At 43.8% G+C, this 72089-nt stretch overlaps 1 protein-coding gene across 1 annotated transcript; it reads left to right on the forward strand.

Annotated features, from left to right (window-relative positions):
• Nucleotides 1-10177: 10177 nt before the first annotated feature.
• Nucleotides 10178-46714, forward strand: LOC311148371 (D(3) dopamine receptor-like; the record flags this gene model as incomplete). Its single annotated transcript, XM_084185322.1, is given in 8 exon segments — nt 10178-10226; nt 10229-10548; nt 11046-11158; nt 17218-17354; nt 18604-18851; nt 24380-24445; nt 34551-34911; nt 46518-46714. Coding segments are annotated over 8 exon segments (1491 nt in total).
• Between the last annotated feature and the right edge of the window lie 25375 nt (nt 46715-72089).

Raw genomic sequence — 72089 nt, forward strand, 5'->3', positions numbered from 1 at the left:
TAGTCCTGTATTAGCGGACAAAAAATGCTCAACTATTTGCTCTAGAGTTATACTGATGCTGCATACCTTGTTCTGTATGTCCTGAACAGACCTTGGTCTTTTGGGGTTGGCTACTTCCCTCTTGTGGTCCCAACAGAACACACACCACACCACACACAGACAGAACATTTTGCTGGAAGGTGCTGGTAACCTTTGTTTCAGTCAGTTCTAACAATTAGGCTAACCAAACAATCCACTCATGTTTTTCATCCCTGTATGGAAGACTGGTATGGATGCACATTAACAGAGATGCACAGAAGTTGAGGTTATTAGTCAGCTAATGCTTCATCCTAACATGAAAAGGATTCCCACTCCCCTTTTAGGGACAGATTGAAATTTACTGGGGGGGAGGAGGGGCTGGTACAACTCAAGGTGTCATAAAAGAAATGTCCCCCCCCCCCCCCAAATTGAACACCCTCCTCCCTCGTAGAATTAACTAAAAATAATGTTTATGACCACAAATAACAATAACTGTAGCAACCCTGTGTTTATAAACATGGATATCGACTTTGCCACTTCAGCATGCTTTTGTGGCACAGCCGATGCCACGCAGGGCTACAGGCCAGAAGGTTGAGGGTTCGCCGACCACCACGGACGAGCTCACTCTCCCTGCCTGTTTTATTACACTACGATCAGAGCCGGCTGCAGACAATGATCAGCTAGGGGGAAATCAGATTTTCACAATTTTGATGACTATTTATAATTATGTCAAATATATGTAAATGAAAATTCCACCAACAGGTTTCTGTGCCAATCCACCACACAACCAATAAACAAAGCATACCAACTTCGGGCACTTCAATATCATGGTTTGCGTTTTCAACACCACAATAAATAGTCTGTCAACCTCGACAAACAGAAAATACATCCCTCCCTACCTTGTAGGCTTACCAAGTATTGAAGGCTTGGCTTGACAATCTCCGAATGTCATTAAACTTTTTGGTGTTTTGTAACAGATGTCTCTTTCAATTCATCAATTGACCGCTGCACAGTTTGGATTGATTGATTTTATTTGTCAGTTAAAAAAATACATATATACATTAAATATGTTTTAAAGTGACTGGGATTGCACAATAAAGTCGGGGACTTATTTCCATTGTGTTCCCCAATTTTTTACATAAATACATAAACAATTACATAGATACAGACACATTACAGAGATAGAGATGAAACAATGCTCCACCTCCAGATGAGTCTGGGTGGGAGGTTAAGTACAATTCTTAAAAGCTTGTTTAGCTGGTAGCTTATTCTTTAGATGTTTGGGGCTGCTGGTGAACCATGATGTGGAGGCATAATCAAAGTGACACTGGACTAGCGCACTTGCCAGAGTCTTTAGGGTGCCTATAGCTAGGTTTCCATCCAATTGGCGACAGCATTTCATGTGAATATTCTAAAATCTTCATAAACAATATGCCATTTCAAAGTGTCCTCTAGGAAAATTTGGCGCCGGACAACATGACAGGGAACATTTTAATTTACCGGACATTTGAGAAATTCTATGGACATCCATATGCATTCAGAGCCAACCTGGTGCAGCCAGCGCCATCAATAAACAATGGATGTTGGCCAAATGAGACACATTTACGTGTCCTTAAACAGCCTATAACAAATGACAAAAACAATATTCCTTGTGTTTCAATGTGTAGCATGTTATTATTCTGTTTTGCTACTTTCCTAAAACAATAATTGTCCACCTCACGGTTCAGCTTTCAGAGATTTGATCACTAAATGTATCAGGACATTGCATGCAAGGGCTATAGGTTTAGGTGTCCACCACAGGAGGTTGGTGGCACCTTCATTGGGGAGGATGGGCTCATGATAAGAGCTAGAGTGGAATACATAAAACACATGGTTTGATGCCATTCCATTCGCTCCGTTCCAGCCATTATTATGAGCCATCCTCCCCTCAACAGCTTCCACTGGTGTCCACTGTATGATATTCATATTTTAATAAATATACACTGCTCAAAAAAATAAAGGGAACAATAAAATAACACATCCTAGATCTGAATGAATGAAATAATCTTATTAAATACTTTTTTATTTACATAGTTGAATGTGCTGACAACAAAATCACACAAAAATTATCAATGGAAATCAAATTTATCAACCCATGGAGGTCTGGATTTGGAGTCACCCTCAAAATTAAAGTGAAAACCACACTACAGGCTGATCCAACTTTGATGTAATGTCCTTAAAACAAGTCAAAATGAGGCTCAGTAGTGTGTGTGGCCTCCACGTGCCTGTATGACCTCCCTACAACGCCTGGGCATGCTCCTGATGAGGTGGCGGATGGTCTCCTGAGGTATCTCCTCCCAGACCTGGACTAAAGCATCCGCCAACTCCTGGACAGTCTGTGGTGCAACGTGGCGTTGGTGGATGGAGCGAGACATGATGTCCCAGATGTGCTCAATTGGATTCAGGTCTGGGGAACGGGCGGGCCAGTCCATAGCATCAATGCCTTCCTCTTGCAGGAACTGCTGACACACTCCAGCCACATGAGGTCTAGCATTGTCTTGCATTAGGAGGAACCCAGGGCCAACCGCACCAGCATATGGTCTCACAAGGGGTCTGAGGATCTCATCTCGGTACCTAATGGCAGTCAGGCTACCTCTGGCGAGCACATGGAGGGCTGTGCGGCCCCCCAAAGAAATGCCACCCCACACCATGACTGACCCACCACCAAACCGGTCATGCTGGAGGATGTTGCAGGTAGCAGAACATTCTCAACGGCGTCTCCAGACTCTGTCACGTGCTCAGTGTGAACCTGCTTTCATCTGTGAAGAGCACATGGCGCCAGTGGCGAATTTGCCAATCTTGGTGTTCTCTGGCAAATGCCAAACGTCCTGCACGGTGTTGGGCTGTAAGCACAACCCCCACCTGTGGACGTCAGGCCCTCATACCACCCTCATGGAGTCTGTTTCTGACCGTTTGAGCAGACACATGCACATTTGTGGCCTGCTGGAGGTCATCTTGCAGGGCTCTGGCAGTGCTCCTCCTGCTCCTCCTTGCACAAAGGCGGAGGTAGCAGTCCTGCTGCTGGGTTGTTGCCCTCCTACGGCCTCCTCCACGTCTCCTGATGTACTGGCCTGTCTCCTGGTAGCGCCTCCATGCTCTGGACACTACGCTGACAGACACAGCAAACCTTCTTCCAACAGCTCGCATTGATGTGCCATTCTGGATGAGCTGCACTACCTGAGCCACTTGTGTGAGTTGTAGACTCCGTCTCATGCTACCACTAGAGTGAAATCACCGCCAGCATTCAAAAGTGACCAAAATATCAGCCAGGATGCATAGGAACTGAGAAGAGGTCTGTGGTCACCACCTGCAAAACCAGTCTTTTATTGGGGGTGTCTTGCTAATTGCCTATAATTTCCACCTGTTGTCTATTCCATTTGCACAACAGCATGTGAAATTTATTGTCAATCAGTGTTGCTTCCTAAGTGGACAGTTTGATTTCACAGAAGTGTGATTGACTTGGAGTTACATTGTGTTGTTTAAGTGTTCCCATTATTTTTTTGAGCAGTGTATATAGCCAATATTAAGGAAGAGAAGTTTAGGCCTAACCCTGGAGAGATAGAGATATGCGGTGGCATGCTACAAGGCCAACATGCATTTCTTTATGTCAGATGGCTACTGCGTCTGCTATACAAATATAGATGTACAGGAGGGTAATTCATAAATTTTCGATCTGAATATTTTGTAGAAAGATAACCCTTATATTGTTAGATTAAAGGAGTAACTCTGGTAGGCCTGAAACAGTCTTCCTCACCTCAAGTTCAACTGTCCGAATCATTTGGAGTGCTGGAGGGCACTGCCTTTGTATTATAGGCCTGCAGTAGCTAAAGCTTAATAATAGCCATACCATACCTTCACCAATGTTTTCTAAATAGGGTAATATCAAAAGTAAGTCAAGCCATTGTTTATAGGGAAAATATGAGCAGAAGAGCAAATGTAAACCAGGGAAAAAATGCACACAACCCTCCCCAAAGCAAAAAAATTAGTTTGACAAATTTTTTTATGTCTTACTGGTCCCACGTGGGAAACGAACCTGCAAGCGCCATGCTTACCAACTCAGCCACACGGGAGTTTGCTTGTTAATGGCACGCGCACCAACAGCCGCGCGAGCAATAAATGTCTCCCAAGCTCTTTCCCCTAAAAAAAATGACGGGTGTCAGTAATTGGAAGTTTGTACCTCCATCCTGATGTAAGCTAGGCTGTCATGCATTTTTCCATCGAATTCTACACGGGCATTTGACTAATGTTTATGAATGTACTTCATAGGGCATTGTTAATTATTTTTATTTTTTTTCTTAAATCCCAATAGCCCAATTAGTGTCACCCATATGACTGTATTAAATTAATAAAACATATATAGGCCTAAATGGTAAATTTGCTTGAACATGACTTGTATGACCAGGTAGATGAGCCACCACCACACAGACTACTAATCACACTTGAAGCTCATTTTCATCGAGCCTAGTTGGCTCCATCACGTTCCGAGATGCACAAGTGAACCAATGGCTTTGCTAGAATAACTAAAGGAAGGGAAAAAATCGTACATCGGAGTGGGTGAGTATTTCTAGTCATGTGCATTAATGAGGCTCAGTCTCTGGGCTCTCTGGGCTCTCTGACTCAGAGCGCGCGGAGAATGGGCGCTTCACAGCTCTGGGTAGGGTTGGAGTGCATAAAAACAGACCTGACAACTTTCATCTTACAACCGACAGATTCCGCGATGGCACCTCGTGCATTCTGCGCTGGAAAAGCATAACAGGTAGACCAGTCTGTTTTTGGCGCACACATAATACAGGTACTGTTATGGTCACCTGCCGAGTCTCATTCTGATGCGTTTAAACGTTTACATCCAGGATTTATTTTGGTGTTTGTTTATTCTAGCCCAGCCTACTTGATGTATGACTTTCAATAATGTTTTCACTTTATGCCGACTATTACCAATTTTCATTATATGTGGTCCATTTGGGCATGCATGTTGGCTTGATATACTTAGCTTTCGCGCAAAATGTAGGGGATTTTCTCATTCACAGAAGTTGAAGGAGAGGCAGCGCGACATGTTCGACTGAATTTCTCCGAGGTGTGCGTATTTGTAAGAGGCATCCGCATGCACATGAGGATGTCTTAACAGCAGTGAAGACTTCAGATAAACATACATTATTTCAAGAACTGCAAAGTGGGAGATAGCATCCCCAAATTGATTTGTACAGCCAAACTGATTTGATAATTGCACATTTCAGTGATACTGACTGATTAGGAGTCAATCATTGTGGTATAGGCTATCAGAATAACTTGTAACACCTTTATTTTTGATTACCAGATTACATATGTCTATTAGCAATGTATTCTTGGATGAATGCTTTTGATGCCTACTGCTCTGGTAGTCCAGTTATTTTTCTCACTTAAAAACCTTTATGTAAAGGTGTGTTTGCCAGTGTGTGGGCAGTCTGATGGAGGTGGGCTTACCTGAGCCAACAACAGGACAAACATGCACTGCTCTGTTCCCAAGCGCGTGTGTGTGTGTGCGCGCGAGTCCATGGGTGTGTGTTCATGTGTGTGAGAGAGACACACACACACTCTGCCAAAAAACGTCTGTATTTTTCTCTGTCTCTGACACACGCAGACCCACGCTGCATTGTCGTTCCACAGTTCCCATGATAGAGGTGTTTATTATCAGCGGGAAGTGTGCAGCACCAGTCACCATGAGCACTCTGAGTCACCATGTCTACATGCTGATAGAAGATGTCCCTCCCGGTAGACTGGTTGGGTCTGTTCTATCACAGTACATGATCAGGGACTAGACCATAAGAATGAATAGAATGGGCTTGGAAGCTCTAACCCTGGCAATTGACTGGTAAACTCATGGGGTACACTCGCAATGGCTGCCTGGTGTTGTGACGCAATAATTTCCATGGTATTTTGGAACGTTCTATCAACTGATGGTGGATTGCCATGGTAATGTAGAATGTTCATTCAAATAATGCTAACTGATGACTCAACAAATCACAGCACAGATTGAAGGGTACACTTCCTACTTTTACTTCATGTCTTAGGTACACTCAAAATGGCTGCCAGTTCACCCATTATGCCATCATTGACTTGAATGAAGACACTCTTTCTATTCATTCTTATGTCTATGGACTAGACAGGGATAGATTGGAGATATACAGGTAACTGCCATAATAAAGGAAACATCAACATAAAGTGTCTTAATATGGCGTTGGGTCACCACGAGCCGCCAGCACAGCTTCAACGCGCCTTGGTGTAACAGTGTCGCTTCCGTCCCTCTCCTCGCCCCTACCTGGCCTCGAACCAGGGACCCTCTGCACACATCGACAACAGTCACCCTCGAAGCACCGTTACCCGTCGCTCCACAAAAGCCGCGGCCCTTTCAGAGCAAGGGAAACAACTACTTCAATGTCTCAGAGCGAGTGACGTCACCGATTGAAATGCTACTAGCGCGCACCGCTAACTAGCTAGCCATTTCACACCGGTTACACTCACCCCCCTAGCGCGCACCGCTAACTAGCTAGCCATTTCACACCGGTTACATTGGCATAGATTCTACAAGTGTCTGGAACTCTATTGAAGGGATGCGACAGCATTCGTTCACGAGAAATGACATCATTTGGTGTTTTGTTGATGGTGGTGGAAAACGCTGTCTCAGGCGCCGCTCCAGAATCTCCCATAAGTGTTCAATTGGGTTGAGATCTGGTGACTGAGACACACACACACCCTTTAAACCCCCTATGCTCCTTTGAGACCCCTCTTTCAAAGTCACTGAGATCTCTTCTTCTAGCCATGGTAGCCAAAATAATGGGCAACTGGACATTTTTATACATGATAAATGTTGTATCCCTCATTTACTCAACTGTTTCCTTTATTTTGGAAGTTACCTGTAGCATCAGGGAATATATAAAAAAATACATGAGTAGAATCAGGAAGTAGAGGGATAGAAAGTAGATATAGAGTGGACTGAGAGTAGATAATGGACCAGGGAATAGACAAGAATAGAGATCCTGTTCTGAATCTGAACCAGGGAATAGACAAGAATAGAGATCCTGTTCTGAATCTGAACCAGGGAATAGACAAGAATAGAGATCCTGTTCTGAATCTGAACCAGGGAATAGACAAGAATAGAGAATATGAACGGAGAGAATAGAGCAGAGTCCTTATTACAGCTGTAGAGAGTAGGAGACGCAGGAATGATTCTGGAACAGCAAGGTTAGTATGGTGGGGATGGAGAGTAGTGGGAGCTCTGTGGGACTACAAAGCTTGAGAAGAGGGAGGGGAGAGAAGAGAAGAGGAGGGGAGGGGAGGTGAAAGGAGGGGAAGAGAGGAGGGGAACGGATGAAAGAATATGAGAGGAGAAGAGGAAAGAATATGAGGGGAGAGGAGGGGTGAAGAGGCATCACCAGGAGGGAGTCAAGTCGTCGACCAAGTACAGGCTGAGTGACCACTAATTTGTAATAGAAACCGGCAGACATAAAAAGACATGGCTACCCAAAGAGGAGCGTGTGTGTGGTCCCTGAACGACAGGGGAGGTAGAAACAGAGATGCACTTTCTCTTCCTCACCAAGAGATTCATTATTCACAGAAATTACTACATTTATTCAACATTTTAACTTATTAAACCCAGAGGAAAAACAAAAATACTAATGGGCGAAGGAGCAACGGTTATTCTGTGTTTGCCTTCAATAGCCTGAGGGACACTGAATAATAACATCTGCATATTAAGCAGTAACTTACTTATTATTATTATTATTATTATTATTGTTATTGTTATTATTATTATTGTTATCATTATTATTCCAAATAGTAGTGGTAGGGGTGATGATAATGATAGCAGAGTAATGATGATGATGATAGTTGTAGTACTGATGTAATGGTGAGGATGGCAGTTAGTTATAAGTTAGTAATATTTTCATTTTCCATGTTTAGCCTTTTCTATTTATTATTATTTCTACTATTGACTGTTACCATTTTATTATTATTGTATTTTTTTCTTTATTTGTATTATTATTTACTCTCATTTTATATTATCATTCTTCATTATTTTATTACAATGTACATTGTATACATTGTTGCTTTGGCAATATTGAAGCAATGTTTTTCATGCCAATAAATCAGCTTGAATTTGAATTTGAGAGCCAGAGAGAGAAACTCAAACTGCCATCTAGGGAGTGATCAGCTCTCTCTGATGGAGATGGTTTACCGTAACAGGCCAAAGGCAATAAGACATGGCTGTTGGGGTTGAGTGGGAAATCATCAGCAACAACCTTTTATTAAAAAGTGAATACTGTTGCAATAAGATGAAATTGATGATCGTGCCAACCGACTATGTGTCTGCTGCAGTGGTCCGGCAGAAAACAGTGACTTAACCTCTAGCAGCCTTCATCAGATTCACATCTACGACATTAAGCTGTGAAACCGCCGGAAATATAAAGTGAATAACGACAGTAACGTTTTATTGTAAAGACTGAGAACTCATTTATTTTGGCATTAAGACTGGGAGTCTGAGAGAACATCACTCCGTCTCCAGCCCTCTTACCCTGGCCAGTCATATGTGATGGCTTTATATCAGATGTGAGGGAGGGATACCGTGTTCCGAATGGGGAATAAATAATTGGTCATTTAGCAGACGCTCTTATCCAGAGCGACTTACAGGAGCAATTAGGGTTAAGTGCCTTGCTCAAGGGCACATCGACAGATTTTTCACCTAGTCGGCTCGGGGATTAGAACCAGCGACCTTTCGGTTACTGGCACAACGCTCTTAACCACTAAGCTACCTGCCGCCATTAATGGTTGCCATATACACTACCAGTCAAAAGTTTGGACACACCTACTCATTCAAGGGTTTTTCTTTATTTTTAAAATGTTTTACATTGTGGAATAATAGTGAAGACATCAAAACTATGAAATAACATATGGAATCATGTAGTAACCAGAAAACTGTTAAACAAATCAAAATATATTTGAGATTCTTCAAAGTGGTAAGCATGTTGTGTAAATCAAATGATACAACCCCCCCCCCCCCCCCCCCACCCCAAAATCCATTTAAATTCCAGGTTGTAAGGCAACAAAATAGGAAAAATGGCAAGGGGGTGAATACTTTCGCAAGCCACTGTAAGATGGGGCCATGGACTCATGCTGCTTACGCCAAATCCTGACTCTGCCATCAGCATGACGCAACAGGAACCAGGATTCGTCGGACCAGGCGATGTTTTTCCACTCTTCAATTGTCCAGTGTTGGTGATTGCGTGCCCACTGGTGTCGCTTCTTTTTGTTTTTAGCTGATAGGAGTGGAACCCGGCGTGGTCGTCTGCTGCAATAAGACTGATGAGTTGTGCGTTCCGAGATTCCGTTCTGCACACCACTGTTGTACTGCCCCATTATTTGCCTGTTTGTGGCCTGCCTGTTAGCTTGCACAATTCTTTCCATTCTCCTTCGACCTCTCATCAACGAGCTGTTTTCGCCCACAGGGCTGCTGCTGACTGGATGTTTTTTGTTTGTCGCACCATTCTCAGTAAACCCTAGACACTGTCGTGTATGAAAAGCCCAGGAGGCCGTCCGTTTCTGAGATACTGGAACCGGCGTGCCTGGCACCAACGATCATACCACGCTCAAAGTCGCTTAGGTCACTCGTTTTGCCCATTCTAATGTTCAGTCGAACAGTAACTGAATGCTTCGATGCCTGTCTACCTGCTTTATATAGCAAGCCACGGCCACGTCTGTAGGAGCGAACCCTTTTCATGAATGGGGTGGTGTACCTAATAAACTGGCCACTGAGTGTAGATCTTGGTCATGGGGATCCTGCACACAGCCATTCTGAAATTAGACCATCCAACTACCTCATCCCCATATTGTTATTTATTTTGCACCCCAGTATCTCTATTTGCACATCATCTTTTGCACATCTGTGTTGTTGTTTTTATCGCACTGCTTTGCTTTATCTTGGCCAGGTCGCAGTTGTAAATGAGAACTTGTTCTCAACTGGTTTACCTGGTTAAATAAAGGTGAAATAAAAATAAACTAAAAATCAGATTAGATGTTTATGTGACTCAGGGTTTCCCTATGGGGCGTATATCTCATATCACATGTATGGGAATTCCTCTTAGTGGCTGTAATGGGATCAGCTCCATCCCTGTCCCTCTCTCCCAAACAGGTCTCTCACCCAGCCCATGTCACCGAGACGTCTCCATGACAATGTTTAGCGCCTCTGAACGCTTCTTCTGGAATGATTCGGAACAGATTCGGGAAGACCTCCTCCATGGGAATTCCACTGGTGGTTGGGAGGAGGAGGATACGGAGCGTAGCTACTACGCCATGCTCTACTCCCTACTCATCCTGGCCATCGTGTTTGGCAATGTGCTGGTGTGTCTGGCTGTGGTGCGGGAGAGGTCCCTACAGACCACCACCAACTACCTGGTGGTGAGCCTGGCTGTAGCTGACCTGCTGGTGGCCTCGCTGGTCATGCCCTGGGCCGTCTACCTGGAGGTAAGGGTCCACCTGGGTGGGGGAGGGAGGGGGGACCAGGGATGGGTTGGGGAGGGGAGGGAGGGAGCTGAGCGTGATATAGGGTGTTTGACTGGACGCCATAAGGAGAGGAAGGGTGCATGTGAAGGGGTGTGATTGTGTGTGTGTTACCATATAAGGTCAGGAGATCCAGCAGTCAGGCGATGCAGCTCAGAACACATATCTGTCAGACAGTTGTTACCACATATTATAGTGCCTAAGGGAAGGCCTGTCTGAGCAGCACTATCTGTCTGGGTGAGGCGGGCTGGAACTGGGAGTGTGTAATTGTCCTTCTGGATGGGTGTGAATGTGGGGCGCATAATTGAACTGTGTGGGGTTTTTTTTCCCGATCATGTGGTATTGTGGAGGAGAGAGAGAGGGAGAGAATAATATGTTGATGTTGTGAGTGTTGATTATGTTGATTGATATTGATGATGATGTGTGAATGTGTGCCAAGTGACCCTGTGTTACCTGTGCAGGTGGTCGGAGGGGCGTGGCTCTTCAGCAGGATGTACTGTAACATCTTTGTCACCCTGGACGTCATGATGTGCACCGCCAGCATTCTCAACCTGTGTGCTATCAGCATCGACAGGTAAGGGGCTAGTTGTGTGTGTTTGTGAGCGTGTGTGTAAGAGAAAATGTGTGCGTGTCTTGAGTTTTTTTTCTATAGTTTTCTTTGGTGCGTTTTATTTTTTAAATGTGTGTTAAAGTGGGCATATACAGTAGGAGTGAGGTGTGTGTGTGTGTGTGTGCATATGGCAGACTTTATATACAGCACTATTTATCATTACTGTACCTCCAGTTGGATGACGTGTGTAGTTGTCTGCTTCCTCTTCAAGTGAGCCTTAAATATTTGATTATAAACTCTCTCACAAGAGATTGCATTCATAAACCTTTGCTGGCTCTGATCACCTTGGTTTGTGTGTGTGCTGTATGGAAGTCCCTGTACCCTCTAGGTTAGCGTGCTGTATAATATTGTAAAATACTTATCGTCTTTACTGTTGATGTGCATTGGGTATGTAGCACTAACTCCAAAAAATTTTGGGACACTGTAAAGTCCATGGAGAATAAGAGCACCTCCTCCTGCCCACCCACTGCACTGAGCCTAGGAAACACTGTCACCACCGATAAATCTACAATAATCGAGAATTTAAACAACTATTTTGCTACGGCTGGCCATGCTTTCTACCTGGCTACCACTACCCGGGCCACCAGCTCTGCACCCTCCGCTGCAACTTGCCCATGCCCCCCCCCCACTTTTCCTTCACACAAAGAGCTGAAAAATCTGGACCCCTACAAATCAGCTGGGCTAGACAATCTGGACCCTTTCTTTCTAAAATTAGCTGCCGAAATTGTCGCAACCCCTATTACTAGCCTGTTCAACCTCTCTTTTGTAATGTCTGAGATCCCCAGAGATTGGAAAGCTGCCGCGGTCATCCCCCTCTTCAAAGGGGGTGACACTCTAGATCCAAACTGTTACAGACCTATATCCATCCTGCCCTGCCTTTCGAAAGTATTTGAAAGCCAAGTTAACAAACAGATCACTGACCATTTCGAATCCCACCGTACCTTCTCCGCTATGCAATCTGGTTTCCGAGCTGGTCATGGGTGCACCTCAGCCACGCTCAAGGTCCTAAACGATATTATAACCGCGATCGATAAAAGACAGTACTGCGCAGCCGTCTTCATCGACCTGGCCAAGGCTTTCGACTCTGTCAACCACCGCATTCCTATTGGCAGACTAAATAGCCTTGGTTTTTCAAATGACTGCCTCACCTGGTTCACCAACTACTTCTCAGATAGAGTTCAATGTGTCAAATCGGAGGGCCTGTTGTCTGGACCTCTGGCAGTCTCTATGGGGGTGCCACAGGGTTCAATTCTCGGGCCGACTCTATTCTCTGTGTATATCAATGATGTCGCTCTTGCTACTGGTGACGCTCGGATCCACCTCTATGCGGACGACACCATTTTGTATACATCTGGCCCTTCATTGGACACTATGTTAACAAACCTCCAAACGAGCTTCAACGCCATACAACACTCCTTCCGTAGTCTCCAACTGCTCTTAAACACTAGTAAAACTAAATGCATGCTCTTCAACCGAACACTGCTTGCACCCGCCCACCCGACTAGAATCACTACTCTCGGCAGGTCTGACCTAGAGTATGTGGACAACTACAAATAGCTAGGTGTCTGGTTAGACTGTAAACTCTCCTTCCAGACTCACATTAAGCATCTCCAATCAAAAGTTAGATCTAGAATCGGCTTCCTATTTCGCAACAAAGCCTCCTTCACTCATGCTGCCAAACATGCCCTCGTAAAACTGACTATCCTACCGATCCTTGACTTCGGCGATGTCATTTACAAAATAGCCTCCAACACTCTACTCAGCAAATTGGATGTAGTCTATCACAGTGCCATCTGTTTTGTCACCAAAGCCCCATATACTACCCACCATTGTGACCTGTACGCTCTTGTTGGCTGGCCCTCACTACATATTCGTCGCCAAACCCACTGGCTCCAGGTCATCTATAAATCACTGCTAGGCAAATCCCTGTCTTATCTTAGCTTACTGGTCACCATAGCAACACCCACCCGTAGTCTGCGCTCCAGCAGGTAAAACTCACTGGTCATTCCCAAAGCCAACACCTCCGTTGGCCGCCATTCCTTCCAGTTCTCTGCTGCCAATGACTGGAACGAACTGCAAAAATCTCTGAAGCTGGAGACTCTTATCTCCCTCACTAACTTTAAGCGTCAGTTGTCAGAGCAGCCTACCGATCACTGCACCTGTACACAGCCATTCTGAAATTAGCCCACCCAAATACCTCATCCCCATATTGTTATTTTTTTTGCTTTCCCAGTATCTCTATTTGCACATCGTCTTTTGCACATCTATCATTCCAGTGTTAATACGAAATTGTAACTATTTTGCACTATGGCCTATTTATTGCCTTACCTCCATAACTTACTACATTCGCACACTGTATATATATTTTCTGTTGTATTTTTGACTTTATGTTTTGTTTACCCCATATGTAACTCTGTGTTGTTGTTTTTATCGCACTGCTTTGCTTTATCTTGGCCAGGTCGCAGTTGTAAATGAGAACTTGTTCTCAACTGGCTTACCTGGTTAAATAAAGTTTAAATAAAATACATTTAAAAAAATGTACATTATTTATTTGCTTAGTTTTACAGCTCATGTTATAGTTCATATTTAAGAACTCTGTGGGGGCTGAACCCACACGACTATTGGGCACAACGTGCTCTTAACCATCAAATAAATAGGAACACAGGGGCCAGAATACATTGTGTGTGTGTGTGTGTTTGTTTGTTTGTTTAGAGTGAAGGCGTATGGTTATTCTATGTAGGTGTGTGCCTTTGTGCTGAGAATCACTGATTAGCAGCTTAGTCCTGACAGGTGAATCATTAACACCTTGGTGAGAAGTGTGTTTGTATGCATGCGTGCAGCTGTGCGTGTGTGTGGGCGTTTGTGCATTGGTTTGTGTGTATGAGAGAGAAAGAAACAGAGAGATAGAAACAGGCAGAAAGACAGAGAGAAACAGAGAGAGATACAGAGAGAGAAACACAGAGAGAGAGAGAGAGAGAGGGAGAGAGAGAAACCGAGAGAGAAACACAGAGAGACAGAGATAAACAGGGAGAGATACAGAGAGAGGGAGAGAAACAAAGAGAGAGATGGTCTGTTTAAATGTCCAGTGTGCATCGTGTGTACACTGTATGTACTGTAATGATGCAATGCAGCGGTGGTCCCAATGATTTATCATTGCTCTCCCAGGAAACATTACAAGTTTATTATTATGATGTATTTGTTTTCCAGACAGAATAGACCCTGCAACTGGGGGCATATTTGTTTTGGGCATTTGATAGAGTGCCTTTCAAAGCACAAAACATATAGTGGTATTGTGATGCATTTGTAGTAAATGCAGGACATTCATAATGTCACATAGTTTATGGTGTTTAGTAATAAAAGATATTAAGACAAACCAAGAGTATGAAGATATAAAAATAAATACAACCTGATTGATAATGTGATGGTCAGAGTTCAACATGGATCCACACTGAAGTGTTCTGAAGTTTTCAAATCTCGAAAGGTTGCTGGATCGAATCCCAGAGCGGACAAAATACGAATCTGTCGTTCTGCCCCTGAGCAAGGCAGTTAACCCACTGTTCCACGGGCACCGATGGCGAGGATGTTGATTAAGGCAGCCCACCGCACATTGAGGGGTGAGGGGTTGGGTTCAATGCGGAAGACACATTTCAGTTGCATTTACATTTACATTGACGTCATTTAGCAGACGCTCTTATCCAGAGCGACTTACAAATTGGTGCATTCACCTTGTGATAGCCAGTGGGACAACCACTTTACATTTTTGTAAAAAAATATGTTTTGAGTATATTTATACTTTTTTCCTATTCGTTTATATATATATATATATATATATATATATATATATATATATATATATATATATATATATATATACACTGCTCAAAAAAATAAAGGGAACACTTAAACACAATGTAACTCCAAGTCAATCACACTTCTGTGAAATCAAACTGTCCACTTAGGAAGCAACACTGATTGACAATAAATTTCACATGCTGTTGTGCAAATGGAATAGACAACAGGTGGAAATTATAGGCAATTAGCAAGACACCCCCAATAAAGGACTGGTTTTGCAGGTGGTGACCACAGACCTCTTCTCAGTTCCTATGCTTCCTGGCTGATGTTTTGGTCACTTTTGAATGCTGGCGGTGCTTTCACTCTAGTGGTAGCATGAGACGGAGTCTACAACCCACACAATTGGCTCAGGTAGTGCAGCTCATCCAGGATGGCACATCAATGCGAGCTATGGCAAGAAGGTTTGCTGTGTCTGTCAGCGTAGTGTCCAGAGCATGGCGGCGCTACCAGGAGACAGGCCAGTACATCAGGAGACGTGGAGGAGGCCGTAGGAGGGCAACAACCCAGCAGCAGGACTGCTACTTCCGCCTTTGTGCAAGGAGGAGCAGGAGGAGCACTGCCAGAGCCCTGCAAAATGACCTCCAGCAGGCCACAAATGTGCATGTGTCTGCTCAAACGGTCAGAAACAGACACCATGAGGGTGGTAAGAGGGCCCGACGTCCACAGGTGGGGGTTGTGCTTACAGCCCAACACCGTGCAGGACGTTTGGCATTTGCCAGAGAACACCAAGATTGGCAAATTTGCCACTGGCACCCTGTGCTCTTCACAGATGAAAGCAGGTTCACACTGAGCACATGTGACAGACGTGACAGAGTCTGGAGACGCCGTGGAGAACATTCTGCTGCCTGCAACATCCTCCAGCATGACCGGTGTGGCGGTAGGTCAGTCATGGTGTGGGGTGGCATTTCTTTGGGGGGCTGCACAGCCCTCCATGTACTCACCAGAGGTAGCCTGACTGCCATTAGGTACCGAGATGAGATCCTCAGACCCCTTGTGAGACCATATGCTGGTGCGGTTGGCCCTGGGTTCCTCCTAATGCAAGACAATGCTAGACCTCATGTGGCTGGAGTGTGTCAGCAGTTCCTGCAAGAGGAAGGCATTGATGCTATGGACTGGCCCGCCCATTCCCCAGACCTGAATCCAATTGAGCACATCTGGGACATCATGTCTCGCTCCATCCACCAACGCCACGTTGCACCACAGACTGTCCAGGAGTTGGCGGATGCTTTAGTCCAGGTGTGGGAGGAGATCCCTCAGGAGACCATCCACCACCTCATCAGGAGCATGCCCAGGCGTTGTAGGGAGGTCATACAGGCACGTGGAGGCCACACACACTACTGAGCCTAATTTTGACTTGTTTTAAGGACATTACATCAAAGTTGGATCAGCCTGTAGTGTGGTTTTCCACTTTAATTTTGAGGGTGACTCCAAATCCAGACCTCCATGGGTTGATACATTTGATTTTCATTGATAATTTTTGTGTGATTTTGTTGTCAGCACATTCAACTATGTAAAGAAAAAAGTATTTCATAAGATTATTTCATTCATTCAGATCTAGGATGTGTTATTTTAGTGTTCCCTTTATTTTTTTTAGCAGTGTATATTGTTGAATATATACAGTTGAATGCAATCAGTTGTACAACTGACTAGGTCTCCCCTTTCCCTTTCCTCCCCTCCCCTTAGTTTCGCCGTGAGAAGAAAATGAATAATTACGTTGATGAGGGTAAACAATGGTGATCTAGTTCTAATAAAACCTGTTGTCGCATCAGTGTCTGAATCGGTTCGCCCCTAATTACTGTTCCCTCTCCAACACCGCCTCTACTCTCTCTGTTTGCACATGCTCATTACGCATTCTTGGCATAAAACACAAGGTTGATAAACATTTTTTATCAAAGCTTCACTGGCCTTATTGCTGAATAGTCAAATTGAGTAATTGCGAAACAGTTTCAATATAGAAGCACTTCGTTTGCTGTTCCATTGTGGGACTTGATATCACGCTCATTGGACTTTCACTTAATGCTTCTTTCTCTTTCTGTTAAATTCTAATTTATCAAACTTCTTTGGTGTCTGTCTTTTACAAACTTCTTTCTCCCCCTTTTGTTTCTTCCTCTAACTTTTCTAACTTCTTTGGCTTCTCCCTCTTACAAATTCTGTGTGTGATCCATCCTCAGGTACACAGCGGTGGTGATGCCTGTCCTCTACAACACCACACACAGCTCCAGGAAGCGGGTCTCAGCCATGATCGCGACAGTGTGGATCCTGGCCTTCGCTGTCTCCTGCCCCCTTCTGTTCGGATTCAACACATCAGGTGAGACACGTGAGTACAGGTGAGACGCACCCACATCCCCTCGCGTATGTCAGACACGCCAGTGTAGATGAGATGGATGCCAGTTTGAAATTAACATCTAGCCAGCGAGGCCCTATAACCCTGTACTACTTACTCATAGATCTGGAAGGATTGGATGGGTATAATATGGTAGATGCTCCACCAAACCCTCTGGTTGGCCTAGGAGTGTTTCCGCCTAATTGCTTTCACCCATCCAATCCTTTTAGACATCTACAGGACATGTCGAGGCCGTTGTGGCTATAGAGACTGATTTTGTAATAGGCAACAGTCACCGGAACAGATGAGACACACCTTAAAAGATTAGGTCATGGAAGTAGAATTATGTTCAATACTGATATACAGACACACCAGAACAGGTGAGATATTAGACCCCACAGGTGAACTACACCAGCACAGGGGCCTTGCTGAGCTCCAGTCAGGGTTTGGTAGTAGAACTAGGCTGGGAAGGAGAGGAGCTCCATTACGGGATGGTTATGTAGTCAGATCACATCCCAGGAGATGAGGGAACTAACAGAGTGGTGCTGTTTGGGAATGTTAAAACAGAATTTAGTTCCAGCTAACTGGAGCAACATTTGATATGGATACAAGAGCACCTGATTTATTTTTTATATAAAATAATGCAGTTATTTTCTTCCCATCTAATTTTTGTTTAGCTCAAGATCATCAGCAACACAGCAGGCAAAGATATTGAGAATCTGGTTTGAGTTGATGGAGGGCCATGTGGCTCCAGTCAGGGTTTGGTAGTGGAACTAGGCTGTGAAGGAGAGGAGCTCTAGTCCGTCTCAGGCAGTCAGTCTCCCTCCTAGAGTCCTTGTGTGGTGAAGCATGCACTATTGATCTGGAGCAAACAGTGTTCAATCACGTCCGAATGAACACAGAGCTAACATGCAATATGTATACACTACAACAGGGGTCAATGCCAGTTCACTCATCTCTCTTATAGAAACGGGCCAACTATCAGAATATGGAAGGCTTCTCAACCCATGGATTTAAGTGGAGATTTTACAAAATGTGTCAGTGCTACATGGTTTGAGCAGGTAGCATTTTACGAATGTGTACCAACATTTTTTTTTTATGAAGTGTGTCTATAACAGATGCCTCTTACTACAGTTGTCTTGCTAGAAGGCCGTACGAGCGGTGCTGAAAAGAGACGCGTTGTTGATGTGTGTTTAGTCATTTGAATGTGGTGGTTTTCTCCTTCCTCCCTCAGACGACCCGACGGTGTGCTCCATCTCCAACCCTGACTTTGTCATCTACTCGTCGGTGGTGTCCTTCTACCTGCCATTCATCGTCACCCTGCTGGTGTACGTCCGCATCTACGTCTTCCTCAGGAAGAGGAGGAAGAGGATCGCCTTCCGCCACTCCAGCAGCGGGAAGGTCCAGCCAGGCTCGGCCCAGCCCTCCGCGGTGAGAACACAGCCATATGGTCCCACATTGACTGTGCAAATGAACATGGAAGTGAGTGCATTCACTCTCATACAACACACACACAAACACATATGCACGCATCAGCCTAGCGGTTAAGAGCGTTGGGCCTGTAAACGAAAGGTCGCTGGTTCGAATCCCCAAGCCAACTAACTAGGTGAAAAATGCTTGAGCAAGGCACTTATACCTAATTATTCTTGTAAGTCGCTCTGGATAAGAGCGTCTGCTAAATTACTAAAATGTAAGGATTTCCTTATAGAAGCGATAGCAAGCTCAATGTGACTCACATGGAAAAATCCCAGTGCCAACTAGGTGAAAAATCTGTCAATGTGCCATTCGAGCTAGGCACTTAACCCTAATTGCTCCTGTAAGTTGCTCTGAATAAGAGCATTTTCTAAAATGTAAGGATTTCCTTATGGAAGAGCTAGCAAACTCAATGTGACTCACATGGAAAAATAAATGTAAAACCCTGCACGCTCACGTCAACATTTAACTCATGAATAGCCTATGTCACAAGTGGCATCTGTCATGGTGATTGACAACGGCACAACGCTAATGAAATGTCCACCGCCATCGTATAAAACGTGCACAATTGCCATGGAAACGGAGAGAGGCGATTATCCAGATACAGTGAGGGAAAAAAGTATTTGAGCCCCTGCTGATTTTGTACGTTTTCCCACTGACAAAGAAATGATCAGTCTAATTTTAATGGTAGGTTTAAAAAAATCCAGAAAAACGCATGTCAAAAATAGTATAAATTGATTTGCATTTTAATGAGGGAAATAAGTATTTGACGCCCTCTCAATCAGAAAGATTCCTTTCCACAGAATCATTCAATCAATCAGATTCCAATCAAAAGAACTGTCAATCTCCCTCGGCCTGGGGCTCCATGCAAGATCTCACTTCGTGGAGTTGCAATGATCATGAGAACGGTGAGGAATCAGCCCAGAACCACACGGGAGGATCTTGTCAATGATCTCAAGGCAGCTGGGACCATAGTCACCAAGGAAACAATTGGTAACACACTACGCCGTGAAGGACTGAAATCCTGCAGCGCCTGCAAGGTCCCCCTGCTCAAGAAAGCACATATACAGGGCCGTCTGAAGTTTGCCAATGAACATCTGAATGATTCAGAGGAGAACTTGGTGAAAGTGTTGTGGTCAGATGAGACCAAAATCGAGCTCTTTGGCATCAACTCAACCCGCCATGTTTGGAGGAGGAGGAATGCTGCCTATGACCCCAAGAACACCATCCCCACCATCAAACATGGAGGTGGAAACATTATGCTTTGGGGATGTTTTTCTGCTAAGGGGACAGGACAACTTCACCGCATCAAAGGGATGATGGACGGGGCCATGTACCATCAAATCTTGGGTGAAAACCGCCTTCCCTCAGCCAGGGCATTGAAAATGGGTCATGGATGGGTATTCCAGCATGACAATGACCCAAAACACACGGCCAAGGCAACAAAGGAGTGGCTCAAGAAGAAGCACATTAAGGTCCTGGAGTGGCCTAGCCAGTCTCCAGACCTTAATCCCATAGAAAATCTGTGGAGGGAGCTGAAGGTTCAAGTTGCCAAACGTCAGCCTCGAAACCTTAATGACTTGGAGAAGATCTGCAAAGAGGAGTGGAATAAAATCCCTCCTGAGATTATCTGGTGGCCAACTACAAGAAACGTCTGACCTCTGTGATTGCCAACAAGGGTTTTGCCACCAAGTACTAAGTCATGTTTTACAGAGGGGTCAAATACTTATTTCCCTCATTAAAATGCAAATCAATTTATAAAATTTTTGACATGCGTTTTTCTGGATTATAGACTGATCATGTCTTTGTCAGTGGGCAAACGTACAAAATCAGCAGGGGATCAAACACTTTTTTCCCTCACTGTATTAGGTTGGCGTAGTTACAGGAGTGACGATGATAAAACCTCTCCAAGGACCTGCTGTGAGCTCCGCTCTGCTCTCTAGGTGGCCTGGCTCCGTGTGCTGCTGTGAGCTCCGCTCTGCTCTCTAGGTGGCCTGGCTCCGTGTGCTGCTGTGAGCTCCGCTCTGCTCTCTAGGTGGCCTGGCTCCGTGTGCTGCTGTGAGCTCCGCTCTGCTCTCTAGGTGGCCTGGCTCCGTGTGCTGCTGTGAGCTCCGCTCTGCTCTCTAGGTGGCCTGGCTCCGTGTGCTGCTGTGAGCTCCGCTCTGCTCTCTAGGTGGCCTGGCTCCGTGTGCTGCTGTGAGCTCCGCTCTGCTCTCTAGGTGGCCTGGCTCCGTGTGCTGCTGTGAGCTCCGCTCTGCTCTCTAGGTGGCCTGGCTCCGTGTGCTGCTGTGAGCTCCGCTCTGCTCTCTAGGTGGCCTGGCTCCGTGTGCTGCTGTGAGCTCCGCTCTGCTCTCTAGGGGGCCTGGCTCCGTGTGATGTAGAGAGGACAGTGTATCTGTGATGTGAGAGTTGGGTGAACAGGCTCAGTTCTACTCACCTCTCAGTTCAGGTTATACAGTGGGGGGAAAAAAGTATTTAGTCAAATCAAATCAAATCAAATTGTATTGGTCACATGCGCCGAATACAACAGGTGCAGACATTACAGTGAAATGCTTACTTACAGCCCTTAACCAACAGTGCATTTATTTTTAACAAAAAAAGTGTTGAGAAAAAAAGAGCAGAAGTCAAATAAAATAACAGTAGGGAGGCTATATATACAGGGGGGTACCGGTGCAAAGTCAATGTGCGGGGGCACCGGCTAGTTGAGGTAGTTGAAGTAATATGTACATGTGGGTAGAGTTAGTGACTATAGTGACAGCCACCAATTGTGCAAGTTATCCCACTTAAAAAGATGAGAGAGGCCTGTAATTTTCATCATCGGTACACGTCAACTATGACAGACAAAATGAGGAAAAAAAATCCAGAAAATCACTTTGTAGGATTTTTTATGAATTTATTTGCAAATTATGGTGGAAAATAAGTATTTGGTCAATAACAAAAGTTTCTTAATACTTTGTTATATACCCTTTGTTGGCAATGACACAGGTCAAACGTTTTCTGTAAGTCTTCACATGGTTTTCACACACTGTTGCTGGTATTTTGGCCCATTCCTCCATGCAGATCTCCTCTAGAGCAGTGATTTTTGGGGCTGTCGCTGGGCAACACGGACTTTCAACTCCCTCCAAAGATTTTCTATGGGGTTGAGATCTGGAGACTGGCTAGGCCACTCCAGGACCTTGAAATGCTTCTTACGAATGAGGTTTTCACTCAAAATCTCACGATACATGGCCCCATTCATTCTTTCCTTTACACGGATCAGTCGTCCTGGTCCCTTTGCAGAAAAACAGCCCCAAAGCATGATGTTTCCACCCCCATGCTTCACAGTAGGTATGGTGTTCTTTGGATGCAACTCAGCATTCTTTGTCCTCCAAACACGACGAGTTGAGTTTTTACCAAAAAGTTCTATTTTGGTTTCATCTGACCATATGACATTCTCCCAATCCTCTTCTGGATCATCCAAATGCACTCTAGCAAACTTCAGACGGGCCTGGACATGTACTGGCTTAAGCAGGGGGACACGTCTGGCACTGCAGGATTTAAGTCCCTGGCGTCGTAGTGTGTTACTGATGGTAGGCTTTGTTACTTTGGTCCCAGCTCTCTGCAGGTCATTCACTAGGTCCCCCCGTGTGGTTCTGGGATTTTTGCTCACCGTTCTTGTTATCATTTTGACCCCACGGGGTGAGATCTTGCGTGGAGCCCCAGATCGAGGGAGATTATCAGTGGTCTTGTATGTCTTCCATTTCCTAATAATTGCTCCCACAGTTGATTTCTTCAAACCAAGCTGCTAACCTATTGCAGATTCAGTCTTCCCAGCCTGGTGCAGGTCTACAATTTGGTTTCTGGTGTCCTTTGACAGCTCTTTGGTCTTGGCAATAGTGGAGTTACAGGTCTGTGAGAGCCAGAAATCTTGCTTGTTTGTAGGTGACCAAATACTTATTTTCCACCATAATTTGCAAATAAATTCATAAAATATCCTACAATGTGATTTTCTGGAGAAGAAAAATCTCAATTTGTCTGTCATAGTTGACGTGTACCTATGATGAAAATTACAGGCCTCTCTCATCTTTTTAAGTGGGAGAACTTGCACAATTGGTGGCTGACTAAATACTTTTTTCCCCCACTGTATGATAATGTGGGATCTGAGGAGCCGTGGGCTTGGGGAGTTCCTTTGATCATTGCAGTCACGATCAGTCAGGTTTCAGGGTCATTTACATTACACTAGAGGTGACTGTGGTCATGTCCATGATGTAACGGTAGCAGATGGAAAGATTGTAGGACACACTTTATGTTACAGTCCACTTTTTACCTATACTGAACAAAAATATAAACGCAACATGCAACAATTTCAAAGATTTTACTGAGTTACAGTTCATATAAGGAAATCAATCAATTGAAATAAATTAATTAGGTCCTATATGGATTTCACATGACTGGGCAGGGGTGCAGCCATGGGTAGGCCCACACACTGGGGAGCCAGGCCCATCCACTGGGGAGCCAGGCCCATCCACTGAGGAGCCAGGCCCAGCCAATCAGAATGAGTTTTACCCCACAAAAGGTCTTCATTACAGACAGAAATACTCCTTATCTTGGCAAAGGAGAAATACTCACTAACAGGGATGTAAACAAATTTGTGCACAAAATTTGAACAAAATATGCTTTTTGTGCGTATGGAAAATGTCTGGGATCTTTTATTTCAGCTCATGAAACATGGGACCAACACTTTACATGTTGTGTTTATATTTTTGTTTCCGTGTACTTAGAAATCACATTGTCAAACAAATGGTAATTACATGGTAATTATAAACAAATGACTGTTTTGTTTAATTGGGAATCAGTAAAAAAATATTTTTGGTTCCAAAAGGTGCCAATTGTTACCACATAATGTCTTAGTAACCAAGCAAAACCATCGGGAGGGAAGTCAAATAGCCAGGATTGTATCAGTGACATTATGGGGCAGGTTATGAGATCAAATCCTTCATTTGAGAGGCGTGTTGTGGAATCATTTCCAGTGGTTGAGGCCAGGTTTGGATCATACCCATTACGGGATGGTTGTGTAGTCAGATCACATCCCAGGAGACATCTGGGATGAGGGAACTAACGGAGTGTAGTGCTGTTTGGGAATGTTAGAGCGGGGGTTTAGTTCCAGCTAACTGGAGCAACATTTGATATGGAGACAAGAGCCCCTGATTTATTTTTATGTAGAAGAATGCAGTTTTTTTGCTCCCCGTCTAATTTTATTAGAGTCAAGCAGAGTTTAGCTCAAGATCATCAGCAACACAGCAGGCAAAGATATTGAGAATCCGGTTTGAGTTGTTGGAGGGCCCTGTGGCACAGGCGGTTTAGTTAACAGCTACTAGATTGACAGATGGATGGGGGGGATGGGATGCTGCTGACTGCTGAAATAAACTTGTTTACCTTTTGAAGGGTGAGTCAGGTGTGATATTTCCTCTATGCCACCCCTCTCTCCCTCCCTCCCTCTTGCCTCGTGTGTTTACCTGTTGAAGGATGAGTCAGTCATCTCTCTCTCTCTCTCTCAGAAGAGGTGTCTGCAGGAGGAGACCCCCAAGGAGAACAGAGACCTGTCCCCTATCAGGATCAAAGTGGTAAGAGGAGTGTGTGTAGAGGAAGTTCAGGAGTAAAAAACAAACAAATTGACTGTGTCCATAAAATGTATATAGTATGTGTAAGCTGGAAGTAGAGGCCTAAGTGTTGTTGTTCACTAATTTACTCCAATTAAGGGAGAGGTGGTGGGGTTGGAAAGTAATAAAGGAAAATACTTTTTTTTTTAAGGATATGTATATGTATTTGTATATATATATATATATATATATATACAGTGAGGGAAAAAAGTATTTGATCCCCTGCTGATTTTGTACGTTTGCCCACTTACAAAGACATGATCAGTCTATAATTTTAAGGGTAGGTTTATTTGAACAGTGAGAGACAGAATAACAACAACAAAATCCAGAAAAACGCATGTCAAAAATGTTATAAATTGATTTGTATTTTAATGAGGGAAATAAGTATTTGACCCCTCTGCAAAACATGACTTAGCACTTGGTGGCAAAACCCTTGTTGGCAATCATAGAGGTCAAACGTTTCTTGTAGTTGGCCACCAGGTTTGTACACATCTCAGGAGGGATTTTGTCCCACTCCTCTTTGCAGATCTTCTCCAAGTCATTAAGGTTGAGGCTGACGTTTGGCAACTCAAACCTTCAGCTCCCTCCACAGATTTTCTATGGGATTAAGGTCTGGAGACTGGCTAGGCCACTCCAGGACCTTAATGTGCTTCTTCTTGAGCCACTCCTTTGTTGCCTTGGCCGTGTGTTTTGGGTCATTGTCATGCTGGAATACCCATCCACGACCCATTTTCAATGCCCTGGCTGAGGGAAGGAGGTTCTCACCCAAGATTTGACGGTACATGGCCCCGTCCATCGTCCCTTTGATGCGGTGAAGTTGTCCTGTCCCCTTAGCAGAAAAACACCCCCAAAGCATAATGTTTCCACCTCCATGTTTGACGGTGGGGATGGTGTTCTTGGGGTCATAGGCAGTATTCCTCCTCCTCCAAACACGGCGAGTTGAGTTGATGCCAACGAGCTCGATTTTGGTCTCATCTGACCACAACACTTTCACCCAGTTCTCCTCTGAATCATTCAGATGTTCATGGGCAAACTTCAGACGGGTGTGTATATGTGCTTTCTTGAGCAGGGGGACCTTGCGGTTGCTGCAGGATTTCAGTCTTTCACGGCGTAGTGTGTTACCAATTGTTTTCTTGGTGACTATGGTCCCAGCTGCTTTGAGATCATTGACAAGATCCTCACGTGTAGTTATGGGCTGATTCCTCACCGTTCTCATGATCATTGCAACTCCACGAGGTGAGATCTTGCATGGAGCCCCAGGCCGAGGGAGATTGACAGTTATTTTGTGTTTCTTCCATTTGCGAATAATCGCACCAACATGCTGTCAATTAACTTCTGGGCCACATCCTGACTGATGGCAGCCCATTCTTGCATAATCAATGCTTGGATTTTGTCAGAATTTGTGGGTTTTTGGTTGTCCACCCACCTCTTGAGGATCAACCATAAGTTCTCAATGGGATTAAGGTCTGGGGAGTTTCCTGGCCATGGACCCAAAATGTCGATGTTTTGTTCCCCGAGCCACTTGGTTATCACTTTTGCCTTATGGCAAGGTGCTCCATCATGCTGGAAAAGGCATTGGTCGTCACCAAACTGTTCTTGGATGGTTGGGAGAAGTTGCTCTCGGAGGATGTGTTGGTACCATTCTTTATTCATGGCTGTGTTCTTAGGCAAAATTGTGAGTGAGCCCACTCCTTTGGCTGAGAAGCAACCCCACACATGAATGGTCTCAGGATGCTTTACTGTTGGCATGACACAGGACTGATGGTAGCGCTCACCTTGTCTTCTCCGGACAAGGTGTTTTCCGGATGCCCCAAACAATCAGAGAAAATGACTTTACCCCAGTCCTTAGCAGTCCAATCCCTGTACCTTTTGCAGAATATCAGTCTGTCCCTGATGTTTTTCCTGGAGAGAAGTGGATTCTTTGCTGCCCTTCTTGACACCAGGCCATCCTCCAAAAGTCTTCGCCTCACTGTGCGTGCAGATGCACTCACACCTGCCTGCTGCCATTCCTAAGCAAGCTCTGCACTAGTGGTGCCCTGATCCCACAGCTGAATCAACTTTAGGAGACGGTCCTGGCGCTTGCTGGACTTTCTTGGGCGCCCTGACGCCTTCTTCACAACAATTGAACCTCTCTCCTTGAAGTTCTTGATGATCTGATAAATGGTTGATTTAGGTGCAATCTTACTAGCAGCAATATCCTTGCATGTGAAGCCCTTTTTGTGCAAAGCAATGATGACGGCATGTGTTTCCTTGCAGGTAACCATGGTTAACAGAGGAAGAACAATGATTTCAAGCATCACCCTCCTTTTAAAGCTTCCAGTCTGTTATTCTAACTCAATCAGCATGACAGAGTGATCTCCAGCCTTGTCCTCATCAACACTCTCACCTGTGTTAACGAGAGAATCACTGACATGATGGAAGCTGGTCCTTTTGTGGCAGGGCTGAAATGCAGTGGAAATGTTTTTTAGGGATTAAGTTCATTTTCATGGCAAAGAGGGACTTTGCAATTAATTGCAATTCATCTGATCACTCTTCATGACATTCTGGAGTATATGCAAATTGCCATCATCAAAACTGAGGCAGCAGACTGTGAAAATTTGCATTTGTGTCATTCTCAAAACTTTTGACCACGACTGTGTACAGTGGGGAAAAAAAGTATTTAGTCAGCCACCAATTGTGCAAGTTCTCCCACTTAAAAAGATGAGAGAGGCCTGTAATTTTCATCATAGGTAAACGTCAACTATGACAGACAAAATGAGGGGAAAAAATCCAGAAAATCACATTGTAGGATTTTTAATGAATTTATTTGCAAATTATGGTGGAAAATAAGTATTTGGTCAATAACAAAAGTGTCTCAATACTTTGTTATATACCCTTTGTTGGCAATGACACAGGTCAAACATTTTCTGTAAGTCTTCACAAGGTTTTCACACACTGTTGCTGGTATTTTGGCCCATTCCTCCATGCAGATCTCCTCTAGAGCAGTGATGTTTTGGGGCTGTCGCTGGGCAACACGGACTTTCAACTCCCTCCAAAGATTTTCTATGGGGTTGAGATCTGGAGACTGGCTAGGCCACTCCAGGACCTTGAAATGCTTCTTACGAAGCCACTCCTTCGTTGCCCGGGCGGTGTGTTTGGGATCATTGTCATGCTGAAAGACCCAGCCACGTTTCATCTTCAATGCCCTTGCTGATGGAAGGAGGTTTTCACTCAAAATCTCACGATACATGGCCCAATTCATTCTTTCCTTTACACGGATCAGTCGTCCTGGTCCCTTTGCAGAAAAACAGCCCCAAAGCATGATGTTTACACTCCCATGCTTCACAGTAGGTATGGTGTTCTTTGGATGCAACTCAGCATTCTTTGTCCTCCAAACACGACGAGTTGAGTTTTTACCACAAAATTATATTTTGGTTTGATCTGACCATATGACATTCTCCCAATCCTCTTCTGGATCATCCAAATGCACTCTAGCAAACTTCAGACGGGCCTGGACATGTACTGGCTTAAGCAGGGGGACACGTCTTGCACTGCAGGATTTGAGTCCCTGGCGGCGTAGTGTGTTACTGATGGTAGGCTTTGTTACTTTGGTCCCAGCTCTCTGCAGGTCATTCACTAGGTCCCCCCGTGTGGTTCTGGGATGTTTGCTCACCGTTCTTATGATCATTTTGACCCCACGGGGTGAGATCTTGCGTGGAGCCCCAGATCGAGGGAGATTATCAGTGGTCTTGTATGTCTTCCATTTCCTAATAATTGCTCCCACAGTTGATTTCTTCAAACCAAGCTGCTAACCTATTGCAGATTCAGTCTTCCCAGCCTGGTGCAGGTCTACAATTTTGTTTCTGGTGTCCTTTGACAGCTCTTTGGTCTTGGCCATAGTGGAGTTTGGAGTGTGACTGTTTGAGGTTGTGGACAGGTGTCTTTTATACTGATAACAAGTTCAAACAGGTGCCATTAATACAGGTAACGAGTGGAGGACAGAGGAGCCTCTTAAAGAAGAAGTTACAGGTCTGTGAGAGCCAGAAATCTTGCTTGTTTGTAGGTGACCAAATACTTATTTTCCACCATAATTTGCAAATAAATTCATTAAAAATCCTACAATGTGATTTTCTGGATTTTTCCCCCTCAATTTGTCTGTCATAGTTGACGTGTACCTATGATGAAAATTACAGGCCTCTCTCATCTTTTTAAGTGGGAGAACTTGCACAATTGGTGGCTGACTAAATACTTTTTTTCCCCACTGTATATATGTATGTATATATACAGGGGTGCACATAACTTTTTCAGTGAGTTACTCAGGTGAGTACCAGCAGATGGTGTCTGGTGTCACCCCATATGTAGCGTGGTCTTAATAAGTGCAGTCTTCCTCACTGTCCTCCTCAGTGCCGCCACCACTGTCCTCTTCAGTGTCGCCCTCAGTGCCGCCACCACTGTCCTCCTCAGTGCCGCCACCACTGTCCTCCTCAGTGCCGCCACCACTGTCCTCCTCAGTGCCGCCACCACTGTTCTCTGCTTCAGCTTCCTGCATGGTAGATGATGAAGATGCTGCAGATGCACCTCCCTGTCCTTGGTTGAGCCTCCGATTAGCTGTCTCCATCCACAGGTCAACAGCAGGCTTTGGGTCAAATGTCTCTGTGGTCTGCTTTGACAGGTGAATGTGTATCAGGGCTGAGAGACGAGCATGTGACAGACGAGATCTGTACTTGGTTTTTATTATGTTGAGATGTGAGAATCCCCTCTCACAAGCTGCACTGCTTAAAGGCAGTGTAAGAGACAGCTTAACCACCTTGTTGATGTTGGAGTAAGCATCTGGGTTACTTGTATTTACTATTTGGACCAAGTCATACACAGAAGAGGCTCCCAGGTGTTTTCCTGCCTGCTTTAAGCGCATCCATTCTGTCACAGTGGTATCTTTGTCAAGTTGCAAGGTGGCCTCATATTTCTTGAGAATGCTGCAAACTGTTGTGTTTCCAAAACTGTGGAGGTCTTGCATTTCCTGAGGCCATGTTGAAGGATCAAATACTAAGAAATGATCACATGACTTGAGGGAGTCATATCTGATTTCAAACTCTTCAATTAACCCCCTGAGTAAGTGTGTCTTGTCTCTGTCAGCATCAGCATTGGAAACAGTGTGTGCCCTGTGGCTTTCACCATCAAGCAGAAGTGTGAACTGTCCAATGGCCACCATGAGTTCATCCTTACATTCTCCAATGGTCAGCTTTTCCTTCATAAACCTAATGGATGTGGTCTTCAAAATGTTGCAAATGTCAAGCATGTTTGACAGAAAACACTGAAAACACTCTGTGCAGATATGCTGCAAGTCACTGTTATCACTCGTAACCAGTTGCATTTTAATGGCTGGCAATAGTCTTGATATTTTTAACAGTGTTTCATGCCTCCATGCAGACCATCTGATATTATGAAACTTACCCAGTTTCACAAAGGAGATCCCATTTTCTTCACATAGCTTATTCAGTGCAGCCGTTTTTTTTCTCCACCTTTTTGTAAAAAAAACTGCAGCAGCTTGACCACAGAGCGATTAAATGTCTCACAGTAAGGAACGTTGGGATCAGCTGATTTCGAGCAATTCTCCAGTGTGTTCACAGAATGTGCACAAGGGAGTCTCCAACCGCAGCAAGTTGCCGGAGTTTTGGCACAACGCCGTTGTAGATACCTACGTTGACAGCAGCCCCGTCTGTGCACACAGCGACCAACTTTGTTGTCCAGTCATCCAAGCCTGTGTCCTGGAAAAGTCTCACAAGTCCGTCTGTTATGGCCTGCGCGATTCGGTCAGCACCCAATTCAATCAGTCCAATAAAGTCTGAGGTAAACTCTCCGTTGCTGGACACAGACACAATGTAAACGATTTCCTGCTCAGTTTTTGTGATGTCCTCAGATCCATCAAAAAGCAGCCCCCAAAATTCAGCAGACTGCAACTTGGCTCGTAACTCCCCGCTGATGGTGTGAGCGATGCTCTGCATGATCCGTGTGCCCCCTTCACGTGAATGATATGCACCTCCGACATTTACTCCTAGCCGCTTCAGTAAAGGAACATCCTCAGAATAGGAAGACATGGGACGTGCGTGTTTAGCTTTATGGAAGGCGAGGAGAAAAATATTAAACAGAGCTTGCCGCTGTTCTTCATTCAGCTTGTCTCGCCATCTGGCAAGTGGGCGACTGGACATTTCTTCTCGGCTAGATTGTTTAGCAATGGCTTGCGCCACATTCGTGTGCTACTTGCTCTTTTCATGTTTGTCAAATAAAGGATGGTTGAAATTCTTTGAGCCTTTATAAAATGCACCTGTTTTGTCTGCTAGATGTGGATTTGAGCGGCAAATCTAGCACCACATTTTAGTGCGCTCATCGTTAGCTTCAAGCCACTGCACATCTTGGAGCCACTTCTCCGAAAAAAGTATTTTCTTCGGCTCTGGCTCCAATTGGCATTTCTTTGTAGGTGGCGAAACGCCAAAGAAGCTGCTTAATGTCTGTTGCTTTTTGGACATCCCTGACAGTAGTTGACAAGCAACATGTCATGTGTAAGGTTAGATGAGAAGATTGGTCAAGTACGGAAAGGCCCGTAGTAACACAAGTGGCATTGCGCATTCCTGATTTTTGTCGCGCTTGCGTACCTGCATACCAGTTATGTGCACCCCTGTATATGTGTATATGTGTATATATATATATATATATATATGTGTATATATATATATATATATATATGTGTATATATATATATATACATATACACATATATATATATATATATATATATATATATATACACATATATATATATATATATATGTGTATATATATATATATATATATATATATATATATATATGTGTATATATATATATATATATATATATATATATATATATATATATATATATATATATATATATATATATATATATATATATATATACACACACACATACATACAGTGGGGAGAACAAGTATTTGATACACTGCCGATCAAAAATCACATTGTATGATTTTTAAGTAATTAATTAGCATTGTATTGCATGACATAAGTATTTGATCACCTACCAACCAGTAAGAATTCCGGCTCTCACAGACCTGTTAGTTTTTCTTTAAGAAGCCCTCCTGTTCTCCACTCATTACCTGTATTAACTGCACCTGTTTGAACTCGTTACCTGTATAAAAGACACCTGTCCACACACTCAATCAAACAGACTCCAACCTCTCCACAATGGCCAAGACCAGAGAGCTGTATAAGGACATCAGGGATAAAATTGTAGACCTGCACAAGGCTGGGATGGGCTACAGGACAATAGGCAAGCAGCTTGGTGAGAAGGCAACAACTGTTGGCGCAATTATTAGAAAATGGAAGAAGTTCAAGATGACGGTCAATCACCCTTGGTCTGGGGCTCCATGCAAGATCTCACCTCGTGGGGCATCAATGATCATGAGGAAGGTGAGGGATCAGCCCAGAACTACACGGCAGGACCTGGTCAATGATCTGAAGAGAGCTGGGACCACAGTCTCAAAGAAAACCATTAGTAACACACTATGCCGTCATGGATTAAAATCCTGCAGTGCACGCAAGGTCCCCCTGCTCAAGCCAGCGCATGTCCAGGCCCGTCTGAAGTTTGCCAATGACCATCTGGATGATCCAGAGGAGGAATGGGAGAAGGTCATGTGGTCTGATGAGACAAAAATATAGCTTTTTGGTCTAAACTCCACTCGCCGTGTTTGGAGGAAGAAGAAGGATGAGTACAACCCCAAGAACACCATCCCAACCGTGAAGCATGGAGGTGGAAACATCATTCTTTGGGGATGCTTTTCTGCAAAGGGGACAGGACGACTGCACCGTATTGAGGGGAGGATGGATGGGGCCATGTATCGCGAGATCTTGGCCAACAACCTCCTTCCCTCAGTAAGAGCATTGAAGATGGGTCGTGGCTGGGTCTTCCAGCATGACAACGACCCGAAACACACAGCCAGGGCAACTAAGGAGTGGCTCCGTAAGAAGCATCTCAAGGTCCTGGAGTGGCCTAGCCAGTCTCCAGACCTGAACCCAATAGAAAATCTTTGGAGGGAGCTGAAAGTCCGTATTGCCCAGCGACAGCCCCGAAATCTGAAGGATCTGGAGAAGGTCTGTATGGAGGAGTGGGCCAAAATCCCTGCTGCAGTGTGTGCAAACATGGTCAAGACTTACAGGAAATGTATGATCTCTGTAATTGCAAACAAAGGTTTCTGTACCAAATATTAAGTTCTGCTTTTCTGATGTATCAAATACTTATGTCATGCAATAAAATGCTAATGAATTACTTAAAAATCATACAATGTGATTTTCTGGATTTATGTTTTAGATTCCGTCTCTCACAGTTGAAGTGTACCTATGATAAAAATTACAGACCTCTACATGCTTTGTAAGTAGGAAAACCTGCAAAATCGGCAGTGTATCAAATACTTGTTCTCCCCACTGTATATATATATATATATATATATATATATATATACAGTGAGGGAAAAAAGTATTTGATCCCCTGCTGATTTTGTACGTTTGCCCACTGTCAAAGAAATTATTAGTCTATAATTTTAATGTTAGGTTTATTTGAACAGTGAGAGACAGAATAACAACAATCACGTTCTGTGCGTGATTTCCTGCAAGACAGGAATGTCAGTGTTCCGCCATGGCCAGCGAAGAGCCTGGATCTCAATCCCGTTGAGCACATCTGGGACCTGGTGGATCGGAGGGTGAGGGCTAGGGCCATTCCCCCCAGAAATGTCTTGGAACTTGCAGGTGCCTTGGTGGAAGAGTGGGGTAACATCTCACAGCAAGAACTGGCAAATCTGGTGCAGTCCATGAGGAGGAGATGCACTGCAGTACTTAATGCAGCTGGTGGCCACACCAGATACTGACTGTTACTTTTGATTTTGACCCCCCCTTTGTTCAGGGACACATTATTCAATTTCTGTTAGTCACATGTCTGTGGAACTTGTTCAGTGTATGTCTCAGTTGTTGAATCTTGTTATGTTCATACAAATATTTACACATGTTAAGTTTGCTGAAAATAAACGCAGTTGACAGTGAGAGGACATTTCTTTGGCAGTTTATTTGCAACAAAAAAAAACATATGGGGGATTGGAAGTGATACAGACAATTACATTGATGGAAATTACAATCTATCTGCAGTATTAAAGCTGATCAACCCCTTTTTTTTAATTTTTTTTTTTTTATTAAAATATAAAGAGTGTGTGTTTTTGCATGCGTTTGCCTGTGCAAATCCCTGCATTTACAGTGTGTCGGAAAGTATGAGGGAGAGTACTGGAGATAGACAGATACATAGACAACCTGAGTTTCTGGATGACTTCAAGCAACACTGTTGTTGGTTTGAACAGAATTTAACTGACTGACTCTCAATGAATCTGGTGGCATATTCTGAGATTCTTAGTTGTGAGGGTCCGTTCTGTTTTTAGTGTGTGTCTGCGTGCGTCCATGTCATTACTCTCTGCTAGCCCCCGGGCTGTGAGGGAGCTGAAAATCTGAATTCTGAATCCTCGCCTCGCCTCACTGCCACTAAACTTGCAGGCTCTGGGTGTCGCACTTTATTTGTCACACCAATCCACAAATTACTTCAAAGATGGAGCAAATGACAAGCTTTAATTTCCCCCTGAAAACAGGGCTGCGAGGCTTGGCTGTTAGATGCAAGTTGAGACTGACAGGCAGAAACATGAGGAACAGGAAGGAAGGAGCGGTGAACCAGGAAGGGGCGGGGTCACTGACAGGGTGGGGCGGAGAACAGGGATAGAGACATGTGGAATCATGAATAAATGTCAGAGTCAGGTAGTGGTAGTGTCCCAGGTCTGAATCAATCCCTGATTATAGGGGAAATATGAAAGTGAACAGCTGCATCTAAATATCAGGCAAGGGGTTGTCTTTGGACCAGGGCCCGATGCTTTTGGGAAACCGGGCTCTGATCAACAGCATGGTTGTCTATGGACCAGATCAACATCATGGTTGTCTATGGACCAGATCAACAGTAAGGTCATTGCTCAGCACCTTCAGATGTGACTGACTGTGTGTTCCTTTCAGGGGAGTATAGAGCCGGCAGTGCCCCCTAAAGCTCACCTCCTGTCAGGGTGTCTGCGGCGTAAGTGTCCCCGGACAGCCCCTGTGGAGAAAACTCTGCCTCCCCCAGTGGACATCCAGAAATACTGCAGCATCAGCCACGTCTCCTGCGGCCTCACTGAGCACGACCGCGCCGAGGAAGAGGTGGCCAAAGAGAAAGAGTGTATTCCCGTGCGGAGGAGCTGCGAGGTCAAGGAGCTGTCCAATGGACGCATGCACACGGCCCTCCGTCCCGCCCCCCAGTCCCTGTCCAGCCAACAACATCGAGTCAGGAGCATGCAGAACAGGGAGAAGAAGGCTACGCAGATGCTGGCCATTGTGCTTGGTGAGTAGCACTGTTTGTATTAGGTCTATCACCATCTGTGTTATGTACAGTGGGGAAAAAAAGTATTTAGTCAGCCACCAATTGTGCAAGTTCTCCCACTTAAAAAGATGAGAGAGGCCTGTAATTTTCATCATATGTACACGTCAACTATGACAGACAAAATGAGGGAAAAAAATCCAGAAAATCACATTGTAGGATTTTTAATGAATTTATTTGCAAATTGTGGTGGAAAATAAGTATTTGGTCAATAACAAAAGTTTCTCAATACTTTGTTATATACCCTTTGTTGGCAATGACACAGGTCAAACGTTTTCTGTAAGTCTTCACAAGGTTTTCACACACTGTTGCTGGTATTTTGGCCCATTCCTCCATGCAGATCTCCTCTAGAGCAGTGATGTTTTGGGGCTGTCGCTGGGCAACACAGACTTTCAACTGCCTCCAAAGATTTTCTATGGGGTTGAGATCTGGAGACTGGCTAGGCCACTCCAGGACCTTGAAATGCTTCTTACGAAGCCACTCCTTTGTTGCCTGGGCGGTGTGTTTGGGATCATTGTCATGCTGAAAGACCCAGCCACGTTTCATCTTCAATGCCCTTGATGGTGGAAGGAGGTTTTCACTCAAAATCTCACAAGACATGGCCTCATTCATTCTTTCCTTTACACGGATCAGTCGTCCTGGTCCCTTTGCAGAAAAACAGCACCAAAGCATGATGTTTCCACCCCAATGCTTCACAGTAGGTATGGTGTTCTTTGGATGCAACTCAGCATTCTTTGTCCTCCAAACACGACGAGTTGAGTTTTTACCAAAAAGTTATATTTTGGTTTCATCTGACCATATGACATTCTCCCAATCCTCTTCTGGATCATCCAAATGCACTCTAGCAAACTTCAGACTGGCCTGGACATGTACTGGCTTAAGCAGGGGAAAAAAAGTATTTAGTCAGCCACCAATTGTGCAAGTTCTCCCACTTAAAAAGATGAGAGAGGCCTGTAATTTTCATCATAGGTACACGTCAACTATGACAGACAAATTGAGAAGAAAAAAAATCCAAAAAATCACATTGTAGGATTTATGAATTTATTTGCAAATTATGGTGGAAAATAAGTATTTAGTCACCTACAAACAAGCAAGATTTCTGGCTCTCACAGACCTGTAACTTCTTCTTTAATAGGCTCCTCTGTCCTCCACTTGTTACCTGTATTAATGGCACCTGTTTGAACTTGTTATCAGTATAAAAGACACCTGTCCACATCCTCAAACAGTCACACTCCAAACTCCACTATGGCCAAGACCAAAGAGCTGTCAAAGGACACCAGAAACAAAATTGTAGACCTGCACCAGGCTGGGAAGACTGAATCTGCAATAGGTAAGCAGCTTGGTTTGAAGAAATCAACTGTGGGAGCAATTATTAGGAAATGGAAGACATACAAGACCACTGATAATCTCCCTCGATCTGGGGCTCCACGCAAGATCTCACCCCGTGGGGTCAAAATGATCACAAGAACGGTGAGCAAAAATCCCAGAACCACACGGGGGGACCTAGTGAATGACCTGCAGAAAGCTGGGACCAAAGTAAAAAAGCCTACCATCAGTAACACACTAGGCCGCCAGGGACTCAAATCTTGCAGTGCCAGACGTGTCCCCCTGCTTAAGCCAGTACATGTCCAGGCCCGTCTGAAGTTTGCTAGAGTGCATTTGGATGATCCAGAAGAGGATTGGGAGAATGTCATATGGTCAGATGAAACCAAAATATAACTTTTTGGTAAAAACTCAACTCGTCGTGTTTGGAGGACAAAGAATGCTGAGTTGCATCCAAAGAACACCATACCTACTGTGAAGCATGGGGGTGGAAACATCATGCTTTGGGGCTGTTTTTCTGCAAAGGGACCAGGACGACTGATCCGTGTAAAGGAAAGAATGAATGGGGCCATGTATCGTGAGATTTTGAGTGAAAACCTCCTTCCATCAGCAAGGGCATTGAAGATGAAACGTGGCTGCGTCTTTCAGCATGACAATGATCCCAAACACACCGCCCGGGCAATGAAGGAGTGGCTTCGTAAGAAGCATTTCAAGGTCCTGGAGTGGCCTAGCCAGTCTCCAGATCTCAACCCCATAGAAAATCTTTGGAGGGAGTTGAAAGTCTGTGTTGCCCAGCGACAGCCCCAAAACATTACTGCTCTAGAGGAGATCTGCATGGAGGAATGGGCCAAAATACCAGCAACAGTGTGTGAAAACCTTGTGAAGACTTACAGAAAACGTTTGACCTGTGTCATTGCCAACAAAGGGTATATAACAAAGTATTGAGAAACTTTTGTTATTGACCAAATACTTATTTTCCACCATAATTTGCAAATAAATTCATTAAAAATCCTACAATGTGATTTTCTGGAGAAAAACATTCTCAATTTGTCTGTCATAGTTGACGTGTACCTATGATGAAAATTACAGGCCTCTCTCATCTTTTTAAGTGGGAGAACTTGCACAATTGGTGGCTGACTAAATACTTTTTTCCCCACTGTACATTCAGGGTATCATAACACCACCCTCCAAACACCAGATCTCAGCTTAGGTACACTACTTCTCATGGTTTTACTATACAATGATGTTGTTTTGAGTCTTTCTATTTTAACAGTGTGGGGGATGATAGACTGTGAACACTTTTGTAGAATACTGGGGTTATGGACATGGGAGTCAGAGGACAGAATCACTTTCCCTCACAGATCTATTACCGCCATTATAACACCTTTATACTCTATAACACAATAGAACAATGTCTGTAGTGCACTACAAAGCCAATATACTGCCTATGTCGTCGGAAAAGAATGAATGGGGCCATGTATACTGCTTGGCGTCGGGTAAGCTTGGCTTTATACATAGCTTGGGCTTTGTCGAGTAAGGCTTAAACTATTTATTTGGATTGTAGTTAGGTATTGTAGGTAGTTATCGTGGGTTGTTGTATGTAATTATTGTAGGTTAGTATTGTATTCGGCTGTGCCGGGTGTAGCACGAAGCTAGCTAGCTAACCCACCACCTGGACTAGCTGGCGAGTAGCTATTAGCAACGGTATAGTTGTTTCACGCCTGAGAGTGCCTGTAATTACGCCAGCTGGCTGCCTACAATAATTACATACAATAATTGCCTACCATTCAGCTGTTTTCTAACCTCATTGTCTGAACCGTTAACGTTAGGTAGCAAGTGGCTACTGTGCTTGAAATTTAGCTAGCTTGTTGCTACCTGGATAGCTACTAGTAAACAATAGCTGGAACGACCGAGCGAACAGACGCGAACTGGCTGAGTCAATTCAGTGGCTAGCTTTGCACTTGGCTAGCTAACAGTAGCTGCTAGGGGTAAGTCATAACCTACATTTGTGTTTTTTTTTTTTTTTTTTTTACATATTGATAGCCCGAGTCGTTCAAGGAATTCGGGACATGGCTGACTAGTTAACGTTAGTTTGGCTCTCTCTGTGTGTTCGTGCCGTGAAAGGAGGGGTTCTTCTTTGTCTGAAAGCAATGGCTAGCTAGTTTGCTAACTATTCTAGCTAACTAACTGGCTGAATAAGTTGACGACGGACTCGCTCAAGCTGTCGGGACTAACCCACAACGTTAGACACGGACATGAACGATCTGCTTGCGTGTTGATACACTGGTGGTTTGTTGTGGCCGAGTATTGGCGCTAAACCGTGTTGTTGGAGTCCGGCATGCTAGCTGGCTGTGGCGTCTTATGACGAGGTGCCCGGACGATTTTCACGGAATAATACTGCACCTAGTTAGCTAGCTGAATAAACTAAGTTAGTCTATTCCTAGAAAACATTGAACCGCTGTAGTTTACAACAATTATAGTTTCTGAGGTGGAAGTTGGGAGAGTTATATTTGGGAGTTGTGGTGAGGGAGGCCCCGCTCTCTCCTTTCCCAGATGTTTAGTTCATTTCATTCCGATCTCCTCTGCATTCTTGTAGCCATCTGCTGCAGCCTGTCAACTATGCCTCTGCCTATCCCTGTTCTCTCCTCTCCGCACAGGCTACACAAACGCCTCACACCGCGTGGCTGCTGCCTCTCTAACCTGGTGGTCCCTGCACGCACCTCCCACGTGGAGTTCCAGGTCTCAGGCAGCCTCTGGAACTGCCGTTCTGCTGCCAACAAGGCAGAGTTCATCTCAGCCTATGCTACCCTCCAGTCCCTCGACTTCTTGGCGCTGACGGAAACATGGATTACCACTGAAAACACTGCTACTCCTGCTGCTCTCTCCTCGTCTGACCATGTGTTCTCGCATACCCCGAGAGCATCTGGTCAGCGGGGTGGTGGCACAGGAATCCTCATCTCTCCCAAGTGGACATTCTCAATTTTTCCCCTGACCCATCTGTCTATCTCCTCATTTGAATTCCATGCTGTCACAGTCACTAGCCCAATTAAGCTTAATATCCTTGTCATCTATCGCCCTCCAGGTTCCCTTGGAGAGTTCATCAATGAGCTTGACGCCTTGATAAGTTCCTTTCCTGAGGATGGCTCACCCCTCACAGTTCTGGGGGATTTCAACCTCCCTACGTCTACATTTGACTCATTTCTCTCTGCCTCCTTCTTTCCACTCCTCTCCTCTTTTGACCTCACCCTCTCACCGCCCCCCCCTACTCACAAGGCAGGCAATACGCTTGACCTCATCTTTACTAGATGCTGTTGTTCTACTAATCTCACTGCAACTCCCCTCCAAGTCTCCGACCACTACTTTGTATCCTTTTCTCTCTCCCTCTCCTCCAACACTACTCACTCTGCCCCTACACAGATGGTAATGCGCCGTCGCAACCTTCGCTCTCTCTCTCCCGCTACTCTCTCCTCTTCCATCCTATCATCTCTTCCCTCTGCTCAATCCTTCTCCCTCCAATCTCCTGATTCTGCCTCCTCAACCCTCCTCTCCTCCCTTTCTGCATCCATTGACTCTCTATGTCCCCTATCCTCCCGGCCGGCTCGGTCCTCCCCTCCAGCTCCGTGGCTTGATGACTCATTGCGAGCTCACAGAACAGAGCTCCGGGCAGCTGAGCGGAAATGGAAGAAAACTAGACTCTCTGCGGACCTGGCATCTTTTCACTCCCTCCTCTCTACATTTTCTTGATCTGTTTCTGCTGCTAAGGCCACTTTCTACCACTCTAAATTCCAACCATCTGCCTCTAACCCTAGGAAGCTCTTTGCCACATTCTCCTCCCTGCTGAATCCCCCCCCCCCTCCTCCCTCTCTGTGGATGACTTCGTCAACCATTTTGAAAAGAAGGTTGACGACATCCGATCCTCGTTTGTTAAGTCAAATGACACTGCTGGTCCTGCTCACACTGCCCTACCTTATGCTTTGACTTCTTTCTCCCCTCTCTCTCCAGATAAAATCTTGCGACTTGTGATGGCAGGCCGCCCAACAACCTGCCCGCTTGACCCTATCCCCTCCTCTCTTCTCCAGACCATCTCCGTGACCTTCTCCCTTACCTCACCTCGCTGATCAACTCATCCTTGACCGCTGGCTATGTCCCTTCTGTCTTCAAGAGAGCGAGAGTTGCACCCCTTCTCAAAAAACCAACACTCGATCCCACTGATGTCAACAACTACAGACCAGTATCCCTTCTTTCTTTTCTCTCCAAAACTATTGAGCGTGCCGTCTTTAGCCAACTCTCTTGCTATCTCTCTCAGAATGACCTTCTTGATCCAAACCAGTCAGGTTTCAAGACTGGTCATTCAACTGAGACTGCTCTTCTCTGTGTCACAGAGGCTCTCCGCACTGCTAAAGCTAACTCTCTCTCCTCTGCTCTTGTCCTTCTAGACCTGTCTGCTGCCTGACCGGTCGCTCCTACCAAGTGGCGTGGCGAGAAGCTGTCTCCGCACCACGTGCTCTCACCACTGGTGTCCCCAGGGCTCAGTTCTAGGCCCTCTCCTATTCTCGCTATACACCAAGTCACTTGGCTCTGTCATATCCTCACATGGCCTCTCCTATCATTGCTACGCTGACGACACACAACTAATCTTCTCCTTTCCCCATTCTGATAACCAGGTGGCGAATCGCATCTCTGCATGTCTGGCAGACATATCAGTATGGATGACGGATCACCACCTCAAGCTGAACCTTGGCAAGACGGAGCTGCTCTTCCTTCCGGGGAAGGACTGCCTGTTCCATGATCTCGCCATCACGGTTGACAACTCCGTTGTGTCCTCCTCCCAGAGTGCGAAGAGCCTTGGCGTGACCCTGGACAACACCCTGTCGTTCTCCGCTAACATCAAGGCGGTGACCCCGATCCTGTAGGTTCATGCTCTACAACATTCGGAGAGTACGACCCTGCCTTACACAGGAAGCGGCACAGGTCCTAATCCAGGCACTTGTCATCTCCCGTCTGGATTACTGCAACTCGCTGTTGGCTGGGCTCCCTGCCTGTGCCATTAAACCCCTACAACTCATCCAGAATATAATAATAATAATAATAATAATATGCCATTTAGCAGACGCTTTTATCCAAAGCGACTTACAGTCATGCGTGCATACATTTTTTTTGTGTATGGATGGTCCCGGGGATCGAACCCACTACCTTGGCGTTAGAAGCGCCATGCTCTACCAGCTGAGCTACAGAGGACCACAGAATGCCGCAGCCCGTCTGGTGTTCAACCTTCCCAAGTTCTCTCACGTCACCCCGCTCCTCCGCACACTCCACTGGCTTCCAGTTGAAGCTCGCATCTGCTACAAGACCATGGTGCTTGCCTACGGAGCTGTGAGGGGAACGGCACCTCCGTACCTTCAGGCTCTGATCAGTCCCTACACCCAAACGAGGGCATTGCGTTCATCCACCTCTGGCCTGCTGGCTCCCCTACCTCTGCGGAAGCATAGTTCCCGCTCAGCCCAGTCAAAACTGTTCGATGCTCTGGCACCCCAATGGTGGAACAAGCTCCCTCACGACGCCAGGACAGCGGAGTCACTCACCACCTTCCGGAGACATTTGAAACCCCACCTCTTTAAGGAATACCTGGGATAGGATAAAGTAATCCTTCTACCCCCCCACCCCCCAAAAAAATTAAATAATAATAATAATAATAACATTGTAAAGTGGTTATCCCACTGGCTATAAGGTGAATGCACCTATTAGTAAGTCGCTCTGGATAAGAGCGTCTGCTAAATGACGTAAATGTAATGTAGGAAATCAGTTACAATTCATTACCTTCACTGCTGGGTGCCTAGCACTAGTTAGTCTGCAGCTCTAGTGAGTATTTAGTAAATCAGAACAAACCATTGGAAAGCTCAAATGTAAATTGGATGGATGGATGGATCCAAAGATAGATATCCACTCTATGAGACCAACCACCTGCTACCAAACATCGCTCTCTCTTTCTCACACACACACACACACACACACACACACACACACACACACACACACACACACAGTAATGATTAGTGGTGGTGTTGACGGCCATTAGTCCAGGCTGTTCATTGTGAGAGCTGACATGTTGGCTAGTCCAGGCCCGACTGAGTGACACTGAAGCTAATTGGACAGAGGAGTCACACACACACGCATGTACGCACGCACACACGCACACACACACACACACACAAAGCAGATGTCCTCAGCCTCACACACTCCCTAGCTTCTCTGGCCAAGAGAGAATTGGATTGGTCAGCCATGTCACATGACTCGGACATCTTTGAACTGTGGGGGAGACACTTTCTAAGTTCCACATTGACCCTTAGCCCCGCCCCAGCGCTCTACCCTCTAAGCACTCCCTCCCCCCAACCCCCCCCCCCCCCCCCTCCCCATGAACCATCTACCCTCTAAGCACTCCCCCCATCCCTCCTCCCCCCAACCCTCTACCTTGCCTCGCCCCAACCCTCTAAGGGTCATTGCTGTAGCCTACAGAAAATGTAATATCGGTTGTCAAAAAGTTATAAGATAAAGGATTATTCACACGTGGGTATAAATTACTACTAAAGGAAAATAGGGCACACAAGCGACTGTGAATGTAAATAAGTAAACAGTTGAGTCAGCTACCTTATGAAATTACAGCCTGATGCGCTCACTTTGCTGTATTCAATGCCAATTGCGCTGCTTTTGTGTGTCCGGTTTACAGCACGCAGCGGAGGGAAAGTGTACAGACACATGCCACAGTCCTAGCTAGGCGACTAAAATGTTGCAGTCTGGCTTTTTTAAAGCTTGACAATGAATACCCAAAAACTAATCCTGCAACAAAACACCATGCAAATGAGAAACATGTCAGCCTATTACAGCAACATTTGAGCAAAGGTGTAAAGTACTCAAGTAAAAATACTTTCTTGTACTACTTAAGTCGTTTTTAGGGGTATCTGTACTTTACTATTTATATTTTTGACTACTTTTACTTTTACTTCACTACTTTCCTAAAGAAAATAATGTACTTTTTACTCCATACATTTTCCCTGACACCCAAAAGTACTTCTTACATTTTGAATGCTTAGCAGGACAGGAAAATGGTCCAATTCACGCACTTATCAAGAGACCATCCCTGGTCATCCCTACTGCCTCTGATCTGGCGGACTCACGAAACACAAATGCTTCGTTTGTAAATGATATGAGTGTTGGAGTGTGCCTCTGGCTATCCGTAAATTTAAAAAACAAGAAAATGGTGCCGTCTGGTTTGCTTAATATAAGCAATTTGAATTTTTTTTACATTTTTTTACATTTTTTTACAAATGATTTATACTTTAACTTTTGATACTTAAGTATATTTAAAACCAAATACTTTTAGACATTTACTCAAGTAGTATTTTACTGGGTGACTTTCACTTTTATTTGAGTCATTTTCTATTAAGGTATCTTTCCTTTTACTCAAGTATGACAATTGGGTACTTTTTTCACCACTGCATTTGAACAATAGCCTAGCCTGGCTACTCAACTACAAGACATTTTGAGTGCACAACACAGCAATGCTGCATTCAACTGCACCGGTGATCCATGCAGTGCCACAAAATGGAAAAACATGTTTTAAGTTTAAATGTTACAACAACCTAGCTACGTTTTTGTTATTTGGAGTTATTCAACTTTATGATTAGGGTTGCAGCATATTATGCACATCTGCAAGCATAGGCTGGACAAATATGATTTATCTCTTATTTTGTTTGAATATGTTAATGCTATATACAGCATCCTATGTACATCAGTGGACATTATAAAGGGCCATATTTTTCCTACGAAAACAACAGCCAGTTTGGGTCAGTTGAATGCACATTTAAAAAAAATAAACAACAAACATAATAGGCTATGTCTCGCCTGCAAATTAGTTGTTTTTTCAATATGGCCTGTGCACTGATAGTGTGTCACCCATGCTCTAAGCTGTCCCCCCCAACCATCTACCCTCTAAGCACTCTATCTCCCCCCACTGTTACGAGAATTTCTATCTCTAATTAATCAAACTTAATGCTTTGAATAATTCCCAGAGGGTGTAAGGCTCTGGTTTAATCATGAATTAAAACGAAGGTCCGCAACCAACAAGAATGATCTGTATGTTTTAATCATGGAGAGCTCTGGCGCCAAAAAATACATACACAGCCTTTATACCCCCTGACACACAAAGGCACTTTGCGCCGCCCACCTTTAAACAGCTTCTCAGTCCCCTTCACCCTGGAATGCTTTCTCAGCAGTTTCTAACTCCTCCCCCTCTGTTAGTGGGTTGACACTACATTATAACTCTAACACCGTTCACACATTTATACTGTATTTGGGGTGAAATCCTTTAGTCATTATTCTTAAAATACAAATTAATCTATCACCCACCCACCGCCCCACCCCCTCTTTTACGCTTATCTATTTTTTTTTTACTTAATACTGCATTGTTGGTTAAGGGCTTGTAAACATAAGGTCTACACTGTAAGGTCTACACCTGCTGTATTCGGCGTATGTGGCAAATACAATTTAAGCACTCCCTCCCCCAACCATCTACCCTCTAAGCACTCCCTCCCCCCAACCATCTACCCTCTGTAGCTCCTCTGTAGCTCAGTTGGTAGAGCACGGCGCTTGTAACGCCAGGGTAGTGGGTTCGATCCCCGGGACCACCCATACACAAAAACGTATGCACGCATGACTGTAAGTCGCTTTGGATAAAAGTGTCTGCTAAATGGCATATTATTATTATTATAAGCACTCCCTCGCCCCAACCATCTACCCTCTAAGCACTCCCTCACCCCAACCATCTACCCTCTAAGCACTCCCTCCCTCCCAACCCTCTACACTCTAAGAACTCCATGGTCTCCCTCTCTCTCTCCCTCCGTCATGGTCTTCCTCTCTCTCTCTCCCTCTTCCTCTCTCTCGCTCTCCCTCTCTCTCCCCCTCCGTCATGGTCTCCCTCTCTCTCCCCCTCCGTCATGGTCTACCTCTCTCTCTCCCTCCGTCATGGTCTCCCTCTCTCTCTCCCTCCGTCATGGTCTCTCTCTCCCTCCGTCATGGTCTCCCTCTCTCTCTCCCTCTACCTCTCTCTCTCCCTCTCCCTCTCTCTCTCCCTCCGTCATGCTCTCCCTCTCTCTCTCCCTCCGTCATGGTCTACCTCTCTCTCTCCCTCTTCCTCTCTCTCTCTCTCTGTCATGCTCTACCTCTCTCTCTCCCTCTCTCTCGCTCTCTCTCTCCCTCCGTCATGGTCTCCCTCTCTCTCCCCCTCCATCATGGTCTCCCTCTCTCTCTCCCTCTTCCTCTCTCTCGCTCTCTCTCTCCCTCCGTCCGTCATGGTCTCCCTCTCTCTCTCCCTCCGTCATGGTCTCCCTCTCTCTCTCCCTCCGTCATGGTCTCCCTCTCTCTCCCTCCCTCTCTCTCCCTCCGTCATGCTCTACCTCTCTCTCCCTCCGTCATGCTCTCACTCTTTCTCCCCCTCCGTCATGGTCTACCTCTCTCTCTCCCTCCGTCATGGTCTCCCTCTCTCTCTCCCTCCGTCATGGTCTCCCTCTCTCTCTCCCTCCGTCATGCTCTACCTCTCTCTCTCCCTCTTCCTCTCTCTCTCTCTCCCTCCGTCATGGTCTCCCTCTCTCTCTCCCGTCATGGTCTCCCTCTCTCTCTCTCTCTCCCTCTCCCTCTCTCTCCCTCTTTCTCTCTCCCCTCCGTCATGCTCTACCTCTCTCTCCCTCCCCCATGCTCTCCCTCTTTCTCCCCCTCCGTCATGGTCTACCTCTCTTTCTCCCCCTCCGTCATGGTCTACCTCTCTCTCTCCCTCCGTCATGCTCTCCCTCTCTCTCTCCCTCCGTCATGCTCTCCCTCTCTCTCTCCCTCCGTCATGCTCTCCCTCTCTCTCTCTCCCTCCGTCATGGTCTCCCTCTCTCTCTCCCTCCGTCATGGTCTCCCTCTCTCTCTCCCTCGCTCTCTCCCTCCGTCATGGTCTCCCTCTCTCTCTCCCTCTTCCTCTCTCTCTCCCTCCGTCATGGTCTCCCTCTCCCTCTCTCTCGCTCTCTCTCTCCCTCCGTCATGGTCTACCTCTCTCTCTCCCCCTCCGTCATGGTCTCTCTCTCTCTCTCCCTCCGTCATGGTCTACCTCTCTCTTTCACTGACCTTTTCCCTTCTTCTCTCTTCAACTCTTTCCCTCTCTCTCTTCCCCATCCATCCCCCTCTCTCTGTCCCTCTCTTTTTCCATCTTCCAGGGGTGTTCCTGATCTGCTGGCTACCGTTCTTCGTGACTCACATCCTGAACACCCACTGCAGGACGTGTCGTATTCCACCGGAGCTCTACAGCGCCTTCACCTGGCTGGGCTACGTCAACAGCGCCCTCAACCCCGTCATCTACACCACTTTCAACATCGAGTTCAGACGTGCCTTCATCAAGATCCTCAGCTGCTGAGAACACCATTGTCCACCATGTCAGGCTAATGGCCATGCTCCTGACCTGTACTGGACTGGACCTTGGGCCCGGTGTAGCTGAGTATGGATCAGATGCATGAGCCATGACCTCAACCTGAGTACCAATTATCAGGACAATGACTGTCCTTTATCGAAATCATCATCAGGCCAGGGTTCTGAGCTGTACTGGACCTCAGGCCCGGCACACCTGAGCTTGGATACTGTACCTGAGCCATGGATACATGAGCCATGACCCGTCCATCTTCGGGTTCAATGACTCGTCTTTGCCGAGAGGATAGATCAATAATGACCATGTCTGACCATGTTCTTCCACTGGACCTCCCAGGACACTGGACCTCCCAGCACACAGGAGCACATCTGAGCAAGGACTCTATGGCTGCCTTCTGATGGTACCTCAGGCCCAGCACACCTGAGCTGAACTACAGGTACTGCATCTGGCTTGGCTGCTAGTTGGTTGGGCAAGGACCTGCTCTACCTGTGTTATACTGTACACAGGGGTCAGGAGACATGAGGGGAGGGTATGGGAGTGAAATTCAAACCATAAAAATGACTGCTACAATACTGGTGATTCAGAGATGGAAAAAGACTTTTATAGAGAAAATTTGGACAAATGATGAAAATGAAATCAAAATAAGTGTTCTGTGCATCTATATGGCACAGGAGCTGGACACAATGTACAGTCATCTATATGGCACAGGAGCTGGACACAATGTACAGCCATCTACAGTGAGGGAAAAAAGTATTTGATCCCCTGCTGATTTTGTACGTTTGCCCACTGACAAAGATATGATCAGTCTATAATATTAATGGTAGGTTTATTTGAATTGATTTGCATTTTAATGAGGGAAATAAGTATTTGACCCCTCTGCAAAACATGACTTAGTACTTGGTGGCAAAACCCTTGTTGGCAATCACAGAGGTCAGACGTTTCTTGTAGTTGGCCACCAGGTTTGCACACACCTCAGGAGGGATTTTGTCCCACTCCTCTTTGCAGATCTTCTCCAAGTCATTAAGGTTTCGAGGCTGACGTTTGGCAACTCGAACCTTCAGCTCCCTCCACAGATTTTCTATGGGATTAAGGTCTGGAGACTGGCTTGGCCACTCCAGGACCTTAAATATGCTTCTTCTTGAGCCACTCCTTTGTTGCCTTTGCCGTGTGTTTTGGGTCATTGTCATGCTGGAATACCCATCCACAACCCATTTTCAATGCCCTGGCTCAGGGAAGGAGGTTCTCACCCAAGATTTGATGGTACATGGCCCCGTCCATCGTCCCTTTGACGCAGTGAAGTTGTCCTGTCCCCTTAGCAGAAAAACATCCCCAAAGCATAATGTTTCCACCTCCATGTTTGACGGTGGGGATGGTGTTCTTGGGGTCATAGGCAGCATTCCTCCTCCTCCAAACACGGCGAGTTGAGTTGATGCCAAAGAGCTCCATTTTGGTCTCATCTGACCACAACACTTTCACCCAGTTCTCCTCTGAATCATTCAGATGTTCATTGGCAAACTTCAGATGGGCATGTATATGTGCTTTCTTGAGCAGGGGGACCTTGCGGGCGCTGCAGGATTTCAGTCATTCACGGCGTAGTGTGTTACCAATTGTTTTCTTGGTGACTATGGTCCCAGCTGCCTTGAGATCATTGACAAGATCCTCCCGTGTAGTTCTGGGCTGATTCCTCACCATTCTCATGATCATTGCAACTCCACGAGGTGAGATCTTGCATGGAGCCCCAGGCCGAGGGAGATTGACAGTTATTTTGTGTTTCTTCCATTTGCAAATAATCGCACCAACTGTTGTCACCTTCTCACTAAGCTGCTTGGCGATGGTCTTGTAGCCCATTCCAGCCTTGTGTAGGTCTACAATCTTGTCCCTGACATCCTTGGAGAGCTCTTTGGTCTTGGCCATGGTGGAGAGTTTGGAATCTGATTGACTGATTGTTTCTGTGGACAGGTGTCTTTTATACAGGTAACAAACACTTTAAGAGTGTGCTCCTAATCTCAGCTCGTTACCTGTATAAAAAGACACCTGGGAGCCAGAAATCTTTCTGATTGAGAGGGGGTCAAATACTTATTTCCCTCATTAAAATGCAAATCAATTTATAACATTTTTTACATGCATTTTTTGGATTTTTTTGTTGTTCTTCTGTCTCTCACTGTTCAAATAAACCTACCATTAAAATTATAGACTGATCATTTCTTTGTCAGTGGGCAAACGTACAAAATCAGCAGGGGATCAAATACTTTTTTCCCTCACTGTATATGGCACAGGAGCTGGACACAATGTACAGCCATCTATATGGCACAGGAGCTGGACACAATGTACAGCCATCAAAATAACCTGGATGTCCTCTCACTGTTTTCTGTTGCCTAATGTGATCTTTGTTTCAGGAACAAGGGATTATACTCTGTCCTGGGTTTGGTGTTTTAGACATTTGTTGGATCAAATATAATACTGGTTTAACTGGTGACATATGAAGAAAAACCTTCGCTAATACTCAGATACACAGATCAGACCACAATCACAATCCTCCGTTGGATGCCTGGAACAGTGTCATGATCAATGATCTATACTGGCCACAAGAGGCCACTTATGCTGACGTCATGTGTCAATCAAAAGCACAGGTCTTGCCTCAGTGGATATGAGTCTACAACTATATAGTTTGCATCCCAAATAGCACCCCATTCCCTTTATGGTGCACTACTTTTGACCAGACATAGGGTGCCATTTGAGACGCAGCGCTGTTCTGTGTCTTACGCTCTACTCCAATTGATGACTCACAGCTATACTGTAGCAAGGGTCATGACTTCACTGTCATTTGTTCTAAGGGTCACTGAGGTCATTGGGCCCATTTATATTCAGAACAGCAGTACTTACTATTACTAGTGACATCATCCACCCCGTCTCCCCAGTCACCCGCCACTGCATGCGTGTCACAGTTATCAGGTTGTTTTATATTTGAATCGCTTAAAGGCTCCGTCCCATCTGAATCACTATGAAGTCCTTTTATATCTGTGGATGTGGGAGATGTTTGGATTGCTGTTGGTGTCATTTAAATCGATGTGAACACTTATGGATCACAGAGGATGCATTTCTAAAATGTTTGTTTTGTGCCACTGTAAAAAAAAAAAGAAAAAAAAAAAGACTAACCTTCAGAGCAGAGGTATCAAACTCATTTTGCCCCGGGAGCTGCATTCGGTCTTGAACAAGGTCCTGAGGGCCACACTGAAAACGAGGTCCTGAGGGCCACACTGAAAACGAGGTCCTGAGGGCCACACTGAAAACGAGGTCCTGAGGGCCACACTGAAAATGTCTTATATTTCCTTGCCGTCAAAATTTGCAAAACATAGTCTATCCATCATGTTTTACATTTTCGATGCTCCCTAACTGTCTAGCTTACATTTCAGTGGTTATTAGCGAGCTGGAAAGTCAAGAAATTGTATGAATGTAGGTCCATTATCATTTCTACACAGTTTCAATTTGAAATTAGTCATTTGAAAGTATATTGTTTTAGTATTTTGTTGTATTTTGTTTTACTCGCACCACCCGCGGTCCGTATTTTTGACACTCCTGCTCTAGAGCCTGTGATTTAGCCATGCATGCTGGGTAGAAAGATCTGAAGCTCTCTGTTCCTTTGATAGTGGCTTTGTGGTGCCAGCGAATCGGACATGGGTGTGAATGGCGAAGTGGGCGGGGCTGTAATGGATAGGAAAAGCTTCTCTGTGTCGTGGTAAATAAAGGCTTAATGAAGCACTTCTCATGGGCTGCTTGTCATCTGTACACACACACACACACACACAGAGATGTTTGGATCGCAGAAAATATTTGGCATGGGCCCTCACATCCTCAAAAAGATCTACATCTGCATCATTGAGAGTATCTTGACTGGCTGCATCACCGCTTGGTATGGCAACTGCTTGGCATCCAACGCAAGGCGCTGCAGAGGGTGGTGCGTACGGCCCAGTACATCACTGGGGCCGAACTCCCTGCCATCCAGAACCTCTATACCAGGCGGTGTCAGAGGAAGGTCCTAAAAATTGGCAAAGACTCCAGCCATCCAAGTCAGACTGTTCTCTCTGCTACCGCACAGCAAGCGGTACCGACGCACCAAGTCTGGAAACAACAGGACCCTGAACAGCTTCTTCCCCCAAGCCATAAGATTGCAATATAGTTTGTTAAATAGTTAACCAAATAGCTACCCAGACTATCTGCATTGACCTTTTTTGCACTAACTTTTTTGACTCATCACATACACTGTTTGTTATCTGTCACTTTATTCCTAGTTATATGTACATTACATATCTACCTCAATTACCTCTTAACACATCAACTTGGTACTGGTACCCCATGTACATAGCCAAGTTATCGTTACTCATTGTGTATTTATTATTACTTCTATTATTTCTCTATTTTCTCTCTGTTGTAAGTCAGCATTTCACTGTTAGTCTACAACTGTTGTTTACGAAGCATGTGACTAATAACATTTGATTTGATTAGTGTGTGTGGAGAGAGATAGTGAGCAGTACGTGTAGTGTGGAGAGGCAGAGTGGGCTCTGGGGCAGTATCCCAGCTGAGCCACAGCTGAGCCCTGCGAGAACCACAGAAACATGTAGAGAGATAGAAAAACGACAAGAAGATGGATGGAGGGCTGAAGATAGAAAAGGAGAGGAAATATGAACAGCGCTAAATATCTTTACAAACAGAAAGGCAAAAGGGAGGGAGAGCGAGCAGCGGATAGATTGAGAGTGGAGCCAGTCAGTCAGGTGTGTCTCAGTGGAATTAACACCAGCGACACTCGCTTCACTTAGAGAGATCTGCACCTGTTCCCCTACCGCAACCCACACATCACCTCACACCTCTGACTAATTGTGCACGTCTGTGTGTTTGTGCGTGTGTGTCCGAGATAGAGAGGGAGAGAGAGAGAGAGAGAGGATAAAGCATATTGTTGTAATAGAGAGGATGAGACCATATGTGTTTGTGTGTATACATCTGCATGTTGATATCTGCATATGTATATCTGCATGTTGATATCTGTATATTAATATCTGCATGTTGGTATCTGCATGTTGATATCTGCATATTAATATCTGCATGTTGGTTTCTGCATGTTGATATCCGCATGTTTATCTGTTTGTTTATATCTGTATATTAATATCTGCATGTTGATATCTGCATATTTAAAAAAAATTTTTTTTATAGTTTTGTTTATTTATTTATTTATTTTTTTTGGGGGGGGGGAATGGATCAGCTTAATATTGCAGATAGATTGTATCTTCTATCAATGTAATTGTCTGCATCACTTCCAATCGCCCATGTTTAATTTTTTATTTTTATATATATATATATATATATATATTCTCCTTCATTACTTTTCAACCCCGCCATCCTTTCCCTACTTGGAGTAAATTAGTGAACAACAATGCCCAGGCCTCTACTTCCGGTCTATACTTACTATCTACACCTTATGGACACAGTTAATTTTACAATAATTATATTTATATATTTTTTATTAATTTTTTGCTCCTGAACTTCTTCTACTCTCAACCTCTCCGATCATTTTCATGTTGTCCATCCGGTTTGCTTCTATATGCCATATCTTTCTAACTGTGCTCTTTCCCAAAAGCTCCCAACATACAACCTATATACAGTGGGGAAAAAAAGTATTTAGTCAGCCACCAATTGTGCAAGTTCTCCCACTTAAAAAGATGAGAGAGGCCTGTAATGTTCATCATAGGTACACGTAAACTATGACAGACAAATTGAGAAAAAAAATCCAGAAAATCACATTGTAGGATTTTTAATGAATTTATTTGCAAATTATGGTGGAAAATAAGTATTTGGTCACCTACAAACAAGCAAGATTTCTGGCTCTCACAGACCTGTAACTTCTTCTTTAAGAGGCTCCTCTGTCCTCCACTCGTTACCTGTATTAATGGCACCTGTTTGAACTTGTTATCAGTATAAAAGACACCTGTCCACAACCTCAAACAGTCACACTCCAAACTCCACTATGGCCAAGACCAAAGAGCTGTCAATGGACACCAGAAACAAAATTGTAGACCTGCACCAGGCTGGGAAGACTGAATCTGCAATAGGTAAGCAGCTTGGTTTTAAGAAATCAACTGTGGGAGCAATTATTAGGAAATGGAAGACATACAAGACCACTGATAATCTCCCTCGATCTGGGGCTCCACGCAAGCTCTCACCCCGTGGGGTCAAAATGATCACAAGAACGGTGAGCAAAAATCCCAGAACCACACGGGGGGACCTAGTGAATGACCTGCAGAGAGCTGGGACCAAAGTAACAAAGCCTACCATCAGTAACACACTACGCCACCAGGGACTCAAATCCTGCAGTGCCAGACGTATCCCCCTGCTTAAGCCAGTACATGTCCAGGCCCGTCTGAAGTTTGCTAGAGTGCATTTGGATGATCCAGAAGAGGATTGGGAGAATGTCATATGGTCAGATGAAACCAAAATAGAACTTTTTGGTAAAAACTCAACTCGTCGTGTTTGGAGGACAAAGAATGCTGAGTTGCATCCAAAGAACACCATACCTACTGTGAAGCATGGGGGTGGAAACATCATGCTTTGGGGCTGTTTTTCTGCAAAGGGACCAGGACGACTGATCCGTGTAAAGGAAAGAATGAATGGGGCCATGTATCGTGAGATTTTGAGTGAAAACCTCCTTCCATCAGCAAGGGCATTGAAGATGAAACGTGGCTGGGTCTTTCAGCATGACAATGATCCCAAACACACCGCCCGGGCAACAGAGTGGCTTCGTAAGAACCATTTCAAGGTCCTGAAGTGGCCTAGCCAGTCTCCAGATCTCAACCCCATAGAAAATCTTTGGAGGGAGTTGAAAGTCCGTGTTGCCCAGCGACAGCCCCAAAACATCACTGCTCTAGAGGAGATCTGCATGGAGGAATGGGCCAAAATACCAGCAACAGTGTGTGAAAACCTTGTGAAGACTTACAGAAAACGTTTGACCTGTGTCATTGCCAACAAAGGGTATATAACAAAGTATTGAGAAACTTTTGTTATTGACCAAATACTTATTTTCCACCATAATTTGCAAATAAATTCATAAAAAAATCCTACAATGTGATTTTCTGGATTTCTTTTCCTCATTTTGTCTGTCATAGTTGATGTGTACCTATGATGAAAATTACAGGCCTCTCATCTTTAAGTGGGAGAACTTGCACAATTGGTGGCTGACTAAATACTTTTTTTCCCCACTAGCTATCTTTGTTGTTGTTATTTGTTATTAGTCCCATCCTTCAACTCTATTCAATACCTCCCATCTATCTCTTAACACCATCCATATAGGATTTCTATTTGCCATATATATTTAAACCGTACTGTGATGTTTTACAAAAGTTCTGAACCTTTCTATTCTCATTGCTTCTACAGATTGTGAATTAAAAATAATTTTTTTTGCTAAAAGTAGTATTATATTATTGATCGATTGACTATGACTTTTCAGATCACCCAGTAATGCTATCTGCAAGGTTAGTTCCAGGTAAATATTGCAATCCTTTAGCCATTCCTGGACCTGTGTCCAAAAACAAGCTACAAATGGACAGAACCAAAACAAATGATCTAATGATTCTGTCTCTTCACAGCAAAATCTGCAGAGCTGGGAAGATTGTATCCCCCATATAAATAACATTCTATTGGTAGCAAGAATTTTATATAATAATTTAAATTGAAAGATTCACATTTTTGAATCCGGTGTCGTTTTGCGTGTCAGTTCATAAACACTATGCCATGGGATCGGTACGTCAAAGATCTCTTCCCAACTATTTTGCAATCTATATGGGACGGCTGTCAATCCTTTGGTCCTGAAGTGAAACTGATATACTTTTTTATTTATCACAGTTTTCCTTAATCAATGATGTTCTTTAATGCAAGGCCGACAGACAAGTTCCTTACTTTCTCCCCCTTCCACTTTCCTCTTCCACTTTTGCGGTAAGGCTGCAATTATTTGGTTGTAATTTTGGGTAGAGCAGACATTTCCATATGTTTTTGTTGATATCTGCATGTTGATATCTAAATATTAATATCTGCATGTTGAAGGCTGTGCGGAAAATATGGTGTGTATGCTTCTCTCTCCGTTTCTAATGACTAAGTGTTTGTTCAGACTCCTGAGTGTTCTCTCTCTCTCTGACATTTCAAATGTCATTATGTATATATAGTGTTGTAACAATGTGCAAATAGTTAAAGTACAAATGGGAAAATAAATAAACATAAATATGGGTTGTATTTACAATGGTGTTTGTTCTTCACTGGTTGCCCTTTTCTTGTGGCAACAGGTCACACATCTTGCTGCTGTGATAGCACACTGTGGCATTTCACCCAGTAGATATGGGATTTTATCAAAATTGGGTTGTTTTCAATTTTTTTGTGGATCTGTGTAATCTGAGGGAAATAGGTGTCTAATATGGTAATACATTTGGCAGGAGGTTAAGAAGTGCAGCTCAATTTCCACCTCATTTTGTAGGCAGTGTGCACATAGCCTGTCTTCTCTTGAGAGCCAGGTCTGCCTACGGCGGCCTTTCTCAATAGCAAGGCTATGCTCACTGAGTCTGTACATAGTCAAAGCTTTCCTTAAGTTTGGGTCAGTCACAGTGGTCAGGTATTCTGCCACTGTGTACTTTCTGTTTAGGGCCAAATAGCATTCTAGTTTGCTCTGTTTTTTTGTAAATTCTTTCCAATGTGTCAAGTAATTATCTTTTTGTTTTCTCATGATTTGGTTGGGTCTAAATGTGTTGTTGTCCTGGGGCTCTGTGGGGTCTGTTTGTGAACAGAGCCCCAGGACCAGCTTGCTTAGGGGACTCTTCTCCAAGTTCATCTCTCTGTAGGTGATGGCTTTGTTATGGAAGGTTTGGGAATAGCTTCCTTTTAAAGTGGTTATAGAATTTAACAGCTTTTTCTGGATTTTGATCATTAGCGGGTATCAGCCTAATTCTGCTCTGCATTGTTTTTTGTTGTACACTGAGGATATATTTTCAGAATTCTGCATGCAGTCTCAATTTGGTGTTTGTCCCATTTTGTGAATTCTTGGTTGGTGACCAAGACTTCACAACCATAAAGGGCAATGGGTTCTATAACTGATTCAAGTATTTTTAGCCAGATCCTAAATTGGTATGTCAAATTTTATGTTCCTTTTGATGGCATAGAAGGCCCTTCTTGCCTTGTCTCTCAGATCGTTCACAGCTTTGTGGAAGTTACCTGTGGCGCTGATGTTTAGGCCGAGGTATGTATAGTTTTTTGTGTGCTCTAGGGCAACGGTGTCTAGATGGAATTTGTATTTGTGGTCCTGGCAACTGGACCTTTTTTGGAACACCATTATTTTTGTCTTACTGAGATTCACTGTCAGGGCCCAGGTCTGACAGAATCTGTGCAGAAGATCTAGGTGCTGCTGTAGGCCCTCCTTGGTTGGTGACCAGATCATCAGCAAACAGTAGACATTTGACTTCAGATTCTAGTAGGGTGAGGCCGGGTGCTGCAGACTGTTCTAGTGCCCTCGCCAATTTGTTGATATATATGTTGAAGAGGGTGGGGCTTAAACTGCATCCCTGTCTCACCCCACAGCCCTGTGGAAAGAAATGTGTGTTTCTTGCCAATTTTAACCGCACACTTGTTCTTCGTGTACATGGATTTTATAATGTTGTATGTTTTTCCCCCAACACCACTTTCCATCAATTTGTAAAGCAGACCCTCATGCCAAATTGAGTCAAAAGCTTTTTTTGAAATCAACAAAGCATGAGAAGACTTTGACTTTGTTTTGGTTTGTTTGTTTGTCAATAAGGGTGTGCAGGGTGAATACGTGGTCTGTAGTATGGTAATTTGGTAAAAAGACAATTTGACATTTGCTCAGTACATTGTTTTCACTGAGGAAATGAACTAGTCTGCTGTTAATGATAATGCAGAGGATTTTCCCAAGGTTGCTGTTGACGCATATCCCACGGCAGTTATTGGGGTCAAATTTGTCTCCACTTTTGTGGATTGGGGTGATCAGTCCTTGGTTCTAACATTACACTCAGAAGTTCGTTCTCTCTCTCTCAACAAAATCTCAGAGTCTTGACAAACTGTGTGTGTGTGTGTGTGTGTGTTAGCATCCAACCCTTTAATTCCTTTGCATTTCACGGTTTCCTCCCACCACTGTCACAGAGCAGTCACACACGCACAGACACCAGTGGCGGTCAGTGCCGTTTAAGATGAGGGAGGACATTATTTTTTTTTTCATGGCCTTATTTCTATTACAGCATTCATATTCCATTCCCCCAGTTCAATGTAACAGAGATAGGTTTAGGCTACTACATGATACTCAACTTTTCCCTATACACATCATGAGGTTGCTACAACCTAGCCTATGAATGAAAGATTACAACATAGGTGCACACAGGTCGAGACAAATTTGAGTTGCAAACAAGAGTTTGTTGGACAAATTCAGGTATGTTTATCCCCGTTTTGTTCCGTTTGCTTCCGTTTAAGAAACGTTTTTCAACAGAATTGGCGGAATGAATACACCCCCTGATCACGCGTAAATACACAGCCACGTTGTATTTCTTCTCGCATCTATGCGCTCTCCTCCTCTCACCTCTTCCCTTCGCTTGTGGACTTCATTGCACAACACATCAGCTGTATGTGACCAGGCGAAAAAACCTTTCCAAACCAAACCGCTACACACAGACTACATCGTTGTCACCATTATAGCTAAAGTAACGTCATAGTCAGCATAGCTAATAGAACTAATGCATTAGTAAACCTGCTACAATCATGCAGAAACGTTAGTCAGTAAGCAGTTACACCGGCAGGCCCCGGTGGCGATACATTTGTCAAAACAAAAGCTTACCTTGACTTGAAAGAGTTCCAGTGTTGTGTTGGATAGTCATAGCCAGCTAGCTTACATAGCATCCCTTTGTTTGAGCAGGGTGTTTCAGTAGGCTAAACTAGCTAGCTGCATTTTCTAGCTAAGTAAGTGAAACTGAAAGTGAAAAGAAATGACACACTTGCTTCTCCTTCATTTTGGAATAAATTAATTTGTTCAAAACTGTTCAACTATCATCTTTCTCTCTCTTTGAGTCAACTACTCACCACATTTTATGCGCTGCAGTGGTAGCTAGCTGTAGATTATGCTTTCAGTACTAGATTAATTATTTGATCCTTTGATTGGGTGGACAACATGTCAATACATGCTGCAAGAGCTCCAATAGGTTGGAGTTGTCATAATTACTGCGTAAATCTATGGAAGGGGGTGAGAACCATGAGCCTCCTAGATTTTGTATTGAAGTCAATGTACCCAGAGGAGGACAGAAGCTAGCTGTCCTCCGGCTAAACCATGGTGCTACCTTACAGAGTACTGTTGAGGCTACTGTAGGCCTTCTTTGCAAAATAGTATGTTTTAATCAATTATTTGGTGACGTGACTATATTTAGTGTAGTTTTATCTAAAAAGGATAACTTTTTTAATGTTTAAATTCACTGAGGAGGATGGTCCTCCCCTTCCTCCTCTGAGGAGCCTCCACTGATACATACACACACACACTGTGCATTCTTCATTCATACACACACAGACACATTCACACGAAAACAGTCACAGTTAACGTAAATTGTGTCTGCATATAAAGTATGTACATATTTCTGACATAATGGCGTGAGATGAGGATTACGGTCCCAGAGATGTCCTTGTACTCTTTGATGACTGTAACAGTTGTGAATAGAAACAGAGCAGTGGACTGGGAACATTGCATGCCTATATATGGCTTTGAATATAGTAAATGTTCTTCTAGGTTCTCTCACACAGCTATATATACTGTAACAGATGGGGGATGTATAACCTCACTCCTCAGCTTCACATATACATAGTCACTGCATACTCTACAAAGTTTGGCACTTGACAGACCAAAATGCGCTATGCTCCATGTTCATAACCATGGCATGGTAACCATAGCGCTGTTGCCATGGCGCTGTGCTGTGATCATGGTGCTGTTGTGCAGCAGTAGTGTAGCCGTGACTCTGTACTGGGGTTATCTACAGTGGCAGTTAGTGCTATCCTGCTGGGAGCCCTCTAGCTATGTACATCACTACATGCTCTAACTCTGTGGAATGCCTAAACACCCTCTTCCCCCATTAACCCATGAAATGCATTTTATATTTATTTATTTCACCTTTATTTAACCAGGTAAGCTAGTTGAGAACAAGTTCTCATTTACAACTGCGACCTGGCCAAGATAAAGCAAAGCAGTGCGATAAAAACAACACAGAGTTACACATGGGACAAACAAAACATACAGTCAATAACACAATAGAAAATATATATGCAGTGTGTGCAAATGTAGTAAGTTATGGAGTTGAGGCAATAAATAGGCCATAGTGCAAAATAATTACAATTTCATATTAACACTGGAGTGATAGATGTGCAGAGGATGATGTGCAAATAGAGATACTGGGGTACAAATTAGCAAAATAAATAACATATGGGGATGAGGTAGTTGGGTGGGCTTATTACAGATGGGCTGTGTACAGGTGCAGTGATCGGTAATGTGCTCTGACAACTGATGCTTAAAGTTAGTGAGGGAGATAAGAGTCTTTGCAGTTCGTTCCAGTCATTAGCAGCAGATAACTGGAAGGAATGGCGGCAAAAGGAGGTGTTGGCTTTGGGGATGACCAGTGAGATATGCCTGCTGGAGCGCATACTACATGTGGGTGTTGCTATGGTGACAAATGAGCTAACATAAGGTGGGGATTTGCCATGCAGTGATTTATAGATGTCCTGGAGCCAGTGGGTTTGGCGACGAATATGTAGTGAGGGCCAGCCAACGAAAGCGTACAGGTCACAATGGTGGGTAGTATATTGGTTTTTGGTGACAAAACGGATGGCACTGTGATAGACTACATACAATTTGCTGAGTAGAGTGTTGGAGGCTATTTTGTAAATGACATTGCCGATCTCCCTCACTAGAGGACGTCTTTAAAGGTCCAATGCAGATGTTTTTATCTCAATATCAAATAATTTCTGGGTAACAATTAAGTACCTTACTGTGATTGTTATCAATTAAAATAGTCAAAAAGAAACAAAAATAGCTTCTTAGCAAAGGGCAATTTCTCAAGCAGTAATGTTACTAGGACTGTCTGGGAGTGATCTGAGTGAGGAGGGGAAAACCGAAAATGTGCTGTTCATTGCAGAAAGGTTTGGAACTCTCTGTCTTATTGGTCTATTAACTAATGTACTGCATAGTGATGTCATCAGGCAGGCCAAAACTCCATCCCACCAAAACAAGCTGAAATTCCCGGCAGTCTTTTCAAACAGCTCTTACACTAAAAGGGCATTATCATCATTTTCACAATTTCACTGTATTATTCCGACCAGTATTATTCCAAAACACAGGAAAATCACGTTTGACTGCACTGGGCCTTTAAGGTAGCTAACCAGCCATGCAGTAATTTTCATGCTGCTGTATATTCACCTCTAGTAGAGATTAAAGGACCCAGAGAATTACCATCAGAATAGAACCTGGTGGTTATCATATGTAGGCCCAGGTATCAGCCAGGATGCTGCCTGCCACTGCACACTCAATGAGAGGATGGAGAGAGGAGGGAGAGAGAGGGGGAGTGAGAGGAGAGATAGATAAATTGTTGGGTTTTTCTTAATCTATCTAAACATTTGTGAGAAAGGTAAGGGCAAATCAGCCTTCCCACTGGGCACAAACTGGTTGAATCAACATTTCAATGTAATTTGTCAACGTATTGTGACGTGGAATCTAAATGGAAATTGCATTGGATTTGAAAAAAGTAATCAATGTAAACTGTTGTTTTGAGGTGGAAATTTCAACCACAGGATTATGTCATCATTCTAAACAATTTTCAACATAGACAACACTTGTATGAAATAGGTTGAATTTGTACCTTTGAAACAATATCAGATCGTCAATGTTATACAGTGGGGAAAAAAAGTATTTAGTCAGCCACCAATTGTGCAAGTTCTCCCACTTAAAAAGATGAGAGGCCTGTAATTTTCATCATAGGTACACGTTAACTATGACAGACAAATTGAGAAAGAAAAATCCAGAAAATCACATTGTAGGATTTTTAATGAATTAATTTGCAAATTATGGTGGAAAATAAGTATTTGGTCACCTACAAACAAGCAAGATTTCTGGCTCTCACAGACCTGTAACTTCTTATTTAAGAGGCTCCTCTGTCCTCCACTCGTTACCTGTATTAATGGCACCTGTTTGAACTTGTTATCAGTATAAAAGACACCTGTCCATAACCTCAAACAGTCACACTCCAAACTCCACTATGGCCAAGACCAAAGAGCTGTCAAAGGACACCAGAAACAAAATTGTAGACCTGCACCAGGCTGGGAAGACTGAATCTGCAATAGGTAAGCAGCTTGGTTTGAAGAAATCAACTGTGGGAGCAATTATTAGGAAATGGAAGACATACAAGACCACTGATAATCTCCCTCGATCTGGGGCTCCACGCAAGATCTCACCCCGTGGGGTCAAAATGATCACAAGAACGGTGAGCAAAAATCCCAGAACCACACGTGGGGACCTAGTGAATGACCTGCAGAGAGCTGGGACCAAAGTAACAAAGCCTACCATCAGTAACACACTACGACGCCAGGGACTCAAATCCTGCAGTGCCAGACGTGTCCCCCTGCTTAAGCCAGTACATGTCCAGGCCCGTCTGAAGTTTGCTAGAGTGCATTTGGATGATCCAGAAGAGGATTGGGAGAATGTCATATGGTCAGATGAAACCAAAATATAACTTTTTGGTAAAAACTCAACTCGTCGTGTTTGGAGGACAAAGAATGCTGAGTTGCATCCAAAGAACACCATACCTACTGTGAAGCATGGGGGTGGAAACATCATGCTTTGGGGCTGTTTTTCTGCAAAGGGACCAGGACGACTGATCCGTGTAAAGGAAAGAATGAATGGGGCCATGTATCGTGAGATTTTGAGTGAAAACCTCCTTCCATCAGCAAGGGCATTGAAGATGAAACGTGGCTGGGTCTTTCAGCATGACAATGATCCCAAACACACCGCCCGGGCAACGAAGGAGTGGCTTCGTAAGAAGCATTTCAAGGTCCTGGAGTGGCCTAGCCAGTCTCCAGATCTCAACCCCATAGAAAATCTTTGGAGGGAGTTGAAAGTCCGTGTTGCCCAGCGACAGCCCCAAAACATCACTGCTCTAGAGGAGATCTGCATGGAGGAATGGGCCAAAATACCAGCAACAGTGTGTGAAAACCTTGTGAAGACTTACAGAAAACGTTTGACCTGTGTCATTGCCAACAAAGGGTATATAAACAAAGTATTGAGAAACTTTTGTTATTGACCAAATACTTATTTTCCACCATAATTTGCAAATAAATTCATTAAAAATCCTACAATGTGATTTTGTGGATTTTTTTTCCTCATTCTGTCTGTCATAGTTGACGTGTACCTATGATGAAAATTACAGGCCTCATCTTTTTAAGTGGGAGAACTTGCACAATTGGTGGCTGACTAAATACTTTCCCCCCCCCCCACTGTATCCACTATTAGAAAAAAACTATAGACTGGGTAGCACCTCCTACTGGAGAGTTGATCCAGCTGTAGCTATCCAGTTGGCCTCCCATCCAGGATGTTAACCAAGCCCAGCCCAGCATAGCTTTGATAATTGTAACTGACTACTACCAATATGTTATCATGAGAATGATTATTGAGAGATCTCTTAATAATATTCACTGTTGCTATCGAGGCCATTCCAAAGGGTAGGTTTAACAGAGCAAATTAAATATCATCAATGATACTATTTAGGCCTACATAGCATTTTCAAAGTCATCAACAGCTGTTGTTTCAATTCAACCCAGGGTTCAACTAAAATAGACAATACATATAGGCCTAGGGTTTCAAGCTTTGGTTGATTTCAAATGTAATCGTCAAGTTAATCATTAATATATTGGATTCACGTCTCCATCTCAACCAAAATTCTAAGTTAAAGAATATAACTAAATCAAATCAAAGTTTATTTAAAGCGCATTGAAAGTTTGATTAGATGTAGTCCTAATCTTTAACTTAGATTTTTGGTTGAGATGCAGACGTGAATCCAACATATAAATCATTAATTTGTAGACAAACTGGATATTGAATTGTGTTTGGTTGTCAATGCAACCAAATACAAACATTTGAAGGAGATGTATCTCCTGCTTGGATAGTTCCATCTGTGCCACTGATTCAGGGCTATATTCAATCCGTATCACGGAAGATTCAGCTTTACAGCGTGATTGAAATTTAAAGGCAATGTTCCAGCTTTAGCAGAGACTGCATTCATGCAAAATGCTGCATACGTCGGCTCAATCGGAAATTACCATTTACATTTCTATTGCGGAATCTGTAACGCTTCAGCTTTACAGAATGAATAGAGCCCTTAGTTTGGGTTTAATTCCAGTTTGTCTACAAATTGATATGTTGGATTCCCAACCACAAATCGAATCAAACTTTAAATGCACTTTAAACAAAGTTTGATTTGATTTAGTCCTATTCTTTAACTTCGATTCTTGGTTGAGATAGAGATGTCAATCCAGCATTTCAATTATTCATTTGTAGACAAACTGGAATTAAAGCCAGACTAAGTCAGTGGCACAAAATATACATCTCTTTCAAATGTTGATATTTGGTTGCATTGACTACTAAACACAATTCAATATTTACAGTTACATAATTTAGCAGACGCTCTTATCCAGAGCGACTTACAGTTAGTGAGTGCATACATTATTTTTATTTTAATTTTTTCATACTGGCCCCCCGTGGGAATCGAACCCACAACCCTGGCGTTGCAAACGCCATGCTCTACCTACTGAGCTACATCACTTTTGCAATACAGTAAATAGACAATTAATTTGTAGAAAAGTTAACACATTTTATGCTGGATTCACATCTCCAACTAACCCAAAAATAAAGGTAAAGACTAGGATTAAGCCAGTGGCTCAGATGAAACTATCCAAGCATTAGATATCCTTTAAATGTTGATATTTGTTTTTGTTGTCAACCGAACACAATTCAATAACACTTTTGTATTACAGTGAATAGCCTAACGTTAAGGCTATCTTATAAACAAATGAAACAGTATTTATTCAACTTTAAAATGAGTAACAAATCCATGGCCACATTTTGAGGTTACTGTAACTATAAATGTCTTCTTATGTAATCATAGAAAGCATGCATGTTCAAAATAGCATGCAAAGGTCACAGGTCTGTGAAGATCTTCACAATTGCTATGATAATCTGTGCAGAATCTTGAACAGCATTAATAAATCATTGCGCTATGTACTTTTAATTACATTGACATTTTAGTCATTTAGCAGACGCTCTTATCCAGAGCGACTTACAGTTAGTGATTACATTTTTTTTTTATACTGGCCCCCCGTGGGAATTGAACCCACAACCCTGGCATTGCAAACGCCATGCTCTATCAACTGAGCTACATCCCTGCCGGCCATTCCCTCCCCTACCCTAGACGACGCTGGGCCAATTGTGCGCCGCCCATTAGTCTCCCGGTCGCGGCCGGCTGCGACAGAGCCTGGATTCGAACCAGGATCTCTAGTGGCACAGTTATCTCTAGTGGCACTTAAACCACTGCACCACTCAGGAGTAATGTAATCTCAACTGCAATCCAGGTCATTTGGCTGTGCTATTAGATGAAGCAGTCATAACACATTCAGTTGTTGTATAAATACATAATATCTAACATTGTATTCCCATTTGAACTTTGTTGTGCTTTTAAAATGGTTGAAAGTGCAGTGATAACACATTTAGATGACACTAAACCAAAATGTATTTTTCCATTGGAATTTGGTTGTGCTTTTAGATGATTGACAGCATATTGATAACACATTGGGAATTCAACAAACTTCTGGTTGACATTTTGAGTGGGTGAATAAAATCTGAAATCTCATTGATCAACGTGTCAACCAAATATTACATACATTTCCACATTGAAATGACATGGTGTGCCCAGTGGGTTGTTACAGTCTCCTGAATTTTCACAAAGTGTGTGTACAGCACAGCATGTGGGTGACGGGAAAGAGGGTTGTTGTGTGGGGTTGTTTATTATGACAGTGGTTGGTAGATTGAGTGTTTGTGTGGCTTGCGAAAGTATTCAGCCCCCTTGGCATATTTCCTATTTTGTTGCCTTACAAACCTGGAATTAAAATGGATTTTTGGGGGGTTTGTATCATTTGATTTACACAACATGCCTACCACTTTTTATTGTGAAACAAACAAGAAATAAGACAAAAAAACTGAAGACTTGAGCGTGCATAACTATTCAATTTAATGGTGCTCTGTGGGATGTTCAAAGTTTCTGATATTTTTTATAACCGAACCCTGATGTGTACCTCTCCGCAAATGTGTCCCTTACCTGTTTGGAGAGCTCCTTGGTCTTCATGGTGCCCCTTGCTTAGTGGTGTTGCAGACTCAGAACAGGTGTATATATACTGAGATCATGTGACAGATCATGTGACACAGATTGCACACAGGTGGACTTTATTTAACTAATTATGTGACTTCTGAAGGTAATTGGTTGCACCAAATCTTATTTAGGGGCTTCATAGCAAAGGGGGTGAATACATATGCACGCACCACTTTTCCGTTATTTATTTTTTAGAATTTTTTAAACAAGTTATTTTTTTCATTTCACTTCACCAATTTGGACTATTTTGTGTATGTCCATTACATGAAATCCAAATAAAAATCTATTTAAATTACAGGTTGTAATGCAACAAAATAGGAATTGTGCCAAGGGGGGATGAATACTTTTGCAAGGCACTGTATGTGTGTGGCGTGCATGTGGATAGTGTATTCACACCCCTTGACTTTTTCCACATTTTGTTGTGTTACAGCCTGAATATAAAATTGATTAAATTGAGACTTTGTGTCACTGATCTATCCCATAATGTTTTTAGAAATGTTTACAAATTAATAAAAAATGAAAAGCTGAAATGTCTTGAGTCAATAAGCATTCTTGAGTCAATAAGCATTGTTATGGCAAGCCTAAATAAGTTCAGGAGTAAAAATGTGCTTAACAAGTCACATAAGTTGCATATGGACTACCTCTGTGTGCAATAATAGTGTTTAACATGATTTATGAATGACTACCCCATCTCTGTACCCCACACATACAATTATCTGTAAGGTCCCTCAGTCAAGCAGTGAATTTCAAATACAGATTCAACCACAAAAAAGAAGCAGACATTGAATATCCCTTTGAGCATGGTGAAGTTATTAATAACACTTTAGATGGTGCATCAATACACCCAGTCACTACAAAGATGTAGGCATCCTTCTTCACTCAGTTGCCGGAGAGGAAGGAAACCACTCAGGGATTTCACCATGAGGCCAATGGTGATTTTAAAATAGTTACAGAGTTCAATGGCTGTGATAGGAGACACCTGAGGATGGATCAACAACATTGTAGTTACTCCACAACTAACATAAATGACAGAGTGAAAAGAAGGAAGCCTGTTAAGAATAAAAATATTCAAAAACTTGTATCCTGTTTGCAATAAGGCACTAAAGTAATACTGCCAAAAACGTGGAAAATAAATTAACTTTTTGTCCTGAAAACATGGATTTGCCCCAAACATAACACTATCACAACACATCACTGCGTACCACTCTTCATATTTTCAAGTATGGTGGTGGCTGCATCATGTTATGGTTATGCTTGTCATCGACAAGGACTAGGGAGATTTTTAGGATAAAAGAAAATGGAATAGAGCTAAGCACAGACAAAATCCTAGAGGAAAACTTGGTTCAGTCTCCCCTCTCTCTCTATCTCTTTTGATTCAATCATCTAACACTGTTCCATCTGTGCCCCATTCAACTTTGTAATTGTGTGTGTGTATATATGTGTGTGTGCGTGCGCACGCATGCTCCTCACTCTCAGCACAGTGATTGTCTGTGCATGTCATGTATTGATTGCTCTGTGATAATGCATGATTGTGACATGAAGAGTGAGTGAGTGATTGTGTGTGTGTTTTTGGTTTTACTATCATTGTGGGGACCAGAAGTCCTCACAAGGATAGTAAAACAAGGACAAATCGGACAAGTTGGGACATTTCGCCGGTCCCCTCAAGGAAAAAGGCTATTTTAGGCTTAGGGGTTAGGTTTAGGGTTAGGGTTACAATTAAAGTTAGGGTTACAATTAGGGTTAGGGGTTAGGTTTTGGGGTAAACCAAAGTTGCGCCCCTGAGTAAATATATTGCGTGACAGGTCACAATAAGTTTAGAAATGACTTAAAGACATGCTGCTGGACAATATGGATCCTCTCTCTCTCTCCTTACCCTTTGCTCTCTCTCTCTCTCTCTCTGTTCTAATCTACCATCCCCCTTTATGCACAACCTCTTTGCTCTTTTCTCTAATCACATAGTTCTCTATTCCTTTTCCCTTAAAACATTATTCCACCCTAATTTTTTCTCTCTCTTTCATTTAATCCTTTCTCCCTCTTCTCTCTATCGCTCTCTCCATCCCCATCCTCTCTGGTCATTCCAGCTGCAGGCCACTGTTACCCTTGTGAAACTCGTTATTTAAATCTGTCGATTCAGAGACCCACAAGGGAAACAATGTTTAACGGATGAACACAACTAAATAGCTTTGATTCCCTCAGTTTCAGCACAATGCAACGTCAATTGTGACATGCGCATGAATGCACACACAATCACAAGCACACCCTCTTCATTCACACTTACACACACATTGCACAAACACTCAACACTTTCTCTCCCTGTCTTTCAGTCTATGTTTCTCTCAGTCTCCCTATCTCAGAATCTCTCTCGTTGTTGCTACACATCTCTCTTTTTCTCTCTCTCTCTCTCTCTCTCTTTCAATTTATTGATTTTGGCACATTATCAATGTATATTATGTTTATAACCCCCCCCCCCCCCCTAGCAATTAGGGTTGCCCCCCCAAAGAAAACCCTCCCCATACCTCCCCTTCCCCATGGGCCTGAGAGCAAAGTTTAAAAAAATATACAAATATACAGTGCATTCGGAAAGTATTCATACCCCTTGACTTATTCCGCATTTTGTTCTGCTACAGCCTGAATTCAAAATGTATTTTAAAAAAAATAACAAATCTCACCCATCTACACACAATACCCCATAATGACAAAGTGAAAACATGTTTTCAGACATTTTTGCAAATTTATTGAAAATGAAATACAGAAATATGTATCCCCTGGGTCAATACTTTGTAGAAGCACCTTTGGCAACGAATACAGCTGTGACTCTTTCTGGGTAAGTCTCTAAGAGCTTTCCACACCTGGATTGTGCAACATTTACCCATTATTCTATAAAAAATTATTCAACTTTCGACCCACTCCACCACAGCCCCGTCGATGTGAATGTGGGCATGTTCGGCCCTCCTTTTCCTGTAGTCCACGATCATCTCCTTTGTCTTGCTCACGTTGAGGGAGAGGTTGTGGTCCTGGCACCACATTGCGAGGTCTCTGACCTCCTCCCTATAGGCTGTCTCATCGTTGTCGGTGATCAGGCCTACCACCGTTGTGTCATCAGCAAACTTAATGAGGGTGTTGGAGTCATGCTTGGCCACACAGTCGTGGGTGAACAGGGAGTACAGGAAGTACAGGAAATATAATGTTATGTTGGGTACAGATAGTCCTCCTACGTCTTTCCCTCTTTGAAAGTTTGTTAATTTTATCCGGAATCGCTTACCTTGCCATGTACATTTTGAAACCACACTATGAATTTTATTCTATTAGCCAGAAAGGGGAGCCAAGGGAAGCATTGAACTACAGAAATTCAGCCCGTGGCAATATATTCATTTTCACAATAGATATTCTGCCAGTTAAAGCCACTGGGATATTAGTCCATCTAAGGTCGGGTTAGATTTTATTTGAGCATTCTGTTAAAGCATCTGGCAATGGTTTTATCTAAGGAAGGAAATATATCTATTCTCAAAACAATTGGGATTCCATAAGTAGAGATGGAGTCCACCATCGGGGTCTTGAGAGGCATTAGGGCAGATTTATTTTATAACTTGATGGATCTGAATTTGTCAAATGATCTTCAAAGCTTTTGGGAGGGACTGGGATACATTGTCTAGATAAAGTAAGATATCGTTGGCGTATAATGAGATGACATGAATTTAGAGATATTGGTGAGATGGGATCACCTTGCCTGCTACTTCTAGTTATTCTAAGCGGACAGAGCAAGTACTGAATGGAACAGAGCAAGACCCATATGTTCCAAAAACCGACCAAAGATGTGACCATTCTAGTCTATCAAAAGCTTTTCCTGCTTTGAGAGATAGAACTGCCCAAGGAGCTTTGGTTTCTGATGAAGCATGTAAAATATGTAATAGCCCTTTAGAGTTCATGGAGAGAGATTTTGGCTCCCAGCAAAACGGCTTCCTCGGTTGAGAGAAGAGGAGCTCTTATATCTTTTAAAAAGGATTCAATCTGGCTTGGTGTGCATTTACAATCAGAGGTGTACAAATCTTTATAGAAACGGGAGAATCTTTGGTTGATTAATTTGGGTTCTGATACTAATTCACCTGATTCAGATTCAATAATTGCAATATCTGCTAATTGATCATTACTGAGAAAGCATGTTAGCCAGTAGATGATTGGGTTGATTACCATATAACTAATGGTTGGGTCTAACTCGATGGATGGCGAATTCTGCTCTCTGTTTTATTAATAGATTTAGTTCTGTCTTAACTTTGAAGAGAGTAGTCGCTATCTGGTCGGGAAAAGTTGTTTGTGGAGAACGCTCTAACATCGCTAACCACCTTTCCAATTCTGATATCTTTGTGATTTATTCAGCCCAGATGCAAATGGAGTTGCATTGTTTTCAATAAACCTTTAATAATGGCGTCCCATCAAATCTGAGGATCATCGACTGAATTTTTGTTAATCATAAATTAATTCAATTCAGTATCAAATTGTTCACAGAAAGTACGATTTTGGAGTAAGGGAACATTAAAGCTGCATCTCGTGGCTCTTTTAGGAGATTCTGAAATTTGTATATGTCGAATTTCTATTTTCTTGATTAAAGAAAATACAGGAGTAGATAATAGTATGAAATAAATTCGTGACAATGTTTTGTGCCTGTTTGAATAGGTGTCCTCTTTTGCTTTAGGGTTATGAGCTCGCCAGGCATCAATGAGGTTGTAATCAGAGAGTATATGTTGGAGTGCCTTTGTTGCCTGTGGATTGCAGTTCGTCTTATCAGATTTGTCCCGCATGTCCAGAATGGCATTTATGTCTGTCCCAATAACCAGTTGGAATTCAGTAAATTCTAAACAATATGTTGTTCAGAGAATTAAAAAAACATACGATCATACAAATTTGGAGCATACACAATGGGGGGGGGGGGGGGGGGTGCTGAGGAGTATTTATGTCTGTAATAAAGCCCTTTTGTAGGGAAAAGCTAATTCCGATTGGCTGGGACTGGCTCCCCAGTGGGTGGGACTGGCTCCCCAGTGGGTGGGCCTATGCACTCCCAGGCCCACCCATGGCTGCGCCCCTGCCCAGTCATGGGAAATCCATAGATTAGGGCCTAATGAACTTATCTCAATTGACTGATTTCCTTCTATTAACTAAACTCAGTAAAATCTTTGAAATTGTTGCATGTTGGTTTATATTTTTGTTCAGTATATGTGTGTCCTTTTGGAGCAGGTGTCTTTCTTGGAGCACTGCTATATCAATATGGTTTCTTGCTAGAATATCAAGAAAGCTGGAATGCTTGATAGGAATATTAAGGCCTTTCAAATTCCATGAGAGAATAGCTAGTGCTGCCATTCTTTTTCTGAAATGTAATTGTTATCTTTAGTGTTGCTAAGCCCAAGGATGTGAAATAAAAAGCAGGATCCACAGGGTCGCTCCCCTGGGTCGCTCCCCACCCAGAAGACCCTCTCTATAAATCCCCCAGCCCCCCTCCACCCTAGCCCTCCCTGCCCGGTTCAGCCCCGACCTGCACTCTAATTACAGGGTTGTAGATCAATGACGATTGGCAGCCTTACATATTAATTATCTTAAGCAGCTCTTTCTAGTCAACCCCCCTCTCTCTCTCTCTCCATTTGCTCTCCCCATCTCTTGCCTCCTTTTCCTCCCCTCGGTCTTTCTTGGTTGGGGGGTATAATGGTCTTCTGATGGATGTAGGACCCTGGCTGGCTCCTCAGCACTGGAGCTGAATGTGTGGCTACTCTAGTTTCACATTCAAGGCAACAGAATAATGCAGAGAATACTGGTGGACCATTCAAGTGTATAGTCACTGCTGGGATGATGCTAAATTGGTATGCCAAAGCACGCACATACTCTCTCCCTCTTACTCCATGCATGCACACACACACACAGTGTGTATGGGATAAACAGAGGGAGTCCAGTATGAAATGCTCAGGGGTGGGTAGTCAGTCTCAGCTGCATCTCTCTCTCTCTCCCGCTCTCCCTCTCTCCCTCTCTCTCTCCCTCCCTCCCTCCCTCTCTCTCCCTCTCTCTCTCCCTCCCTCCCTCCCTCTCTCTCCCTCTCTCCCTCCACATCTGGCTTCAAGCATGAGAGAGGAGCACAAACATAAACAGTTGACACTCAAGAAAAAAGAACAGAAGAAACACAGACAGAATCGTCAAATACACACAGTGGCGTACTCATATACAAACACACATATATCAACATCGAATCGTTAAAAAGCACAATCATCAATACACTAGTACCACACTAACACACACAGGGTGATCAGGCAGCTGTCCTCATCACTCTATTTGATGTCCTGTAGGGTGTTGAGTCAGTGGGCAGTCAAGATTTGTGTGTGTGTGTGTGTGTGTGTGTGTGTTTACGCACCTGTGTGTGTGTGTACATCAGACAGCAGTTTAATCAGCGGAGGCATGGAGTGTTGTCTCTGTGCCGTTCTCCAGGCTGTACTAAACATCACTTTCTCTGCCTGACATTACTCACTCAGAGGGCTCAGCCAATGTCAACTGCCGCTGACTAAATCATAGAACTTTAATTTCTGAGGGCAAAACTAGTCCATTATCTCCTTTGCCTTGGAAACTATCTATGCATGCAAGGCTGGGTGTGTCCCAAAAATGTGACAGTAACTTATTTTCCTTGACACCTTTATCTGATCCAAAGGATTTAATGGCAATTCCCCAGTTTGTCTCTGCTGATTTGCTTGGGATGCATTTGAATAGTAGAACAGGAACACAGAAGCCACTTTATAGTATAGAGATGAACCCACTGTGTCACATGTCCCTAATAGATCAGCGATGGGACTCCATCCCATCCCGGTCCAACACAGCACACAGCAGTGAACACGCTAAAGGAGGACCGACAACCTCAGTGTTTG

The sequence above is a fragment of the Coregonus lavaretus genome (assembly GCF_964263955.1).
Source record: "Coregonus lavaretus genome assembly, chromosome: 2".
Taxonomy (NCBI): Eukaryota; Metazoa; Chordata; class Actinopteri; order Salmoniformes; family Salmonidae; genus Coregonus; species Coregonus lavaretus.